The sequence below is a fragment of the Magallana gigas genome, chromosome 4, assembly GCF_963853765.1.
Source record: "Magallana gigas chromosome 4, xbMagGiga1.1, whole genome shotgun sequence".
Taxonomy (NCBI): domain Eukaryota; kingdom Metazoa; phylum Mollusca; class Bivalvia; order Ostreida; family Ostreidae; genus Magallana; species Magallana gigas.
Window position 1 is genome coordinate 27,449,141 of NC_088856.1, and position 72,089 is coordinate 27,521,229.

Below are 72,089 nucleotides of genomic sequence, written 5' to 3' on the forward strand. Positions count from 1 at the left end.
ACCACTCGGTGTATACTTAATTACGCAACAAAAATTTCAGTTTCAACACGAAGTACTGTAAAGGCAAAGTTTATTGTTCCTTGAAACGAGGTTCTAGTTTGACAACTTCGACGATCGTACATAGAACCAGTCTGTCTTTTTGTTGGATGCAAGGACTAAGAAAGTAAGTTTTAAACCAATGCTCCGCATTCTTGTCATAATTTAACATGCAATATACATAGTAAATAGCTTGATAATCAGATTGCGTATACTAACATATATTTACTTTCAAATATTTTGATAGATAAACGAACAAACCGTTTTAGCTTTTATAATTGTCGGAAATATATCATCCGTTTTAATTAAAAGAAAGCATCACGAGCAAGTGATAATATCCTCACTCTTGACTCGTGCTCATCCTCACTCTTGCCATTTGCTTTGTCCTTTAAAATATTTGATTCAATGTCTTTAATTTCATTCTTTTTTTCTTGCATTTTTTAAAAATACTTCCAACTCACTCAATATAATCAAATCTCGATATCAAACGAAACGCCCTTTCAATGGAAATTTGCCCCCCCCCCTTCCAAATCGACATTATGATATTTTCTTCCCGATCCGTCTCATGGAAAAAATTACCTTTTGAGAATCCAAGATGACATAAAGTGTCTTTTGGAGGTATTTATTATTAACACTTTGTGACTTAACTTCTCAAACTGAGCTATATGGAATCAACTGTCCTCAATTCAGTAAAGTTCAATGTCCTTTATTTTTTTCATTGACTATATAACAAAGTCGTACATTTGAAAAAAATGGAGATGACAAATGCCCTTCGTTCTAACGTTAGATATTTATATTTATCATGATAAGTAAAAAATGACAATCGTAAAAGTAGAGAGAATAAACGAGGGATAGAAAAAAAAGTTTTAATCAGGAAACTATGGACCTCGGAGCCAAGAGTTTATAGATAACATATTAAAAAAATACTTTGAACGTATTGCTCAATTAAAATTTGGAATGAAAACAAAACACAAACACTACAAAACAATTGTAAATTCGTAATAACTTTCATTGAAAACGGATGTTGGCAATCAAGCAGCTATTAAACAACTTATATGCGGAATCAAAGTCAGGAATGACGGCTTTGATTTGGGTAAACTAATGAAATTGCTAACTTCAAAAAAATATTTTGGAACTGTAATTTTCCTGTAAACAATTAAAATTTTTCTGATAGTTATGTGTCCAAGTGTATGAAAGGGTGTGTGAGTGCCAATAAAAATTTATTTTGTTTCTCTGATTTCTTGTAATAATTTTGATGATGACAATAAAATTTGAAAACAAAAATTGCTAACTTGTGCAGTACCGATCGGACCCAACCTAACATCAAAGTAAATCCGGTTTAATTACAGTTTGCTTTTTGTTTACTCTGGGTTTCTTGGGGCTTACTCTCGGGTCTGCTTTAATAATCAAAAGTAAACCCCGGAAGTAAACCGTCTTTCTGTTAGGTTGGGAATGATCGGTATTGTACAGAGCTCCGGAATAAAAACGTATATTTTTTAAATTGTACTAAAATTTTAAATTGCATTTTTGCTTTAAACTGTTTGTAATCTCAAAAAAAAAAAAAATTAAGAGACATGAATATTGGAGTATAATTTAAGAATCAGTGTATCAATTTCATATTTCCCCTTGCTCAACCTCTACAGCACCACCTTTCCCCCAAAGAAATTTCCCTTCCCCTATTCAAAAACAGAACCTTTTTGAAATGTAATTCCTTTTCAAAGTAAGTTGACAGTGACACTTTGGATTTTTGATTGGATCGAGATCAATGCAGCGAAAAAAAATCAATATTGGTTATTATGAAAGGTAACATAATCCTATTAAAAGAGCCTCGTTTCTAATTTTTGAGTCAAGTTTAGATTATCCATCATTCTAATATTGTCATGCAGGAACCAGTATCTATGGTTTGAGTGGCCTAAGTCATTTTCAAAAAACCAATCTGGTTTGAGTGTAGAACAGCCTAGATAATTCAAAGCCACCTTTCTGACATTGATTTACATTGGTATATACTATATTCAGGGTTTTCTCTCGCGGCATTCAGAAGCTGGAGTTCTGTTCGCTTTTTGCTATTCTGTGGTCGGTTCGCTCTTCAAATTACCGTAAAAATGCTAATAAACAAAAATTCAAAATTTCATATAAACTTCCCTTTTTAATTATAAAAAAAACCCAGTTTTGTAGTAAAAATTATTACTTGCTGATCTACCCTGAACATTGACATAATAAACACGATCCGTAAGAGGCTTAGCTAGCCTGGCGAAAATGCGACATTTCCTATAATACAGTTATAATAGGATTTCTTTCAAGGGGCTGGCTTACACCTTGTATCCCATATTTCTTTTGAGTGTTGACTGGGCTTCCCCGGGGCCCCATCCCCACCAAATATGAAGGCCCAAATACTGGATACAGGGTTTTAGCCAACCCCTTGAAAGATATTCCATTATAATTGTATTATACGAAATTTCCTATTATTCGCCAGGCTAGCTAAGCCTGTTAATGGCCGTGTAAACCCAATTCCTTTTGAGGGGGGTCGACTTGACTTCCCCTGGGCCCCATCCCCACCAGATTTACAGGCCCAAATATTGGATACAGGGTGTAAGCCAGCCCCTTGAAAGATATCCCATTATAAACGTATTATACGAAATTTCCTATTATTCGCCAGGCTAGCTAAGCCTGTTAATGGCCGTGTAAACCCAATTCCTTTTGAGGGTCGACTGGGCTTCCCCGGGGCCCGATCCTCACCAAATATGAAGGCCCAAATATGGGATACAGAGTGTTAGCCAGCCCCTTGAAAAATCCAACAGAATATCATGATTTAACAGGTCAGGTCAGGAAGTAATACTTTTTACCTTATAACTATTTCTTTTAATTAAAAATGAATTTTATATGGATTTTTGAATTTAAGTTTATTAGTATGTTTACAGTAATTTGAATAGCGAACCGACCACAGAATTCTATTTGCTATTTGAATGGTGAATAGTGAAAAGCGAACAGAACTCTAACTTCTGAATGCCTTCTCTCAATCGTCTTGTATTCGCCCAGACAATGGAACATACGAGAAAGACTGTTTTTAAATTCAAACAGCACTTGAATTCCCCCGGTCTTACTTTTTCTCAAATTCTATCCTAACTAAAAAACAATGACTCTGTTTTGTTGACTTGTTTTTGTAAAGGAACATAACTTGTCACTGTTAAAAAAAGTATCACGTGTAACACTCATAACTATCCAATACATTTGAAAAATTGCACCAAATAAATAATGTCAGCATGCGTAGTCTAGTTTACTTTATTTATCAACTGTTCTCAGAGCTGCAGCCATTCAACAGCCCGTGCCAGTGCACTATCTCTCTCTCTCTCTCTCTCTCTCTCTCTCTCTCTCTCTCTCTCTCTCTGTCAACTGCAAGTCAACAAATTCTAGTCTTATACCCTTTCATCAGTCTGCAGTTGCAGTTGTACTCTAGTGCCCAGCATCCCCCTGATTGTAAACACTTTATAAAATGCATATTTTGTCTATCATATTAAAGGCTACGAGAATGTAATATTCTCCATTCTCCTCAAGAAAGGAGGAAATTTAGAACGGACAATTCACTTAATAAAAAACCGAATTTTTTGCGGCTTTATTGTGGACAGTGTCATCTTAAAACATCTAGATCTGTAAGGAGAATAAAGTACCAAAACTAACCGTGGCATTTGACTTACAGGAGCTCTAAACAACAACAGGAAGTTAAAATGTTAGAACCATTTTAACAAGAGCTTGGACTTTGGATCTTGTGTTAAACAGCATTGTGACGTAGCTTTGTCAATTTCATTGTCAGCCACTCAGCCATTATGAGCTCTCTGAAATCAACAAGATTTGTTTGGTTTTTGAGCTAAGACTACGCAATTGGTGCCAATTTCGCTTGAAACCGCGTCAAATTTAACTTGTTTTGACGCAAGAAATAGATAGCTACGTCCTACTGAAAGTCTAAGGTCTTATGGTTCTAATGTGTATTGGAGAGCAGATTTGTTGTTTGTAACAAGTACCTTAAACTATTTATTAATGATAATATTATTATATATCATAACTAGAAACCAACAAATATGATATTTAATTTTATATTTGAGGCATTTTATCATATGACAAGGTAAGAGTTATTGTCGTCATATCTACTTGTACTATGAATATAAGAATTGTTAAAGAAGCAATTCACGTTGGGGCTTAATGAATGAACTTACCGTGGACTCAGATTTATTTCTCAGTCTCGTTTGAAGTCATCTTTTCTTAAGTTCTATGCTCAATACAACGACCTTGTCAGCAAATACAATCTTCCACTGGGTTGCATGCTGACTGACATTTTTTATTTTAATTGTTAGGCCATAATTAATCATCGAACTGTGTACGGTATTTCCGTTTTTTCCCGATTACGACACAGATCACACGGCGGGGATTACCGATTAGCAGAGGATGCTCACTCCTCCATGGTACCTGGTCCTCCCTCAATTTTTTAAAGAGGTCCTTGTTCGTTCTGCTTTGGTTGGTAAATGTTCTTTGGACGTTTGAATTTGAACACTGTTCGATATTACCACATATCATGATTCAAATGATTTTAAAGACGTACTAATGCTTTAATGAAACAGCTGAATTAGGTAAAGTCTTGCATTACGAAAAGTGTAGGACGAGTTTACCATGCATCGTGGGCAGATACCTTGGATCGGACTTCGATTAATACAAAAAGTTAATAAATTAAATGGAACAATTAATGCTATTTAAGTATTTTAGTTTTGATTAAAAAAAACTTTTCAGAACTGGGTGCCAAGAAACGGGTTCACTAATTGACATCATGGCAGATACTTTGAATCTGACAACTTTGGTTTAAATTATGCAAATAAATATGCATAACCTAGCATGTTTTAATGTTATACATTTTCATACCACGACAGATTGGTAGTAAAACTTAGACATTAGTTAGTAAACATTATTTCACGAACAGATTCTACGTCAATATGGATAAATGATGTATGCATAAAACGGGGAAGTTTAATGGGTGTTCCCGACCTCTTTATATTGTTTTTCAAAACAGTTTTTAGTCTAAAATACTGGGACAGTACTAGAAATTTTACTGAAATACACAAAATACCAGTTTCCTGGTTTGAAATGAATACAATAAAAGAGTTTATTTTTTGAGCCAGTTGCAACAAACAGAATTAAAGCCACGCATGTGTATATATTATCCATTTCAGTTTAAGTTTTGCAGCCCTGCCTGCTCCTCTAAATATTCAGCAATGCAGTTTTTGTATTTCAATTTTGAAGAATAAGTTAAGGAACAAATCGGACAAAGTATATAAAAAAATGAACCAAAAAAAATATGGTTCAACATATAGGCCTAATGCATTATATCATATTAATGTGAAAAATGTTAATTCTCGCGCTTGCGCCGCGGGGTATCATCTAGTCATAATAAAAAAGATGGACATTATTTCTAACAGCAGCAGAAATGTGTTTAAACATATTCTTGAATTGGTTACACTTATTTCATTTTACTTGTAGAATGTGCAATTTGCTTTGCAAACTGAGAAAACCAAATGTGAGTAGAAAATGTCTTGAAAACCAATGAGGAAGAATCAAAATATTTAAGGGGCTTGATCCAAACCATCGATTAACAACAAGACATGGACTCTTGTGTGATAATCCAAATCCTCTATACACTATGGTTCTGTTTAATTATTTTAAGTACATGTCAAATCACTGGGAAGCTGGAGACTCAGTTTGAAAATCCTCTAGGGAACTTTCCTCTACTGAACATCGAGTGTGATCACCAAACTGGTGACGTCGTTGTGAGCGGTATGAATGTTCTGTACAGGTTTAGTATGAATGGAACAGAACTAATTCAGAAGATGACCAGAAAAACTGGACCAGTTACCGACTGTTTGCCACTGTCACCTTGGGAAATAAAAGACTATTGTGGAGATGACTACAATACAGTGATAATTGTGACCCCTGATAGTTTGATCACCTGTGGTACACTAGGAGGTGGACTTTGTTTGAGACGTGATAAAGAATCTTTAAACATTACAGAAAGTAAAACTTCTTTCTCACGTATACGTTTAGTATCAAATAAAAGAGCCTCAGCAGTGGGGATGTTTTTGCATATTAATGACAGGAGTTCCTATGAGAAGTTTGAAAATATTCTCCTGTTTGCAAAACAGTATACAAACTTACCACTCAGTTATGCTGGATTTGATAGAACTGCCATTTTTTCTGTTTTACCAGACCTATCGAACATGAAGAGAGGTTTATCAAAGTTTGGGAAAATATTTGATATGATTTTGAAAACACCAAGGAATGTTGTAATGGACTATAGAGTGGTGATTGAAAATGAAAATTTTGTTTTCCTTCTGGTGAATCAGAATTCACAATCAAAGCTTGTTAAGATCTGCAAGTCCATAGACAGTGAAGACCCAAAGAAAGTGTATGAAGATATTCCCATATCTTGTAATTCAGAAAAAACAAGCTTGACTCATGTAAAGCATGGAATGTTTTTTACCATATCTGGAAAGAGGTACTTAATAAGTCTTTTTTCAAGTTCAAAGCCCACTTTATCCGCAATGTGTGTTTTTGAAGAAAATGAGATCTACCAGGCATTTCTAAAGTCAAGAAAACACAGATACATGTGTCCAAAGAATGATATTCGAGTAGAAGAGATGATATTTGAAGATGACCGACTTCCAGTCTGTATATCTGTCAATCTGGTATGTATTATGAATATAGAAACAACTTTTGAAGCATATGAAACCGTATTAATCGTATATGGTGACTTATTGCTAGCTAAAGAACTTAATATATATATATATATATATATATATATATATATATATATATATATATATATATATATATATATATATATTTATATATATATATATATATATATATATATATATATATATATATATATATATATATATATATATATATATATATATATTCAGATCCATGTACTGCAGTAAATAACAAACCGTAAAATAGGTTGTTATTTTGGCATCATAAAATGGACACGTTATGAAAACTACATTATACATGTATCTGGAGAAGACGTCAAATTAATTTCACTACATTACGTCAGTAAATAAGAGAATGTGTTTACAAACTTGAATATAATGAAATTCTTTTATAGAGAAAAAATGATTTCAGCAAAGATTTTATGAACTTATGAATTTAGTTTATGTTTATATTAGCCAATGGAGTTGTTCGTTTGCATGACGTAGGTGTTAATTTTCTTTAGATAGCTTTTGAAAAATCTGAACACGTTGCCCACAGACATTACCATGTTCACTGCAAATCCAGTATTACAATTGAAAATGTTAATGTTTCTCAGGAATTGCCATTGGATATGTTGAGTCCAAAAAATGTCCGAATGACTTGCTTTTAAAAAACATTTATCATTATTATTAATTTTTGGAAAAATTAAAAGTTGGTGTCAACGCTAAATTAAATATAAGGACAAACTATTTAATGGTTTCTATTGAATATGCTTTTGGGCGTCTTGTATAAAAGCAGTAAGATTTTAAAGGAGTGTGTTAACATTTATTAAATAATTAATCTTCGTGAATGGTGTGGTTGAAGGGCCTTTTGTTTTGAATTTTATTTACATTAAGTTTTATCCCCTTTACAGTCAATTTCCAAATTCTATGACACTTTTCACAAAGGAGATTATTGTAATGATGTACCAAACCATATACCCCAGTTTGGTATCATTGTGGGACTCTTACCACTACAAGGTAATGCAGTGTACTCAACCAAATCTCATCGAGTCACTGTTGTCGGAAGTTCAACTATTAACGACTTGATCAATATCTATATTGGAACAGACACTGGATATGTCATACAAGTAAGTCAAAACTTTAGATAACAGTTTTTTAAAGATTTTACAGCACTAGCCAGATTTTTTGTAGTCTTTGACCAGTAATATCCTATGATATTATTGAACTAGTACACAAGTAAGCTTTGTGTTTAGCCAATCTCCTTTGCTTAACAGGTTTTTTATGACCCAGTAAAAAAAGACGTGATTGAGCTTCGGGAAATCAAAGTGGATAAATCTAAAATTAGAGCTGTTAGAAATGTGAATGGAGAGATATACTTTATGTCTCAAAACAAGGTAATTTTTGTTGTTTTATTGGTTAACAAAAATGTGAAACTTATTGTGCAAATTCAGTTATAACGTCTTTGGTAAATTGCTAGAATTTAATCATTCTGATTTAATTGTTCGTGAATCAAAATCTGCTAAAATTTAAATGCAATCCAAATTCAACTTTTCCCTCTTTCTTATGAATATATACATCACAGTTAGGTAATTTAGCGACCTTTATTTATTATCGTCTATTGCCCAAAATATAATTGTAAAAGGTGTGCAACATTAAAACACGCAGTGCAAGTATATTTCGTTTAGGCCTTGATTATCGTATCAATTGCCCCACACACGGTGAGTTAATTTTTTTTTATCAATTATCATATAGCTATTCTTATATGCATTCATGTACCATTTAATTTAAGTTATAAAATCACACTTCGTAAAGTTAGACTCAAAGTAAGTTTTTTTTCTTTTCAGATACATATTAGGCTCAACTAAAGGCGTATACGCAATTCCTTATGATAGAATATATGAATACTTTCTTAATTGTGTACTTTTACCCAGTTTTTAAAAGGAAGGCTGACTAGTTTCAGAGTCATTCTCAATGACATAAAGTAGCAAATGTTCCCAGCTTCAAGATAAAATTTACCTACAGGCAAACATAAGGAAATATATCGGGTTGATTCGTCTTATAGACGGCATGTGACAAAGCCGAGTCGTCTATAAGATTGATCAACCTGATTTGGCTATATACATTTCCATTGCCAGTCAGTAACACACCTAATGGATGCTTTGTTTTCCGAGAATAAACAAGTGGGATATTTCTTTTCACAATCTTGAGGCGATGATCTTCAAAAACCTATGTATAATAGTGGCTTTTATCTCGTCTAATTTAACAGTCGATCAGTTCAAAATTCTCATTCTTTCCTTTCAAATACTCTTTGAAAATCTTCGCAGCACCCTTGTTTACTCACAGAGTTTCGATGAAATCTAACTTTAAAAACTAGACATGTGTAATGTAGCAAATATTGTAAGTATTTGCACCATGGCGAATCAAAGAAGTGCGCATTACAAAACGTGTTCACTGGCATGAAACGTGAAAAAGTGAGGCAGAAATCGTGCACGCATCTTAAAACAATGGATAGTGTTAGGTAGTAAGGGACAATATTTTTGTAAAATTGAGAGTTGCCGTACTTGAAGGCTTATGAGTGTTACTAAAATTCATGAAAGGATTTTTAATGATCATTAGTTAGAGGGACGTTTCTTGTTGAAAATGATATGCAATATGTAGGTTCCATATGTTAGGTACATGAGAATCAGAAGTAAAATGCGAAACCTGCTGCTGTGACTGTTGTGTTGACTTTACACAGTGAAATTGCAAGTTACAGACGGGAGGTAAAATGACACAAAAAGTAGGTGGATGGGGCATTGTAAACTATACACCGGTAAGTTTCTGATATGTGATGGTGCAACATGCAAACGGTACGGAAGCTCAACCCCTTGCAGGAGATTGGCTGGGGGAGGTCTAAAAAGCTGAAAAATCACGAATAATTAGCAAAATATGAAAGAGTCAAAATGTCATAAAAACCAGTATGTAGAAAATTTTACAGGTTTTGACTAGCAATTTTCTTTAGAAATTAATGATTGGCCCTATAGATATTTGTTTGTGCTGAATGGGAACTGAGGAAATTCTAGCTACAGAGTTCGAAGACACACATCCCCTGGCTACAATGAATTGTATTAAAAAAAATTGTCCCGTACCACCTAACCTTTCTCATGATTAATTTGTACATAAAATTGATGGAGAAACCAATAATTTTTAAATATTACCATGAAAACTGTTATAAATTTTTGAAATCATTTTTTTTTTTTTGTTAATAAGTCAAAATAGGAAAATGTTTAATTTTACATATAATCAATGTCCATGCAATATAAATTTTATTATGAAAATTGACATTCGTTACTATGGCAACAAGGCCAAAAAATAGGAAAATCTGAGAAATTGAAAATGATTTTGATATGCTTAATTTCCTTATTTTAGAATTTTTTGCAATTGTTTTAATTGGAACTTCTTAAAATATATCTAAATTTTCATTATATACCATAAAAAGCTTGGTTATGCAACAGATAAGTTTTGTTGCTATGAAAAATTAAGTTGCCTTAAAAAATACACAGAAATTCTTACTTTTTGAAAAGTACTTAGCAACGGCAGTTATATTTTTAAAAATTTCTGATTGTTTTCAAGTGTCATTAAAGTTCAGGACATACTTTATTTTTTCGTATCGATTGAATTTATATAATGATTCATTATAAGTGAATAGTATCCATTTAAAGATGCCTAAAAATTTCATAATTTTTCTTATTTCTAAGCTTGTTACCATTATGTTATCAACTGTTCTCAATTTCTAATTTTTTATTTCAAAGTCCTAAAAGTGTTTACCAAAAAAAATCCAATGTTTCAACTTTTTATTCATATTACATGAAGAAAACAGATTTTAAAGAAAACTGCAACTATTTTAAATAATGTTTTCTACCCTGGAAACCCAAAGTTGTGCACATTACTCACAATATGTTCTCAAATAAGCATTACAAAGCCATTTCTACATCTTTACCCTCGGTTACCATGGCAACGGGACCACATAGCAACAAACAAATAATGTTAGGCTTTTTTACTCACAAAAGTCTATCAAATTGTCAAGTATGAGGAAAATCTGTGACTATGGGTGGCCACAGAATTTTGATTCTTACATAGAATTGATCTTAAAATGCTTTATTTGATGATTCGTTCGGGTTATGAAGGTAGCGATAATTGCAGAAAACATTTCCATAACCCGCTAACGCGGGTTATGTATTTGTTTTGCAATCTCGCTTCTTTTATATCCCGAATGATTCACAAAAGAAAGCATTATATTGTTTAAACATTTACATTCAATGTATATTTCCCCTTATGTTTGTATTGAAAATCTGCAACGTTCATTTTTGTATGAATACCTTTGCTAATTCATGCACAATGAGCACAATATAAACGTCTTCACGTATCTAAAATATATTTATTTTTGGAAGTTTAAATGAAACTTTTAATCTTTCATAACGATATGTACTTTTGAAAAACAATCATTAATGTTTATCTACTCCTTAATAAAAAAAGATTTTTCTCCACAATATTTCTGGCACTGTATTTTTTTCGTGGAAGCTAACTTAATTACATGTTATTATGGCTGTTACATGTTTGTTTCATATCCTTGACTAAGAGCGTAAATAATGGCTTTATAGCAGCGATACACAATCTTTCATACAAATAGACATCAGTATGAAAATATAAATATAAGCAGTGAATGTTTATTTTTGAATGTCGTCGGTTCTATGACACACCAAGCAGTGCTGACAAATTATCATGCCGCGGTATGGCGCGAAATTCAATCTGTCTGCACCTCTTGGTGTTTCATAGGACCGACGACATCCAAATATAAGCAATCTATGCTTAAATGAAGACGCCCACTTTTATACTGACTGCATACATAGTTAGCACATAGTTTTCTATTGTTTTCCGTTAAATTAACAGTAGATGTATATTTGCATTATCTAAGTTATGTCAAAGGGAGATTACATGAGTAGACTAACATGCGCTCATGGTTTAAATAAAAAAAACCTGCTTCTTCTTACTTTTGCTTTCTCTGTTGTAACCAAGGGTTGATACATGTTGAATATTATAATTCAGCAGGTGATTTCTCACCTCAGATAACTTTGTGAATACAAAATTAATCAAAAGACGTGTAAGATAGCATGTTATAAGATAACTAGGACAATGTTTTCAAACACGTTAATTTGTCAAGCATTGATTTAAAGTCTTCTGTAATTACAGGGGCCTGGTCTTATTGTTGAAACCATAGTAAATAGTATACTTGTAACATATGAAATAGAAAGGGCTTTGATGAAAGAGTGACCACATAATTGTTTGATATTATTTTAAATGGCATTGTTATTCATGCTAGTCTAATCATAGTACCATTCTGAAAATATCAGCTCCACCTCTCATGCATATTGATATCAATTTTATGTTAGATCAAGGGGAGATAACAGAGAATTCTCAAAAACAAACATTTTCAAAAGGTTTATGGAGAAAATCATAGAATGATTTTATTGTATCACTGTCTATGATCTTAATTTATGTTGGAAATTGACAAGACTCTTTAATAAACTGAACAAATGTAATATTAGGGTATGAAATAAACGCATCAGAAGCGACCGAAAAAGACAAAAAAAAAAAACCCTGGTGCTAAGTGAGGCCATTCTTTATTCAATAAGTAATAAAAAGCGCAATCTATTGTTTCTCTGCTTTGAGATATCGAAGTGGATCCATGAGACCCAGTGTAGTCGATATTCAGATAACTGTATGCAATGTATGGACGTAAGGGATGCTAACTGTGGATGGTGCGTGACCAACACTAGGTATGCTTATTAAACTTTTGTGAAGAATCAGGTAAAACAGCTATTCTATAAGTGTGTTCGCGTATATCAAAGCTATACTACGAGGTATAAAATGTGCTATTGAACCCTCAATATATTTTTTAATATCATTTTGACGCCAATCATTTCATTTCGCATTGGTTAGCAAGATAATTAGATATTATAAGCGGTAAAAATTGACATTTAATTGTTCGATATTTTGAATAGGAATGAATTTTTCTTTAAGATATTCGATCCATAACAACCCATGTTTAAGGAATTGTGATGCATGGCAGTTGTGAATGGGCTTAATACTCAGTATACTTTGTCATACTTTTCATGTATAAGTATCATTATGTAAGAAAATAATATGTCCTAATAATAGACCTTTCCTGTTATCGAAGAGTTGTCCCCTTTTGCTTCTAGTATATTAAATTATATTCTAAAAAAATGTAAACGGTATAAAATTTGTTTTAAATAGTTTTCCTATTCCTAATGATTATTTTAAAAAAATGTGCTTGTCCCAATATAGATTCATGCAATCTTCATTAATTTATTACTGCTTAGTTAATGGTATTTTTTTGAAATTTCTCTAGGTTAATCTTTTTCTACTCTAAAATGCTTTGAATTGATATAAGAGTATTTAATACATGATTGATATTCAAGTTATTATAATTATGTCCTAATATGGATCGGATACCTAAATAAAACACAAGTAAAGGTGACGATGAATTAAAATGTTTTGTATTTTTCTTCAAATTATTAGTCAGATAAGATATCCACGTCAGTATAATACAACTTTGATGTAAGCATTAGCGATTTTAAATTGTAGCATATTTGTAATTCCGTTTAAAAACATCTGGAAACAAGTTTGCATCATGTCATGACATTAAACCAGTGCAGTTTACTTTGTTTCAATCAAATATCCCAATTTTGAACAAGATCATTTATTGTTTTGTTAAAATGTCATTTCATTTCTTTAGATTCTTTCTTTTTCGGGAAGTAAAGGGGGTTAAAATTGTTCTACATATAAAAATTGGTCCTATTTTTTTTATGTATATTGTCTTCAAATATGAATTGGGCTTTCAATTCTATGAATCAGTGTTTTTTTAATTAAGATGTAGCACAAAAATAGAATGTACAAATTCGTCATCTGACTACTGGCTTCCATCCGTGAAAAAAGAATGTCTTAGTCTGGAGTTTCAGAACCATCCCTCAGGATTTGCTTACAAATTGGATGAAACCATTACAGTATTAACATTATTTACTTTTTTATATGATTATTTGATGAGCTGGATGAACAATTCTAAATATTCATTTACATATTATATTATTTGTTTATATCATGGAAATAGAGTAGCAATGGTCAAAGTACGGTATGGTTAAAGAATATTTCTGGTTCATATTAATGTAATGTCCGGGTAGGCGTCACATAAATAAACAGAAAATAATGTATAAAGCTCTACGGCAAGCTAATGCAGTTCCACTAATCTCGATTTGTTTTGATGAAGTATACAGTTGTAAAACATGTTAATTTATATTCAGGTATCAGTGAATTTGTCTGTGACTTTTAAGCCACCACTGAAAACTGATTACAACATGAGATGCAGACTTGGGGGAATATCTATACCAACAGTATTTGTATCTGATAAGATTCATTGTATAATCGAACCCAGGGAGGAACGAAGTATAATGTTATCATGTAACGTATCAGCAATTTAATGATTCATCATGAACTATGTGTCATTAATCAATAAGCAATGGCAATATGCGTACTCTTTAAATATCTGCTACACTTATAGTTTTATACCAATGAATTATTGTAAGCTTACTGTGAATTATAAAAGCTCATGTTTGTATGTTGTAAATTTTCATAAACTTCTCCAACCATACGTCATAACAGAAGGAGGTAGGGAATTATATTTTCGGAGTCTTAAAATATGTTCCAATGTATACATGTATATACTAGATTCAGAAGATTTTAAAAGTAACCAATAAAGACAATTTATGTTTTAGATATATGAACATCTTTGTTGCTATGGAGTTATTTTATTCACAAGTTTTTTATTCAAATTAATTATTCCAGATCCAGACGGAGAAACTCCACTCCAGATCTGGCTGAATGGTAATGTCATAGCTGAAAGACAGATACTGTTCTACAAATGTTCCGGATTTCCCAGGTATGACTAGTGACAATTCTGCGTTTGAGAATTAATTGCATTTTATTGTGCTCAGAATTAAAATCATACATTCCATTTTCAAACAAGAATTGGAAGTAAACTAGAATTACCTCGTCTCTTTGTCTTTATCTCTGTCTGTCCGTCTGACTTTAAAAACATACACTTAGAAACTACTGAATGAATTCATTTGAAAAGGACTACCTGCAGTATCATGCATTTCTTGCCCAAAGAATTCAATTTCGTAAGAAATCTTTAATCAAAGCATTACAGAAAGTTCCAATCATATTGAAAATAAATAAGTAAAATGTTTTCATCCCTAATACGTCTTAATGTTTAAATGGCGTCATGAAAATGTTTTGATAACGTAAGGTTTTTGATAAGATAAAGGCGTTTTCTGACAGGTTTCTGACAGGGAAACATCGAGTGTATGCATGCTCAGATGCCATTTTAACTAAGATGAATATTATTATTTGATTTGAACCATATGTAAATACAGTATTGAAAAAACCTTTTAAGGCTAAATATGAGGGGAAAACATATTTTCATTTGTTTGAAAAATTGCGGTAATTTTCCCAATTTAGAATCATCTTAAATGAACAACTTTTGGACATTGATGAACAATATCAATATTATTGTAATTGAATCTTACAAATTTTAAACTGATATCAATTTTGCATTGAAAAAAAAATATATTTGGTTTTTGTGTCTTTTACATTTTTAGCATCAGTGACGAAATGAGGTAAAAATTGTATATTTCAAAAAATATTTAAACCCAAAATTAGGAAACTTTCTTTTAGATTGGTCAATTAATATTTCGCATAACGCAAAGTCCAAAAGATCTTAAATGAGTAACGCAAACTCAAACAGGGATTTGAATTTGTTAGTGTGGCCAATTTGGTATTGTTCTGCTTGTCTGAATTTCAGAGCAGTTCTAAAAAGACTACTCTTATCAAAATTTGGCCTTTTATATTTATTCACTCATCATGGCTATTACATATATCTATCCTAACCAAAAAAAAAACCCAGGTTAAATATTTTAAAATTCGCAGTCTAGGACACAATTTTTGCATGTCAGAAAAAGTCCAATATACGCTAAATGCATAATTTGGAGGGTTCAGCACTACAAAATCATGGTCTGTTTTCACGTTTTAGTTGTGGAAAATGCATTGAGCAAACAAAAACAGATTGTTACTGGTGTACAGAGGAGGCTGTATGTAAACCAGCCAGGAGTAGCTGCATAAATGTAAGTAAATATTTGTTTAAGAAAATGTATCCGAGGTACTGATTATCATTGCTAGTATGCTTTCAATTGTGGATTTATTTGAGCAAAAAAACTTACATGCGTAATATATATACGTCGATCGATCGATCGATCGATCGAGAGAGAGTTATTTATATTTTTGGATGTTACATCTCGTCATTCACAACCAAGCTGATTCTCTCTGCCATAGAAAGAGCTCATCATTACAGTATTTAAACCTGAGTTTATTTATGATTTTGTCTAGCTGTCTATCAGATATCACTTGTGCATATTTGTTTTCCTTTTGCCCAGTTTAGCTCATATATCACCCAAAGAGGGCGCTAGAGTAAAGATAAATAATATTAAGATCATTTTTAAATCATGCCAGACCTGGAAAAAACTTTATTTTGGCCATATTATCTCCCCATTACTGCATCTTTGTCTTACTGTATATAAGGGATTGTTAGAAAAGGTATGCTGTGACCTAAAACTGCTTAACCTATTTAAGTCATATGTGAGGTCAGAGAAATCTTTTAGAATTAATTTTTCTTTCTTATTCAGACTTTACCGATACATTTCCTCCTGTAGGTGGAGTTTAATTGAGTTTGGGTTATGACAGAAATTAAAATCATAGGGATATTCAGAATTAATTTCTTCTTCGAAGACAATTCTGTTCTCCTTTGTCATATTTTGATACTTCCCTTTTATTATGCTAGTGGAGTAAAGAATGCACAATGATTTGGACTAAATTCACTAGTGAGATAAGGGTCAAAGCAAAGTCCTGTTAGATGCTTTCCATCCTAGCATCTCTTACATGTACTAAACCAATCTCTAGTATATTTTTATCTCTTACAGAATGCAGCCATTTATTACCCATTTAATACGGTATGTGTATATTTAACAGAAATAAGAATACAAAGACATGCTTCATAAAAAATAATTCCTAAATGAATCGTGGCAAATACTGGCGTAGAATTTGAAGAGAAGATATATTTTTTTTATTTTAAGGTTACGGCATGTCCTCAGATTTTAAGTCAAAACGTGTCGATTCCAACTGGACGGTCTAAGACATTTGTATTTAGAGGAAATAATCTTAAAGTACCCAAAGACGTAAGATTCTGATTGTGTTTTCACATTGCGTAGCATTTTTTTGGACATAAAATTAAAGATGACTGTGTTTATCTATTTTACTGTAGTTGTTTTGCGGTCAGGTTTTTTGGGGTATTAATGAAGTGAAAGTTGGGAAAACTAACTACACGTGTATTATTATAAATTTTATTGAGAGCAAAAACATTTGGGTGTTTTGACTTATGTTATTTTATTGTTAAACTTAAATAAAAAACTTATTATAAATACACTCATGCTTGCTAGCAAATTTAAATTAAAAAGTACGTTTTACAACTGCTAAAGGAAATGATTGAGTTATAATTGAAATTGTTACAAGCTTTACTTATTAAAGTTGGTAAATCATGAATAAAATTGTTTACATTCTTAGATAGATGAAACCTAACTTACAGTTAAAGAAATAAGAATTTTTTTTTTTTACTTTTCTATGCAGTTTATCTACTGGTGTAAAGTGGAAGGTTCGGGTACTTTTTGTGGGAGAAGAATACCAGGAACAAATAATATACAGTGTTTGAATATTAAGGTATCATTATAATAATAAAAAACAGAATTTATTTGACTGTTGAAATTGTTTATAATATACATATAGGTAATTTCAGAGTAAACCCTTTTGATTTCTTTACAATGTTTGCAGTGAATTTTTTTATGCATAATTAGATGTATAAAAGTTAATGTTCTTCTTTTTAGGACAAAATGGGAGCTATCAAATGTATGAAACTATATTTTAAGGTTAAAACGTTAAGACTTTAGAGTAGATTATTTTGCAATAATTATCTTGTTGACTGCATTTCTGAAACAATTTTTTGCGTTTAGATTTGTTAGCTTTTGAATGTAGCGATTTTAGCAATATTTGCTGATCACTAATTTTCTTAAGATTTGTTTTTTTTTTATATCAATCAACGAAATCAAATAATTTTGAGACACAAACATGTGATAACAAATTTTATTGACAAAAAACATTGTCAGCGAATTTAGATATGGTTCATAAATATATAAAGATATACAACGTACAAATATTGATTAACCTTTTGCTTTCTCTACAATGTAGTACATATAGAATTTTAGATTCTAGTGTGCTTTTTAATAACAAACGAGTTTCCAAAAGTTAAAGTTTAACCAAGCGTCGTGTACATGTAAATTAATATATTTTGAGACGTGCCATTTTAAAACAGCAAAACAAAATACATGTAATTTATATATACACTATCCTCTTAGGCAATCAACGAGTGTTTAAACTTTAATTTTATAAATATTGATTATTTTGCTTGGTAAAACTTAATATACATAGTTCTATTGATTTGGTAATGATGTTTATCATTTTGACTGTACCGTTTTACTCAGTGTAGGAGTTGTACCATGACGAACATGGATTTTCCTACAAATGTTTTTAACATTGTCAATACTTTCATTTCTATTTTGTCTTGCTTTAAAATTTTGTAATATAGTTCTATAACTGTAAACATTACTCTTATATTTGCAAATACGGCAACATATATAACCAATTGAACTATCATCCTCGTTTGTTCTGTAGAATATGGAAAAAGAGAAACCATACTCAGTAAATAATTTTTGAATATCACAGATACAATTTCAAAGATCAGACCAAATATGGCTCTCATTGATATTGTTAAACTATTCAATGTTTAATACGTAATCCTTGTCAAAAAGAGCAAATCGTGTGTGCCTTTCAATCATTTGGTTTGTAATTTCTGAAACTGTCTTACTTTGCCAATATTTTCAAAACCGGTTGCTTCCAGGCATTAAGACATGTCAAGGTTAACAGCTCTTTCCAAGGATATGACAGTTATTCTTTCATTTTACGATCATGATGTCAGACCTAAAGCTAAACAGCAGAAATAAATTGAATGTTATTGTTAATGTTGAAAACGCTTATCTTATCAAACGAGAACAATTTGCCTGACAGATATTAAGCTTAAGTAATTTTACGTTTTATCGATTATGGATCATATGTATTGATTTTCAGTTCACATCACAGATACTAAAGGTAAAAATCCAAACAATAATGAATTTCTAGAGATTAAAATATGTTTCTTGTTTACAAGAATTGTATTGGTGATCAGGCATTAATTTTTTGTACACATATCCTTAGGTAGCAAGGGACAGTTTCGAATAAAGTACCCGTCAATATTTTTGTAAAATTGAGAGTTGCTGTACTTGAAGGCTTATGAGTGTTGCTAAAATTCATGAAATGATTTTTAATGATTATCATTAGTTAGAGGGGTGTCTCTTGTTGAAATTGATATGCAATATGTAGGCCCCTTATGTTAAGTACATGAGAATCAGAAGTAAAATGCGAAACCTGCGGCTATGACTGTTGTGCTGACTTTACACAGTAAAATTGCAAGTTACAGACGGGAGGTAAAATAACACGAAATGTAGATGGATGGGACATTGAAAACTATACACCGGCAAGTTTGTGACATGTGATAGTGCAACGTGCACGCGGTACGGAAGGTCAACTCTCTGCAGGGAATTAGCTGGGGGAGGTCTAAAAAGCTGAAAAATCATGAAAAATTAGCAAAATATGAAAGGGTCAAAATCTCATAAAAACCAGTATGTAGAGAATTTTACAGGTTTTGATTAGTAATTGTCTTCAGAAATTGGTAAAGGCCTTATAAAGAGTGAATTAAAGGTATTAGTGCTGAATGGGAACCGAGGAAATTCTAGTTACAAAGTTCCGAAGACATGCATCCCTTGGCTACAATAAATTGTATAAAAAAAACTGTCCCCTGCTACCTTCAAGACTACATGGTATTTTCATATTTCTCCTTTTAGTGTAATTTTGAGTGGATTTTGTACCATAAGTAATACATTTTGTGAAAATGGATGATTTTCTTGGCTATAGATGTCATGACATGATTTATTAGCTAAAATATTCAAGGGGAGTAACTCCCTCTTAAATGTGTAGAATGACCACCACTAGAGTAAATTGGCTTAGAGAGTAGGCATTTCCTATCCTGATGACAATTAATAGGCTTAAGTTAATTACTGAGATAAGAATAACTACTTTAAAACAGTTTTTATCAATTAAATCATTAAATTTATGAATTTGCAGCCATTTTGCTGTCTGATTTTATGAAATAATATTAATCCACCTGACTTATATCACCCAATTTTTTTAAAACAGCATATTTTTATTTCAAATGAACTTTACATGTAGACAAATGCAGTTATCAACGTATACAATATGTCAAAAAAAAAAAAGTTTTTGCTCCTTCCTATCAATAAATGGTATTTTAGATGTATTTACAGAATTGAAAAAGCCACCCCTTCTTTCCAATGGACTCCATTACCATTACATGTAGGATATGTAAATGTACATTTGACCTTGAAATAACATCTGCTATGATAATTACTCTTGAAATGAACAAAAAACAACATATGTTTACCCTTTTATTGTATAAATGCATCAAAAATGTAGAAAAACATGTAAAATTTGAACATTTTTCATGGAATTCTCATCCGTCCCCAGGTACCTGGCTGTGTTTGAACTTCATTTTAATTAAACGCACACATCACACTTGTAGGTCTTACTAATTTAGCAAAGTTAAAAGGAGACTAGAAACCAGACTATATAAGATATCCACTAAATATGATTATAGGCTTAGTTTTTCATGAAAACAAGAAATCACATGTAGGGCGACATGACTTTTTGTGAATAAAAAGGCTACAAATCACCCATTTACCAAAAAAGATCGATTTCAAATATCAGTGATGGTTGTTTTCAATTATGTGTAAGAAATGACTCAAGGAAACTGCCACAAGTTTCATAATATTAGGTTAAAGTGTTCAAACTAATGCTTCATGTGAAAATCAAAAGATAGGGGGAGGGTATACATGTAAAGGGATTTCTAAGTGATGTGATGCTTTTATCATGATAATATCAAGCAGATGTATGTAGTATTGAATAAGGTTTCTTATTTAAGGAGGTTGAACAACAGTTGACCTCTAAAAGATTAGGTAAAGATGCTTTATTTATGGAGAGCCCTTTGAATCTGTGTTAAATAGAAAAAAGTGGAAATGGTGGTTTCACTTAAATGGCCATATTTTTCTTAAACCTCAATGGAATTGGCAAAATGTGGTGTACTTTTTTTTCAGAATAGCATAAGCTTTTTAATTTTAAGACAAGATGACTTTTCAGAGAGTGTAAGTGTATGTTACATGTAAAGGTAGCAAGGGACAGTTTCGAATAAAGTACGGTACGGAAGGTCAACCCTCTGCAGGGAATTAGCTGGGGGAGGTCTAAAAAGCTGAAAACTCATGACAAATTAGCAAAATATGAAAGGGTCAAAATCTCATAAAAACCATTATGTAGAGAATTTTACAGGTTTTGATTAGTAATTGTCTTCAGAAACTGGTGATTGGCCTTATAAAGAGTGAATTAAAGGTATTTGTGCTGAATGGGAACTGAGGAAATTCTAGTTACGAAGTTCCGAAGACATGCATCCCTTGGCTACAATGAATTGTATAAAAAAAAAACTGTCCCCTGCTACCTTAGAAGTGTTGATAAACTTTGTTATCACACAATTTAAGATAGAAAGTCAAACTACATGTAAGAGTAGAAAAAAACCCATAAATTAGAGGACACAAGGTCAAACATTAACGGTTAAACATCTTTTGACATGGAAAGATAGTCTTTGTCTACAGCCTGAAATACCCTTTTCCAGTCTTCTCAGTATCATTATTCTAAAATATATCATCGTTTTATTGCGTAAGGACTCCAGATGTGTTATAGTTTTTTAGGTGATGAATTTAATACAAATTTGTATGTTATTTTGAGGATGTATTCTTTAACAGAATGTAAGAGAAGAATCCACATATATAGAAATCAAATATGGACCTTGTGGTACTGTTCCATTGGACGTTTTTGATGGAGCTATTTCTTTGTATCGTAAGTTACTTACGAAAAGCACTGTAGCCGTACTGTAAATAAGATTTAACTAGATGCTGTCATTAGACAGTAATACCTGCACCATGTGTTTGCCCCTAAATAACACTGTTTTGTACCAGTTTAATTAAAAATGAAGGCTATATGCAAGCTCCGGTAATACAATTAAAATTTATAATTTTCATAACTGAAGGATGAGATCCCTTCCCATATGATAATACACATCGTGACATGAGCAGCACTTTATGTGCAATTTGGGGTAGAACTGTTTGCAGTGAATTTTCAGTTAATCAATAATCTTAACATTTTATGTCATAGAAAGTATAATGGTCTACATAATTATTACAAACACAATTAAAAATTAAATTATGCCCCCTCCCCGTGGCGGTTGCCGGTTTTAGATTTGCTTCTGTGTGCCTACATGAACATCATCGTGTGCACAGATTTAGAGAAGGGGTGGGAGTGAGGGGTCCAGACCCCCCCCCCCCCCCTGAAAATTCATTTATATTAATTGTAAAATTACCAAAAATACACCTTGGACCCCAATGCTCTTACAGACATGTAAACGCTCAAACCCATTGCGCTTCAATGTTAGGTAACATTATTTGGGGGGTAAATATTTAATCAATATTTAATATACTTTATTGTTTATCTCAATAGAAAGTATACATGTACATTACAATATGCAGGTGTCCTGTACCACCTTAAAGCTGTTATTTACCTAATAACATAGTGCAAGTGGATTTGAAGAATAGGTCATAAAAATACATGCATGTTACAAATGAATGATCTTTGTCTGAAGTTACGTACACAACACAGGTCTGCATGTCTCATTAGCGGGTACTAGTTTTACCCAGCTCTTCGATTAGATGGGTTCATGTGTATATATACATGGGTGTTGCTAAAACGCGGAACGGAAAATGGAACGGAAAGCGGAACGGAAGGGAAAACGGAAAATCTTATCTAATGTTATTTACCTCATAGATTTGTTAATCATGCTAAAACGATATACTTTATGTACCTTTTTAATTTTTTTTGAAAGATTAGCAATATTAGATTATTTATTCAAGAATATTTATTTCCTCAAAATTAACAGTACATGCATTGACCACTATATTCTGTCCTAAAATATCCTCGATTCACTTTTTGCTGTATATTTATATATACCTCAGGGTTCAAGCAATTCTCTTTTAGAAGCATTAAACATTCTCATTATTCTTTCTTTAAAACGTTCTCTCTAGCTTATCAGCTGGTATAAATACACGGCTAAAAATAAAGAAGTCTACGGGGTTTTGCATTTCAACAGACCCGGATGATAGTGTTGAAAAATTGTGCAAGGTCTTCTGAGTGACTTCCAAATGGAGAAACGATGTCAACATTTTCCATTATAAATCGTCCAAATGTGCTGCATGAATATTTTGGGATTGATAGACTATAGTCCCAATATATAATCGGAAAATCAAACCAGGCAACTTCTAGAGCTCTCTATTCGGATCAAATGTATATAGCTGCTGGAATAAACAACTGCTTAGTAATGCAAACGTAAACAAAATTGCATTGCTAAAAATACTAGTCTCACAAATTACCGGGTATTTTAATGTTAACTGTATTTTAATTTTTAATGTCGTCAGTCCTACGGTTTTTTTTTCTTCCATCTCAATGATACTGTATCGTCTGTATGATAAAAGATCGTCTAGAACACCGAAAATTCAATTTTGATGTAAGTATATACATGTACATCATATTTGAAATATAAAAATACTCAAAACACGCATAAAACGCTTTCACTAACTGCGTACGTTACGCTGATATGCCAGCAATACCATATAAGAAAAATAAGTAAAAAGTTATGGCTAATTTGCTCGTTTAATCATGTTAATTCGTATACATTTGATTTTTCCGTTTCCGTACTCAACTAAAGCCAAATGAATACAATGCTATAATTGATAGACATTCATATGAATATTAATAAGATAACAACGTGTTGATAATCATTCATTAGATATAAATAAAAGATACAAAGTAAATCGTTTCTGGCCAGTCTATACCCTTTTTAAGCAATAAACGTGATATTTTCCATTCCGTTCCGTTTTCCGTTTCGCGTTTTAGCAACACCCATACATGCATGTCTGTGTTTTTCGTATGCAGAAAAGGATTAATTAAGATCAGCTAAAAGAATTCAGTATTGTGTTTTAATTGGATTATCATTATGATGTTGACCAATTTAGGTAAGCATAATACATGTAGTAGCAGTAGCATAATATAATGAGATGCCAGCTTACATATATAAGTTCTACTTTCACTTTCTAAATGTGATCTCCCTTTGACAGCATACTGTATCATCATCTTTTGATATTTAAATAAGCTTATCATCGTTACCTATCCTATCGCATTTGTAAAGTTTCTGTCATTTTAGTTGCAAAAGTTATTTTTTTCATTTGTCAGACTGCATGCAGTATTGAGTTGACCCCATATTGACCCTGTATAAACAATTTCTTATTAAATTTGTGTATTACATGTAAGTAAGTGTAGACACTTATCATTTTGATATGAGTTATAATAGGAAGGAAGGAGTATTTCTTTCTTAATGTATTATAATGCATTAAAAACAATGTAGGTCATGACCTTAGGGACTGTTCTGACCCCACGAAACAGGAAAATACAAAATATCTTCTAATGTCATTATGATGCATCAAATGGTGTAAAGTACATTAATGACCCCCAGGTGTTGTCTTTAACCCCCCCCCCCCTGCCTTTATGAAATAGGAAATGATATGATACACTGTATATTTTGTTAACTTCTGAGATCTGAGATCCTCATCCCTAAACCATATAATTATTTTTGCTCTTTGTGTCATTGCGCATAAAATTGTATGTAGATTATGCCCCCTTGGAGACACCCTGACATTTTAGAACTAGAAATAATAATGTATTTTATCTTATTCATATGTTATACAGAGGTGTTTGATCCATGTGGGTAAATCCTAGCCTAATGATGTCACTGCTTTGTTTAGGAGACTTTACAATTGCCCCAAATAGGCGAATACACATGGAAGTGATGCATATAACATTTTGTTTATAAATCTTAAAAATTGAATTAAGCAATTTCCAAAATGTAAATGTGAATCACGAGAGAAAAAGCAATCAAGAAATGATTTAAAATTTGCTACTGTACACATGTAAGAATGTATTAAGAAGACTGAATCTTTATAACCAGGTTAGATGGGGGGGGGGGTGAATGTGGAGTATAAACATTTATAATTTGAATCGTTTATTGTTATTAATTTTAACTTGTCAAAGAATACTACTTATTGATCCCAAGGTAGAACTATGACCTCTGATCATATCTCAATAGATCATTTGTCAATTATGCAAGGTGTAATATAATTTTTTTTAAGAATAACATTTTTTACCAGTTTATAAAAGCTTTTAGACACCCAAATTATATTTTGATTTTAATAGATCATTCGACAAGGGGGGGGGGGGGGGAGAACAGTTTACACTTGAGTTTGTTTGGGAGTGGGGGTTCCAAGTCATATATATGACAATTTTTTAATGTAATTTAAAATAAGACTAAGCCATACTACAGTCATGAACATGAACAGTATAGAACAAAACACAAACTTTAAATACATGTACATGTATATATACAAAGGAAGTATTACAAAACAGATGATTGATCTATATAAGGTTCTTAAATTGAATCATCCATATCATGAACATATTATATTATTGTTTCTTTGTTCAAGGCATTTAAGATGGTATGTAGGTCATGATCCCAAGTGCTCTTCCTGAAATTATTAAATATCATAAAACCATTGAGATCCCCACCTTAATCCAAAGATATTATTCCTCCTTAGGTCATGCAGGCACATCAGATCATTATGGCATGTAAGTCATGACCGTAAGGGGTCATCCTGACCCCCTTAGAATCAGAAATTGTCAATTATCTTTAAATTATTGATGTTTGATGATCCTATCTCTATTTAATCTTTATTATTAAGTCTCCCGAATGAAAGAACTATATATGATATTAGTCAAATTTGGCCCCCCAAATTCGCTATTTTTAAAATGATTCAGGTACATTAATTTGTTGTGTTATTTTATAAAAGAGTTGACATGAAATATGTTTTTCACCTATTTATTTGATTTATATGCACTCACTGGCAGTATATGACGTCAGAAGTGACGCTATTTTTATAATTCAATCAAAATCAATCAAAAATTGACATTTTTCTTATCTTTTTTCGAACGGGAAATATAGAGCGACTCTTTGAACATGAACGAACTTTTTGTCACTTATAAGTATTGGAAGGATACATCTTTGGTGAAAATATTTTGTTTGTTCAAGTAGTCGCTCAATGTTTCCTTAAAGAAAAACTGCCTCAAAACAAGCCGTTTTATGCTAAAAATGCGAAAATGGCGGCAAAAGGTAAACTTTATGATGTCATATTTTTAAATTGTGGGCACTAAAATCAAAATGAAAATTATGAAAAAACTTCAAATGTATATTTGTACAAATAAAACAAAGAATTACAGTAAAATGACAATGTTCATTTTAGGGGGCCATTTTAGGCTCATACCATATATAGTCCTTTGGAGACTTATTGTTTTTGTACGGTTCTTAATACGGTACATGTATTATTATTCATCTTCTTTTTCTTCTTTCCTGCTCTGAACTTGTTTCTCAGAGATGGCTGAACAGAATTTTACAAAACTCTAGGATATGATAGGCCTGCATATCTAGTTGTGCACCCTGGTTTGATTTTTCTCATTTTGGGTTAGACAACCACTTTTCGGGGGAGGGGGGGAGGGGGTGTCAAAAGGGTGGGGGGTCTAACATTGAACCTTGTAGGAAGAATCATAGACTCTATTGTAAATGGTAACTTGAAAACGGACAAAGATAATAATATAGGGTTTTCATAATCATATATTGGCTGTTACATGTACTGGCAATATATAGGGTTTATTAGATCTGACCCCTGGGGTCATCCCCACCCCCCAGGAATTTGAAATTACCATATATCTCAGAAACTGTTATAATCATGACCCCTAAACCATATATATTCATGTTTCTGATGTCAAGGAGCATCACATGTTATGTAGGTCATGGGCCCTGTGGGTGGTCCTGACCCCCTCAAACAAGTCCCTTAATATCTTCAAAACAGTTGAGATCCCCACCCTTAAACCATATATATTCTTGTTCCTTGTGTCAAGGGGCATCATCGGTATGTAGGTCATGGGCCCCGGGGGTGGTCATGACCCCCCTTGAACAGGAAGTGCACGAATATCTCGAAAACGGTTGAGATCCCCACCCCTTAACCATATATATTCTTGATCCTTAAAGGGCATCAAAAGGTATGTACCGGTAGGTAACGGGCCTCAGGGTTAAATTTGATTTTTCAAAACTGTAATGCACATCTATGGAACAGTTCCTATCATATCCCAAGATATGATGTGTCTATCCATTAAATCATAAAAGGAGTTCTAGGATCTATGTTTTTTTGAAGTGATAAACGTCAATTTTCTGCTACTTTTTGACTCCCTGGATGAAATTTAAATTTTGAAAACCTTACTGCACATCTATAGAACAGTCCCTATCATATCCCAAGATATGATTGTCTATCCATTAAATCATAAGAGGAGCTCTTGGATCAATGTTTGTTTTTTTAGTGATAAACGTCAATTTTCTGCTACTAGTTGACTCCCTGGATGAAATTTAAATTTTTAAAACCTTATTGCACATCTATAGGACAGCCCCAATTATATCCCAAGAGATGACGTAGCTACTCCAAAAGTTGTAAGAGGAGTTCTGGGAACCATATTTTTTTTGCCAAAAAACGTCATTTTTTGTTGCCCACTGATCCCCTTAATAAAAAAAAAAATTCTGGAACTTGATCACGCCTCAATATGACACCCCCAATCATATTCTAGAAGATCATTTGGCTACTGCCAAAAAAAAATGACGTTTTTGAAACCAGTTTTTTTGTAAAAAAACGTCATTTTTTAGCCATTAAATGACCCCCAGGACAAAATTGAAAATTCCGAAACCTTATTGCGCATCTATAGGATACCCTAAAACATATTCCAAAAGATGATTTGTCTACTGTTGAAAATGTAGGAGGAGTTCGAGGAAGAAGGTTTTTTGTGAAAAAACGTCATTTTTTACCAATAATTTGACCCCCAGGACTAACAGAGAATTTTTGAAACCTTTTTACAAAACAACATGATACCCCAAATCAAACTCCAAGAGTTCAGTTTGCTGGTTTATAAGATGTAGGAGCAGTTTGAGAAAGTAAAACGTGACAGACGGACGGACGGACGGACGGACAGGCGGACGGACGGACGGAACGGGGTAACAACAATATACCCGAACTTTCTTTAGAAAGTGCGGGTATAAAAATGTACGTTTTATGTTTGTTACATTTGTTTAAGTAACGTCTGGTAATTTCAAAACAAATACGATTTAAATGTTTTATAGATAGAACTATTAGCAAAAGATTTTCTAGAAATACGCTCAAGTGAGCTATTCTGGTCACATTTTGTCCGTCGTCCGTCTGTCTGTCTGTCCGTCTGTCTGTCCGTCCCTCTGTAAACTTTTTACATTTTGAACTTCTTCTCTATAACTGCATGGCAAATTTCAACCAAATTTTGCACAAAGCGTCCTTATTGGAAGGCAAATACAAATTGCAGAAATGAAAGACTGATCTTTATTCAAAGTGGAGAAAACCTCAAAACTGTAGAAAAAGGGGATGCATTTTTAAAAATGTTCTTCTCAAGAACTACTGAGTCAAATTTAACGTAATTTAACATAAATAATCCTTACAGCAAGAAAAAATATAAATTGAAAAAAATTATGGTTTAATTCTTTCTCAAATCTGAGTCATTACGAAAATATAAATAAAGGAAAATCGCAATTCTATCAGTTTATAACTTCGGATTCGGTATTCGATACTTCTAAAACGAGATTTTTTGTTAAAGCAGCCATGTTTGACATACAATAAAAGGGTCGATCTGTCTAAGATGAATTTGTTGTTTGCTGTGCAACAGTTTGCGAGCGAAGTGAATCTTTGAAACATGCAGATAAAGTGTAGGCAAAAATAATTTTAAAATTGAATACTTTATAATATTCATTTTTTGTTATTCTACCGAATTATACGGCACAATATCCTTTGAACACCTATATAAAGTCATTGTTGCTCAGGTGAGCAATGTTGCCCCATGCAGCGATGTAATTGTCCAAATTCCAATTACTATGATACACAATGATATCAATAAGATTGTTCCCCACCTTTTTGCACCTTGTTGTTATCTGGATTGTTAAAATTGAGTATAACTTGCTACACATGAGAGAATAATGAATTGTGTTAGTATAAAATTGTATAATATCTATTATAATTACAGTGTATTTACCGTCCATTTCAATTGGTAATATTGTGTTTTATAGAAGATCATCACTTGTTTGGAAATAAGACATTGCTTACTTGGAAAAATTGAATAAATGAACTTGTTAAATACACTGCAGAACAAATTTGGTTCTTTTTTAAATATATGAAAAAGAGCTGTACAATTCTATTTTATGCCTTATAGCATACAAATGTGAGTCACTTTCTCCAAATAAAGAGGACTGTAGCACCTGTCACTACCTGAATAAGTCCATGGGATACGAGTGTCAGTGGTGCCAAAGAACAGGCTGTGTGGACATAGATAATGACCAGTGCAGACGTGCAGAAACCTGTGAAGAACCTGTAGTTACAAAAGTAGGTTTTCTCCACCACATTAACCAAAGACAAAAGTTAAAATCTAAGTATGACCACATGTCTGTCTTCATGCCTGTTGATTTGTCTATCTACCGGCAGTTTAAATTTCGGATGCATTTTTAATCTTGATTATCATGAATGGCCAGAACAAGCATTCATTTAAATCCACAATATCTGTCTAATATCATGGAAGTCATTAAAAGAGGCTAGTCATTTTAAATATGTTTCCATTGTTTCATTGATACCCTGGTGGAAAGCTTTAAAAAACTACGGAAATCCCTCTTAATGATAAACTAGTAAGAAACATATTTAACACCGGCATACACATATGGTTCCAATTCCATACACTCTGTCCACCCAAAAATGATTGAGAATTTGTTGATGTAGAAAAAAATATATCAATTTTCAGGGTTATTTCATAGAACTAAAACAATGATACGGAAGTTTTGGGATTCATTTTTTTTATTTGATGAAAAAATATTCTCTACTGATACACCATATTTTATTTCAGATATCTCCAAAAGATGGTCCTCCAGAAGGAGGAAAAGTGGTTACTATAGAGGGATTCAATTTTGGAATTCAATCACTTGTGACGGTAACTGTCGCTGGTGTGTCATGTAACCACGCGACATTCATTGGTCGAAGGTGAAATATATATATATATATATATGGACCGCTCTCTGAAAAAGGGGTCTTAATGACATTTTTATTAAAAATTGGGTTATTTTATTGGAAAATGAAGGAATGGGTCTACAGAATAATATTTGCAAATTTAAAACTTGTACTCCCACTAGTTTTCCTTGTTACAGGCTTTTGACAAACCTTTCATAACTGGAACAACGTCATAACGTCACTTAAATTACCTTGACGTTGCGCACATTACAAACATTTTTTTATCATTCAGATATGTGGTAAGTTAATTTTTTTTAAGTTGTATAATTTGTAGAACTGAATGAGATCTTTTTAAAAGCTTAAGTTAATTAGTTAATCAAATTTGATCACTTTATTTTTTTCCTCCAAGTCGGAATAAACAAAAAAAATTACACAAATAATCATAGAATAAAATATGAATTTGATTTTAATTACCCTTCACTTAAATCATTCTTTAATTTCACATTTGTTAACTTCTATATTCAAATCATATTCAATGGTGTAATTAATATATGAATTTTATTATAAAAAAAAAATTTATACAATAAAAAGTCCACCATCTCTTGAAAAAAAAAATGTTTACATCAATATGTGTCAAAATAAAGTTTCAGTTCAGTAAGCTTATTACTGGACTGGAGAAGGGCACATCTTCTCCTGAAAAGCAGGTCTCACAAATGGTTTCACATGCTAGTAGAGATAACGCACCCTAGATTCAGACAGTCCACCAGCGGGAAGTACATCCGGTCTTCTTATTTCTATGAACTGAAATCCTTGATCTTTCAAAATCTCAATCTTCTCCTCGGTTCCGTCACAAGTCTTCTTTGCCTTTACAATGCCTGGCTCGTAAGAATCGAACGAAAAGTGTTGATACTGGCGGATACCCTATACTGGTTAAAAAAAATGCCCCAGATACTCTCTCCAGGATCTCCATTGCCTCGCTGGATATCGCACAGTAGTGTAAGTAGAGATAGATCTTTTAACAACATCCTCAAGTATTCCAATGCTATCACAATCACATCTCTTATTCAACTTCTTGAGAAAAGCAAATCCTCCATCGATGAGGCACCATGCGTGTCTGGGGATTTGCATCTTAAACTCTATTATGTTGTGTTGCTTTGTCATTTCTCGCCACATGAAATATCCAGTGACATACTGATTCTTACCCTGGCGACAGCAGTTATCAGCGTGTATTTTGCATGACATGGTGGTTTTGTAAGGCCCAGTCCAACATAGAAATTACAGAATCTGGTTGATGCACTTTGGTTCCATTTGGTCCGATAGTTTCATTTTTGTTTATAAGAAAGTTTATTTGTTTTGGTTCTCCATCAGAGCGGACACCAAATATTTGGACTTTTCGAAGTGTCTGAAAGTACTGGGGCCCATTTGCCGCGAATGATGAGGAATGCATACATTCTGAATGAAGTCAAACGTGCAATGGAAGCATCTGTCTTGTGAATGGTATGTGTCTAGGCACCTTTTCACACAATTGTTGTTCACTTTCCTTTCAGCTTGTGCATGTGTGATGTGTTCCATGCATCTTTCTTGCTGCCTCCAACTTTTCCTCCTCTGAAACTGCATCTAAAACACCTTTTTGGAGTTTTTCGTGGCACAAACATCGTCCCTTAGTTTGGCTTTTCTAATATACGGAAGACACTGGTTCCAGATGTTGCAAAATGTGGAATACCGCACATGTCGATCGTTCGGACAGCTTTCAACATATTTCTCGTGGACGTCCTTCTTTGTTGTATCGGATGGAATGTATATGGGAGGAGTGTCATCTCTTTCTATTGGGGCAGCCGATTGTGGTAACCCAAAGTCTTCTGCATAACTAGAGATGAACTGTACAACTAGCTTAATGTTATCATAATGTAGCGAATGATTAGATTTCTTTCCTAGGTTCCCATAATTGCGTGGTGTTACTCCATGTGTATTTTTATGGGTAAAGATATTATGAAAATACTGCTTCCTTTTATCATAGAAAAATGTAGGGTTTACCAGGAGAACGACCTAACCTACTGAGCCACGAACATTACGCATTAAAATGAAATTGATATTGTCAGATTTGTTGCAAACTATCGAAAACTTACAAAAATGTTCACCTTATTACTTTTAAACACATTTTCGTATCTACTCATTTTACCTTAAAATGCCCTGAGAGTACTTTTCTTAAGGATACTAATGCTTGTACACCATCAAAATACACAGACAATGCATAATTGCATATAGAAACAAAACTGCAATTTTCATGCAGAAATTTCGTTTAGTTCAAACATTATCAAAATACCGGCTTTGGCTGATTTTGTGAATTTTGTATTACTGATACATATTTCGGTAAGTTTTTGGTGTTGGTCTTTACTTATATAGCATATAAAAGCGAACGAACGGCTAAAAGAACATTATGTCTACATAACAGAGACGGCAATCTTAATAATGGCTCTCTGTGAGCCAATGACCTTTGTTATAATAATCCACGCCTATTGACAATAAAAAATACATCCAGTTTAATAAAAAAATATTTGCTCACCTTATTTTCGAGATCCATTCCTGCACAAAATGTTCAGCAACGACACTGCACTCATTAAAACCATACTAAATATTGTTTATACTGAGATGTGCTGAAAGCATGAGACGTCAACTTTTTAAGTGCGATTTTCTACGTCATAATAGCGTTGTCAATAAGCCCGGTTTTGACAGAGAGCGGTAAATAGTAAATATGGTGAATGCTGTGGAGGTTATTATCTATACATATCCATATCATTACACTCTGTGCATCAATCAACCACACGATATTACATTATAAATAAGTTGAATAAACAGCTACTACCAATAAAAAATAAAAAGAGTCAAACTTCATGTTATAACTTACACAATGGCATTTTTCTGACAGGATAAATTGCACCACATCACACAAATATTTTGATTCCACGAAGAACTCTGAGACAAGTGGACCTGTGATTGTGATGGTGGATGGGAAGAAGTCGTCAGAAGACATTCAATTTACCTATAAGGTATTGATTAGCGTTACTATCAAACAAATAAATTAGGAAAACTACTAAACATTGTCTTTAAAAGAGCAACAGGTAGTTGTTATATTGTTTTTAATAATTTATTTTGTTTGAAAGCTTCTTTCAGTCCAAACATAATATATAGCTTTAAAATTGAATTTGTTTTAGATATACTTCTTATATATATAAATATAATCATCACCTAATTGAAATGAGCTTAACATTTAATATGCCTCTTTTGAGATCTTTGGGAAAAACATATTTATTAATTGGAGTAAGATTACTAAACTTTGTTATGTTAACATTTTTTAAGTTGCTTTAGATGCAAGTAAACGTTCAACTTTTGCAGCTGATGGAATTGCAATAATTCATTTTACTTGAACTTTGGTTGTTCCTCATAGATGCCAAAAATAACAAGTATCTACCCAAGCCAAGGTATTTTGTCCGGAGGGAGGACCATTTTCCTGAAAGGAACTAATCTTAACATCGGCAACATGGAGTATGCAGTAGAATTTATCCATGTAAACGTGTTTAAACCACATGTATCCGTAGGATGTACGATGTAAGTATGAAGAATGATGACTGCATTCTCTTTGCTCTCAGTATTCTTAGCTCCCCATTTCATGGAATAAAAATATATAATGGATAAATACAGTAAACAGGTGCGGCAAAAATCATTGCTGAAAACAAACAGGGATTAGCGGGCTACTTTCCCCTCTTTCAATATAGAAATTCAGATTAAACCAAATTGTAAAAGTATCAAAAATAGGTATCGGACCCATTAGCGAACCAATAATTTTTTGGAAACACGCCCAACTGGAATTTAATTTTTCATAAGTATGGTAAGCCAGAAATATTGAGAAAATCAAAATGAAAACACAGCATTTCTTAAGAGTTATTTTGTATTTTTTCTTAAGTATCAACTCTGATTAGCAAGCATCAGTTTTGGGAAAACAAAGTTTATCTCAAACACCGAAAATGTCTTCTTGCCAAATTGTTTTATTGTAAAAAATCAGTTAAGATGCATACATTACAATTTTAATGATCGGTTGGGTAAATTTATTTAAAGGAAAGTCAGGCATTAATTTTTAATGACTTGGTTAAACTATAATGTATAATTTTCACTGTTGCATGCATGCGTTGGATTTTGTTTTTAATTAAAGATGGTGCCTTTATATATATTTTTAATAATAATAAAATGTTAATCATTAAGACGTTTTCTTCTAAATTCAATGTCTTAATGAATGATCAAAATTTATCTAAAAATTGTTGTCAGTGGAACATATCAAACTTTAGTGAATAATAAAAATGATAAATTTTGGTTATGTGGAAAACATTATTTCTGTACTAAAAACGCCATTTGTAGAATTAAAGGAATGTCAGTTAGAGGAAATATAACTTGTAACAAAAAACGAGCAGTGGACACAGGGCACTAAAAACTGAAGATTACCTATTCATTGTATAAATTTAAATGATTGAAAAGAAATACATGCACTGAACATATGTCATCTGCAGAATTAAAGGATTGTCAGGTAGAGGGGACATAACCTGTAAACCAAAAATGGCAGTGGACGTAGGGAAGTATAAAGTGAAGATTACCTTTGACTCCAATACAGAAGTGAATAGTAATCTCCAGTTTGAATATCTACCAGACCCAGTCATTAAAGCAACTAAGCCTGCAGAGCTGAAATCAATAAGCAGGTATCTTTGTTTTTTAGTTTATTTGTTCTTATAATTGACATCAATTCAATGTTTAATTAAGCTCGTACAAATTTTGATTATGCCACTATTGTATAATCTATAATCTGGTCAACCATTAAACGTTTAACAGAACAGCTAATATTACTCAAGTTAACCTGAATTCAAATTTCACATTTTCATGGCTTAAATAAAATTTTTAATCATAGAAACATATTTTTGATTTAATAAGTAAAATGGATCTTTTCTTAGTGGAGGAACAACTTTTAATGTGATTGGTGAAGGATTTAATGCCATTGATAGTCTAACAGTGGGAGTTGAGGACAGTGAGGTAAGATTGATACGGAATTGTTGTATTTTATGGAGTCAGTTTTCATAAGTAAATTATCAGGTTTGTGACTAAATAGAACTTTTGCTCTAAGGTGACTTCATTGCTGAAAATCGATTCGACTGAATTGATTATTAATTTGTTTTTTGTATCTTACAGGAAAGAGACTCCACATGCAGAATCCTCACCCAAACTAAACTTGAATGCAAATATCCAAGAAACGGAGAAAGCGAAAAGCGACGGAAAAAGAGAGCTACTAGGTCCAATATTGTCATCTACCTTGATGGATTTTCCTATGAATTCGCTTCTAGTGTATTGTATGTAAATGACCCTCTGTTCGCGGCTTTTAATGATAATACAACATACAACTTTGATCCAAGTGCTGAAGAGTCCATTAAACTTGTGGTAGGTCTAGATCTTATGATAACTGCAATACACATGTAATATGTGAAATGGCTTAAATTCGCGAGATCCAAGTATCTTTTGATTAAATTCATATCTTGGTCAAAAATACTAATCAGGGGCAATAATTGCCATAAATGCAACAAAATATTCATAAAGAAATACTTTGAACGCTGGGGTGTTAAGGAAGCATATAGGCTATTTAACGTCTTATTTTGACTGTTATATTCAAAATCATGAAATCGTGAATAAGAACAAAAACTTAGTATTACCCTTTAAAATAGATGTCAGTTCAATAACATCAGGTAATACATAACTGCCACATTGGTGCATTATCACATGACAACTATAAATAGCTTACGTATATTCCTTAACATAAAAAGTGATTGAACAACACTACCCTGCGGTTTCCAAAAAAACCCACCAAAAACCAAGTGAAGGCAAAACATCTTAGTTTAATCCAAACCGCTGCTAGAATTCTATCTTCCTAATTAAATTGTAATTCAACCGGCTCTCGTAAAACCTTCCCAACTTTTGTAAAGTTTGCACGGAAAACGGTATGTTGCACCAAAACAACAGAAAACATGAAATTCTAGCAACACTTTTCAATTAAAGCATTGATCAAACTAACGATACGTATAAAATTTCAAGTTCAATATAAACGGGGTAGTGTTGTTCTAGTCGGAATTTTTATATCGTAAACAACGACAGAGGAAAGCCTGCCGAGAAATAAAAGCAAATATACATACCTTTTAGCGAATGATTGATAAAACGAACATCTCTCCCAGTATTCTTATGTTCAATTCTCAATGAATCACACCACAATACTTTAATTTAGATTAGTTATATTTTGAATATGTTAACAATGCTTTTTCGATCAAAATCACACAACATTCAGCTTTCAGTCTTGACGTCATCAATGTGTAAATCTTCGTAATACAAACTAATTTCTGAGAAAAAAGATTGTCTTCAGTATTTTTTATTTGTTTTTGGTCTACGTTTCGTTGCTTAGATGTTTGAATATGTACATAATAACTAAGATTTGTGATTTCACAGAATTACATTTAACCCAGATTTCATATGCTTCCTTAACACCTCCGCGAATTGTATTTTTTTTTATATGGAAGAACAAATTGCATTTATGATTTAGTATGTCATTTACAACAACGGCTGGTCTGTGAATTTGATAAAATACCTCCAGTAATGTTGAATCCTATCATTAATGAAGTCATTTATTGCGTGCTACCTCTTATAGGGTAAAGGTTTGACAACTGTGACGAAACATAATGATTATCGAGTATCTGTCGGCTCTAAAGAATGTATCATTACCAACTTGACCGACTCAGAACTGATTTGCCGTCCACCTTTTATGGAACCTTCAGCAAGATTAAATGAGGACAAGTTGTTCATCAGGGTTAGCAATTATTTGTATTGTTAAACTATACTCTTACACAATTTATTTCTAATAGACTTAGTTTATAATGTATCTGTTCTTGCCATTAGTAGATGTCGACTCCTTAAATACATATAAAATATTAGCATAGATCACATATAGCTAGTATAATTGAACATGATTTACTATGAACTTCGAATTTCTCTAAATCCTCCGTATCTGTCTTGACCACTCAAGGTAATGTTTTAAATTTGGATTTTGCCAAAGCAAAGACTGTTAAGTATCTTACTGTTAATAGCACTTGTGTAAAAAAAATAATAGGTTCAAAGTAGAACAATTCACTATGAAAATTATAGCAAAGAGGGCAATGCTTTATCAAGTTTCTAAGTTTTTAGCAAACATGCAAACAAAAATTGTTTATTATTCATTTTGATAAGATTTGAATTTGGTGAAGTATGCGCACGTGAGGTAACACTAGGAAAATAATGTTTCTGTGAATATGAGCTAATGAAAATTAATAAAGTGTATATTTTGATCGAGAAATTTTTAATTTTTATTTTTTTACATACTCAGTACCCACAATATGTCAATGCTAGTGCACAAAATGACGTCATCTTATTACCGTTTTTTTAAACACATAAACAAAACAACGTCCGAGCAAGGGCATATCCTATTTTATTTTTTTAAATTAATATGTTAAATAAATGTTAAAAAAATGAATGAAATTTTCACTCTCTTATTAGATATTTAAGAATCTAATACTACAATTTGAATTTTTACCCTTTTTCAATGAAAAACTTTACGAATAGTAATAAAGAATTGCACTGTCGACATTTTTGTTTAACAATATCATAAAACCTTAGAATAACCTGCTTCTTTTTATAGCTTTTTTTTCTGAAATAGAAACATAATAAAATATGTCTTTGCGTTGAAGGTATTTTGTTGATGTTCCTGATTAACTTGTGTAGAAGGGAACGATGAGGTCATAATATGACGTCATGATGTATAATGGCTATCTCATGTCGTGGATACATGTACAACGTTTGTACTCAATACATTTTTGAATTTTTCAATGATGGAATCAAAGCCCTAAATGCGCTTTAATTAGCTCATTTGCAAAGAAACATCAATAAATAGCCTTAAACTCGTCAAATACTTATTTGCTAGCAGCTCTCTGCGTTCAGTCGCCCCGACTCTTCTACGGGATCAAACATTGTGTTCCTTCTTAGCTAAAATTAAGAATTTTCTATAGGTAGCATGTTTTAGCTAAGTATGAATGTTGCACAGATAAGGTCGTCAAAGATCAGAGGAAATTAATTACGGGTGAATTATAGTTATGTTCAATTATTGACCGTAGGTAAAGTTTTAATTTAAAAAATTAAAAACAAATTTTTTAGATTATGTTTTTTAAAAAAAATTGATTTAATACATGTAATAGATGTAAAATTTAACAATTGAAAAGGGTTTGTTTTATGATTGATCCTAGGTAAATTTTATTTTATTTAGAATTGCTCATTATTCATTCTTTTGAGTGTTGATAAAGTAAACTGACATAGTTGCATTAAAGTGCCATGGTAACAATTTTAGTAAAATTTTATTTTTCTAGTGTTTATTATAAACACTGCTTTAGTAAGGCATTTCTTATGATCAACCAAATTTGAGTGTTATTTGTAGAGCTATAAGCAAGAGCTTAAAATTCTTTAAAGGGTATATGCAATGCAAACTCGTTTTTTTAGCTCACCTGAGCTGAAAGCTCAAGTGAGCTATTCTGATCACTTTTTGTCCGTCGTCCGTCTGTCCGTCCGTCCGTCTGTCCGTCCGTCTGTCTGTCCGTCTGTAAACTTTACATTTTGAACTTCTTCTCTAAAACCGCTTATCCAATTTCAACCAAATTTGGCACAAAGCATCCTTATGGGAGGGTGAATATAAATTGCAGAAATAAAAGTCCGATCTGTATTCAAAGCGGAGAAAACCTTGAAACTGTAGAAAAAGGGGGGTGCATTTTAAAAAATCTTCTTCTCAAGAACTACTGATTCCATTTCAACGTAGTTTAGCATAAATCATCCTTATGGGAAGGAAAATATAAATTGCAAAAATTAAGGTTTAATTCTGTTTCAAATCTGAGTTATTACGAAAATAATAATAAAGGAAAGGCTTGTTTCAATCAGTTTAATAGCTTCGGATTCGGCATCCGGTAAAATGGGTAGGCAAGACTTGGCCTGGGCAAAACAAAAGATTGGCAGTTATTAATCTGCCAATCTCATTAAAATTTCAGGATATTTGATGGACCAGTATATTTGTATTTGCTGTAAATATTGCTGCAAAATAATGCGTATTTGAAATTGACGATTGCCGATCTGCCCCGGCTTTTATTTTGCCACGGCCGGGGTTTGCGTACCCATTTGACCAAGACTCGTATTCCATACATCTAAAACGAGGTTCTTTGTTGAAAGCAGCCATGACATTATACGAAAAAGGATCTGACTATGATGAATTTGCTTGTTGTGCAACAGTTCGCGAATGAAGGGAAATTTTTGATACATGCAAAATATATTGGTGCCGATTTTGTGAAGTAAATTGAGGCTAAATATTTCAATTAATGCGTTGACAGTTTTCACACATGACGTTGGTGTTAGCTTGTCCTGATTTTCGTTTCGTTTTCATTATTTATGCTTTGTAACCTGGGAACTATCGTCTGTATTTCGTGATTTTTACGTATCAAATCAAACAGAGACTTCAGTAAATCAAACAGTTAATTAACCGTTTACCTGTGCAAATTAAGCAAAATCTGATGTATCAAAAAAGTACTGAAATACAATTCATTCTATCGGTAATTCGGCATTATATTTTGCGTAATGGTAGATTAATGCAAGAGGTTTTGTTGAGATGCTCGGCATTTTCTCGAGGTTATTCAGTTTAAATAGAGTTTGATATCGCTGTCGGAAATATGTAGGTATATACATGTACATGTATATATATGATTCATTTCGAAAAAATAAATTGTGTTCTTTATTTGTTATAGTGCATGTTTCTTGTGTTTTAATTGTTTACAATTTCTATTTACTAACCATATTTGAGTGTTAAGATTCGAATTATAAGCAAGATACCGAGATTTGCTCACAATTCTATGTTTGTACACAGATCTTAAAAACTAAAGATTAATTATTAAGAAAATTTTCAAAGTCTCCTCTTCCAGAAACCAACTTTAACAACTTATTGTATTGTAAACTTAACCTTTTTTAGCTCACCTGAGCCAAAGTCTTCTTCTCAAAAACTATTAGGCCAGGAAAGCTCAAATTTGAGTGGAAGCATCCTCAGATAGTGTAGATTCAAGTTTGTTCATATCATGGTCCCCGGGGGTAGGGTGGGGCCACAATAGGGGGATCATGTTTTACATAAGAATATAGAGAGAAAATCTTTAAAAATCTTCTCAAAAACTATTAGGCCAGAAAAGCTCAAATTGAAATGGAAGCATCCTCAGGTAGTGTAGATTTGTTCATTTGTTCAAAACATGATCCCCGGGGGTAGGGTGGGGCCACAATTGGGAGATCAAGTTTTACATAGGAATATATAGAGAAAATCTTTAAAAATGTTCTTCTCAAAAACTATTAGGCCAGGAAAGCTCAAATTAAAATTGAGGCATCCTCAGGTAGTGTAAATTTTAGTTTGTTCAAATCATAGTTCCCATGGGTAGGGTGGGCCACAATTGGGGGATCAAGTTTTACATAGGAATATATTGAGAAAATCTTTAAAAATCTTTTTCTCAAAAACTATTAGGCCAGGAAAGCTCAAATTTGAGTGGAAGCATCCTCAGATAGTATAGATTCAAGTTTGTGCAAATCATGGTCCCCGGGGGTAAGGTGGGGCCACAATTGGGGGATCAAGTTTTATATAGGAATTTATAGAGGAAAGCTTTTAAAAATCTTCTTCTCAAAAATATTTGGCCAAGAAATCTCAAATTGGCATGTAACCATCCTTAGGAAGTGTAGATTCAAGTTTGTTCAAATCATGGTCCCTGGGGGTAGGGCGGGATCACAATAGGGGATGAATTTTTATAGATAGAGAAAATCTTTAAAAGTCTTTTTCTCAAAACTATTAGGCCAGGAAAGCCCAAATTTGAGTGGAAGCATCCCCTGATCATATAGATTCAAGTTTGTTTAAATAATAGTCCAGGGGTTGGGTGAGGCTACAATGGGGGATGAATTTTTACTTAGGAATATATAGAGAAAATCTTTAAAAATCTTCTTTTTAAAGAATTTTTGGCCAGAAAGGGTTTAAACTTGTGTAGAGGCATCCTCGGGTAGTGTAAATTCAAGTTTGCAAAATCACAGTCCCTAGTGGTAGGGCGGGACCGTGATGGCGGTTTGAATTTTTACATAGGAATATAAAGAGAACATCTTTAAAACTATTCTGGGAAAGTGTTCGGTTCAAAACTCAGTACTTAGTGTGAAAGCAAAGGTTATGCAGATTTAAGTCTGATGAAACCATGATTCCCTAGAGAAAAATGGGGCCATGAAATGGGGGGGGGGGGTATATAGGAATAGAGAAAAATCTTCTTACAGGTACAACAACAAAAGGGGCTTGGTATTTACCAAAAAATAAGAGGTTGATAAAAATTGGCAGATTTTCAATTTTTTTTAGCAAGATCTATTGTACTTAGTTGTCAAGATATTTTGATACTGTAATGCTAATTTGATCAGAATTAAGACAATTGTTGCTCAGGTGAGCGATGTGGCCCCTGGGCCTTTTGTTATATTTTGTTACACTCAAAGAGATAAGACGATAGAAAAAAACCGCATCGAAATCCGTTCGATATTAACGGAGTTACAGCGCTTCAAATTCGTCTATTTATACCTGAACCGGAAATCCAATTAAGCCAAATACGAAACACTCGTAATAGTGGCTCTGCTTGTGTGACGTCACAACGAGGACGATGGCGGCGAATACAAGTCAACACAGCGACGAAAGCAGCGAGAGTTTAGACCTTATGATGGAAGCCGGGTCGTCCAGTTTCGAAGAAATGGAAGACAATGTACCCCTAGGCACACAGTCTTATCTGTTTGAACCTGAGGCCAGCTCGGATGAAGAAATTAACCAGCAATCTTCCCCAGAGTCAACCGACGAAGACCGAGTGGGAAACACCGATTGGTATGTGTTTAAAAACCCCGTTGCGCATATATTCTGCCAATAAATCATTTTTTTAATCATATACAATATTTTTAATTAAATATTTATCAGTTTCTTTCTTCATAACGTTGGTATGTACATATCCAATTGCATTTATAGAAATATTTTCAAAATGGCTTCTTGCTAACTTCGTCATTAATTACCAACAATTTAGCCTATACAATCGGAAGCGGTAATTATCTTGATAATAAGATAGGGTAACTCATCCAGATTACGTTGAGCCCTCAATTGGCAAACATCTTTAATTGTAATTAAATGTACATGTTATTCTCATTAATGTGGATACAACTATTATAGGTGCTCATGTGGTAACTGCCCTCCAATGTCAACCATTGAGGAGTCAGTGTGCTGTCATGAGATCCCTCAAGTCATGACAGTTTTGGAGGAGGATCCTGGAAAGCCATGCATCATAGAGCACAATGGCTTTGAACCTGTGTGTCTGCACCCTTCCAGTCTGCGTACGGCATACTACAACTACAGACAGCATTATGACAACTTGCCAGAATCCAACCAGTATGTACACTTATTTGGTAGAAAAGGTATACGTAAAGCTAGGTAGCTTTATGAAAACAATTTAATTAGATACATTTATGAATGTAGCAATAGTAACATGTTATATCTTCCACAATTATAACTATTCATTAATATATATAACAGTATTTCATCTTTATTTCTCAGTAAGAGAAAATCAAAAATCATTTGAAAAAAAACAAACTACTCTGCAATAAGTAACAATGATATCAGAAAAGCATTGATGAATATTTAAACATAAAAAACATTTTCAGGCGCATGCGGTACATCGGGTACAGACAGCTTGCCAGATGGTGCTGGGGATGGTTGGGGAAGCATGTTCGCGTACCACTTCCTGCCTGTGCTGTCCAAAAGATCCGCAACACATATCCAGGGATTCAACATGGCTTAATTCCTTCTGTAACGTGTGAGCATCTGATCTACTGCATCTTCTTTCTCTGGATGTAAGAACTGTTCACAAAGTGGTGGTGGAGCCTCTCCGACGTCATCACAGTGTGGCATCTTGGTGTCCCTGGCCCGGCTTTTTGCAGAGTCCATGAGGACAGCAACATAATCTGAATTTTGAAATGATAAGTTGATTTACTCTGACTGAATAAATTACCATTGTAACATGTATGTGCATATCTGTGATATCATGATAAGTTATATCTAATTTAATTAAATTTACCATAAGTACTCCGAGTCTTGACTTTCTTTACGGTGAATTCCCCCTTCTTTTGCTTGGGAAACACAATGCTGTATTGCAGATTCCCTTCTCTGGTGGCTGCCTGGGCCTTTTCCGAGTTTTCATTATAATGAAGAGCTGCTAGTGTTAGGCTACACTACACATAAAGCCAGTTTACATGAATATAAATCAACTAATTTTCTTGAAAAAAGGAAATATTAACAAATGTTTATAAAAGTGCAAAAAATTTACATACCGACTCTGCATTCCAAAGTATGAAAACTTGTACATCTTTGGGGCGAACTGGTTTATGATGGAGTGGTACGCTTCTAAACTTGATGTTTGAAATGATGGTGAAAGCATTGGGATATCTCTCTTCATTTGTCGGCTGTTTACTATAAGTTCCAACTTTTCCATCACCTTTGTTCCTGAAATAAAATATTGATTAGCTTTGTTTAGCTTAATTCAGAGTGAAATTTTTTCGTGACAAGTGAATAGTAAGATTAAAAGTAAATACAAACAAATGAGTTGATCTAACCTGATCTAAGCCATCTTTTTCGCCTAGTAGTTGGGTCGAGATCCCCATGTTCACACTGCTGAAACTGTTCCCCATGACCATCATGTATGTTCTGGATGTGGTTTGTTATGCTTGTCCACTTTTCCCATTTCAACTCATCATCTTCATCTTCTTGTGTGGAGGAAGGCACCCAGTACAAATGGTTGACTAAACTCTTGATCCAGTCCCTCAGGTCCTCGCACTCCTTTTCTTTACTGAGAGCCAGGAGCTTCTTTTTCAAACCTGACAAATATTCATAGAAAAAATTATAAAACCTGTATATTTTCTATGACAATCAATAGATGAGTAATACTCTTCAATTAATAGATGTAAAAAATTAATTTTAGGAAGAATGGTATTTTTTTTTTTTTGGTTACCTTTGGCAACGTGCCAGACATCAATATTGTGAGTTGTCTCGGGCAAGTTTTCCCGCAGCCACTTGGCAACCTGGAGATGTCTGTCAGTGACGATTTGGCCAATTGGAACTCCATTCTGCTCAAAGTAATTGATTCCTCTAATCAGTCCTTCCTTCTCCATGTTGCAACTTCCATGAACCTCATTACTCTAATAAAAAGATACAATTGCTTGAATATTCCGAACAAATATTTTAGTTTCAACTCTAAAATTGCAGAGTAAGCACTTATTTAAGAGTAGGTTCCATATCTTATAAAGCTATTCTTTCATTGCTTTTTACCTGTATGAGCTGCAGATCCACCACCATGTTCTTTTCAAGGTCCATTAGGGTGTAACTTCCGAATTTTGCACAATGGCCAGGTGTGTCTGCCCTTCCATCACCACCAAGATGAACATGTCGACCTGAATTCTGTGCTTCTTGCATGTACGATGCTTGCTGGTCTCTCCACACCTCAATCACTACTGGATGTAGATAACACTGTTGGTGATACATGAATGTTCTGTAGGAAATGGACGCCATGTTCAGAAATTGGAACATCCGGGTTGCTTTGCTTGGTAAAGATCCCGAGAACAGCAATGCACACGACAGTTCAAAATTTCCAGCAGGAATGCTACCAATGAAGGGTTGACTGCTCCAAGTTCTCTGGAATGCGCAAAATCCACAATCCTGGGTGATAGTGATGAATGATCCCTTTATCTGCTGAATTTCCCCATATGTTGGTTGTGCACATGATGGACAATTTCGAAATAGGTCCATGAGCTGACCTTCATAAACAAGAAACTTTCTTTCACGATCATTCCTGTGAAAAAAAAGTCATTCTTATTACACAGTACAAACAATTTGCATGGAATAAAAAAAACAAAATATGTACCACACAATCTCTTTTTCTAGCCTGTGATTAATTTTTTTACATGATATTTCAATGTTACCATTCCTTTATTAGAAATTTTTTAAAAATAAGCATTCATAAAATTAAAAAAAAAAAGAGAAAGATTACCCTAGATCACTTCCGTCAGTGTCATCAGACTCGATGGAGTGGAAGGATTCATCAGGATCTTCTACCTCATCCTGGATGCTGTCAGTTTCCTCAGTGGCAAACGACTCGTCGAGTGTTGGAACATTTATGGGTTGTGCTCCTAAAGGAGGGGCTGGTAGTAGATTACAACTTATTCCTATTTCTCTCGTTGTCACCTTTTCAACAGCTTGTACCCCTAGAAAAGTCAGAGAAAATTCAGATTATTTTTTTTGCTTACCCATGAACATAAAATTTATATAACTGAATACACACAACATGTTTTAGGAGAATGAGAGAAAGAAAGAGAGGGAGAGAGAAAGAAATCATTTTGAAAATACTAAGTCAATAGTGGGTTCCATCTATTCCATTGGGTATCAAACTTCAGAGAAATTGTTTTTCATTATTAAATAAGATCTGGAAATTTTAAAAAAGGAAAAACAATTTATCAGATAAAATAAGATGACACATGTCAAAATATCATGTAATAAAATTCTACTTTAAAATCTAGAAATTAACATACCTTTATCACAAGTCTTCCACTTTGTCTGAGTGAAAAGTGATCTTCTCTGGGGTTTTGGTATAGAAAGTTGAGACCCGACAGATCTTGTCTCCTTCTTGGGGGGAGTTGGGGTATCTGCAACCTAAAAACAAACGAAGAAAAATTAGTGATCATTTCTTTGTCTCTTGGTTTAATAAAGCTATTTTAATTTCATATTTTCATTATTAGACAATAAAAATTATGTTTTATTATTTCTAAAACAAAATATATACCTGGTCTATAATCTGAGACAAAATGTTTTCTGCACTTCCATCAGTCTGCAAAGGATCCTCATTAGACTCTGCAAGAGCACTCTCCTTCTGCATCTCGAAGTCCAGCAAAATCTGAAGTCACATAAAAAGTGTTCAAAAATCAAGTTATATATGATTAAGAAATTATCTTAAAATCAATTTTAAGAATGAAGATAACCAGTCATAAAAATGAAACAAAAACCTATGTAATGACTGAAATCACAATGACTGAATGAGGAAATCCTTATTTTACTGACTATGAAAGACAATATTGAGCTATCTATAAAGTCTGAATTCATGTGTAAAATATTATTTCATAAATTAATATAATGAAGAAATAACGTAAAAGATATATTATAATCAATATTATAAGTTGTGGTCACTATATAAAAAAAGAAAATAAAACTAAATAAGTAAATATACCCGCTGAGATTCCCTCTTGAGAAAAGCTCTCCTTGGCATCTTGGGTGTGCTGGTCAGGATTGCAGGGGATATGTCGTCTTCAGCCCTACGTTTTCCCAATACAGGTGTTTCATCTCCATGGGGACGTTTAGTCTGTATAGTTGGAACAGCGTCTCTTTCAAACTCTTTCCTCTGGACGGGAACTCCCAACGACTCCATTAAGCGATACTTGGCTGGGTAAGAATCCTCCGTGAAATGGGCAGAACAAAGCACAGATGCTTTCGTAGGACCGTTCCAATTTTTCCGGGAGTTGTGCACAAAGGCCGTCCACTGTCGAAGAATAGCAGGACGATCGAATGGAAACTGATGTAAGCTCACACCATAGGATTTTCTTCTGCTACAGCCTCCAGCAACACACATCCTTCGTCCTTTGCCGCCAGAATTTACTCCATCCATGATGGCAAAATGTTCATAAACACTGTCTAAACTAATAATCTAAAGCTACGTACTATATCTACAAACTGTCGTATATCCTTAGTGTCCACATATTTACACAAAAAAGCACCACAATACACGTAAAGACGATAAAATCACAGCGCTTTCTCTCACTGTTTACCGTTACTCAAAACATGGCTGTCCTCGTTGTGACGTCACAGCCTGTGTATACAAAAAAGCGCGCGTTTCAGTAAACCGTTCAGGTAAGAATTCGGGTTTTATCGGAATATCTCCGTTATTACTCGGCCGATTTCGATGAATTTTTCGGAACATGCTCAGTTTAATTAGATCTTTCTATTGTAGTAAAAATCGTTTGACATTGCATATACCCTTTAAACAAGGATCGTGCCATGTTTATGTTTACTTCAGTTCAAAAGTTCTTTTTCAGGTTTTTTCTACATTTTGTATCTGCCGATTAGCTTTGAACATAAACGAACAGTTACTAGCATTTGTTACATTTGTCTTAAAGGGGCATTGTCACGATTTTGGTCAAATTTTATTTTTCTGTTTTTATTATTTAAAATGTTTTATGAATGCATTTCTAATGATCAAATGAAATTTGGGTGCCCGTCGATGAGTTTTAAGCAAGATACAGTGCTCACAATTCTTCGTCATGTAAAAAGGCTCGTGCTCTGGTTTTGTTTACATAGGTTCAATATACCAGTAAAAATATTTTTCAAGATGATTTGTCTATATTCTTATTAATTTTAAGCAGAAATAAACAGTTCCTAACGATTAACACATTCATTTTAGGTCTAAAACTGGAGTTTTCACTGCAACATTCAAAATGTAAACAAAAGCTTTGTTTACATAGCGAGGAATTGTAAGCTCTGTAACTCGCTTATAACTCAACAAATGACCCTCACATTTTGGTTGCCTATTAAGAATGCCTTACTGAAGCATTATAAACATTAAAATAAAAAAAAAATTGACCAAAATCGTGACCATGCCCCTTTAAGTCTAAATTGGAAAATTCAAATGTAAACAAATACACTTCCAGAGCTTTATTTACATAACAGGGAATTATGAGCTCTGTATCTCACTTACAACTCGACGACTTAAGCTGAAATTTTGATTGACTATCGGTATTAGAAATGCCTTACTGAAGGTTTGTTAACATTAAAAACGGGAAAGTAAACGTAATAGTAAAATTTTGACCAAAATTGGGACCGTGCCCCTTTAAGATAATTTTGAATACAATCATAGTCTACAACAAACTTTCTTTAGCATTTATAACTTATTTTGAATCTCATATACATGTATAGCGATGTGTTGTTTTTTTAGGCAATTACTTGCCAGGCCTATTGAATTTTTTTTTTATTATCTTTTTTATTTTATTTTAATTACTAAATATTAATATTGAACTTTTCAATAACTGATAGTTCTTAAATTTAATATCTTTAGCACTGTAAATCCATATTGTCAAGAATATATCTAACAATATATCACATGTGATTTTTATACAGGTAGTTCACACCTAAAAGAGATTAGAGTCAGTGCTCACTCAGGTGTGAAAATCACAATTTAAGCTAGTTAGGAATAAGTATTTTATAATTTAGCTACGTGGGAATAAACCCATCAAATACACCCCCCTCCCAAAAAAACCTGACGCACAATTAGGCTTTTAAATCTGAAATAACTAATTATAAACTACTAGTCAAGCTACTGAGACACAATATAATTATCTTTTTAATTTTACTCATTGCTACGCCCTTTCATTTCTGACTTACTAAAGTAATTTTCTGTCACAATCAGAGTAACAATTAGTTAAGATTATTAAAATTGCGTGCTATTGTAAGGAAATTGAAAAACGTAACAACAATTTCACGTCAAGAGCGAACGAAAGAGAGAGAGAGAGAAAAAAAAAGAGAAAGATATCATTTAACAATTATCAAGATAAAAGAGTCGAATTCATTAAACAGATTGATATATTATTTATTGTTATGATTTATAATATTTAATTGAATTATATAAGTATAATACATAGTAATGAATATAAGATAAATTGAGTAGTAATACGACAGTTATTTATTAAAACATTCGATTAATAGATTATTTCTTAACTGTTTGGTCAGGTTTGTGTTGGTAACATGAGACGGACTGTGGGAATAATAGAGTACAGGAGCCAAACTCCAATCACGACAATTGTTATAGTCGTACTCTCTGTTTTGATAATTGTTGCTCTCGGTGTGCTTGTTGCTGTATTGATACAAAAAAGAACTCATGATAGAAAGACAAGGATGATTGTAAACATCACGAAGGAGATGCAGCACCTGAAGAGGGATACCAAGAGCTCGACGACAAATTAATAGGGCCAGTCATGTACATCAGCGTATGACACAATCGTTAAAATCTAGATTGTTTCTTATTTACGTCATTTGAGTTGTATTTAATCAATATAGAAAACTATTTCTGAATAATATTGATTACCAGGGACGTCTTCTGTTAGCCTGTATGGCTGATGAGTTACAACCCTCTGTACACCCACTCTGCAAATACATTGTATATAGTAAAAATCAATCGTTCTTTAAGGCCCTTACACAAGTAGCGCGCTAGAGTTTACAACCCTTTGCAATCTGAATGTTTTAGTTTCACAGGAGCTCTCACATATCCTGCACGTGGTCTCGCAATCGTTACATGCGTTTCACTGGTCGCATCAAGTCTCCTAAAAAAAGTGAACATGCACACAATTCAGACGCGAAGTTTAAATATGAGTTCAAACTGTCTATGTATGTGTTTTTCGACAATGAGATTATTGCTCAACGTGTCATGTGGTTTCGCAATGTTTGATTATTATTGCACGATATATTTGCTTCAATTTGCTATGCTTTACAACTGCAATACGCCTTGTGTAAGCATTTTTGTTTCAGTCAACAACTGACCATGATGCTACTAATCTTCTTCGGGGGGATCTACTCTTGCATTCAACTATGTCTACTGAAGAGCGGCGGAAACCGGAAGCAAATATACAATCTCTGACTCGCAGAAGCATTCGTACTATGCGCATCTTGTCCAATCGCATTGGCGCACCTTCACTTGATCACTTTCGCGTTCCTATGGTATTTTTTACAACACTCGCTTTCACTGAACAAGAGTTGCATATAGACGCTTGTTATGTTTCAAGATTTAATGCATTTGCATCGCACATATTTTTGCTTTACATCGTGTGAGTTTGTACAAATACTTTCATATGCGGTTTTTTTTAGCAACAGTTGACTATCACACCTATTTTTGTTGCTTCTGTTCGTGCGCCAATGGCGAAAGGGCCTTTGTTGACACTTGTGTGATGTAAATGTCAATATTGTAAATAATAATGTATTTATTCCAACTGTGAACTTTAAATAAATTGTATAATAAGTTATATGTGAATTTGATATATTTCTGCTGTACCTAAACATGATAATAGTTTATTTAATGTTTCTTATGTTGTTAGATAATTAACCATGTACATAAAATATTGATTAAACATGAAATGTTTCTTTAAGGACATTTTATTACGCATGCATGGCTTTTTCATAAATGTCTGAGGCATATGTAATCCGAGGCTTAAAAGACCAAGACATCTAGAGGATATTTTATACGAAATTATTTTGTGCCGTTACATGGATAAATTGTATGTTTTTCGAACAGTTTACATCAGACATTAAAAACCGCTCTAAACTTGTTCTGTTTTGTTTGTCTTAATCATTCATGCCGTTGTCTTTTTATAAACTGTTTTAGCCAGAACTCATATCTGCTGTAAACTAATGTGCTTTGATTAAAGTGGATAATTTGAACGAAATAGTTAAGTATTCATTTATTGTTCACAAAATAACCTTTATAAAATACATAAACCAAGAGAAAAAGTTTATGTTAAATAAAACTTGCTATTTTGTATATTTTAACACTTTAAAAAAGCTCTAATCACAAACTGAACTGACTTTTTCAACAAATTATACCACTTTCATTGAAAAAAAAATGCTCAATTAAGAGATTTGGAATAGGTAATACAATTTGAAAGTCTGTGCAAATAATCGGCAGTTGAGTTTGGGTGTTTTCACACGGCTCTTGCCATTTTTTCTTTTTTACATATATTGTACAGTGATTGAACTGTCGTTAGGCAAGGTGGTATTTCAAAATGGAAGTTAGATATATACAAAACTTTGTTTTTTACTTTTTGTCGCATGTATCTCATTTTGTTTCAAATAGGATATTTTATGTTCAACAGTCTGTATGTATATAAACAAACACACAGCTTAAGATGAGATATATGGTACATTTTGGCAGTTACAATTAGGTACATGTATGTATACAAAATGCAAAGTATAAATATAAATTATTGTGCAGGAAAGAGTATCAACAAAACTTTACAATATACACTTGCTTTAATAAACAAGTTACAGGCATTGTGATAGTTTTCCTTGACGTATTGTTAAATCTTTCTTGATAAACATACAATGTAGCAATTTTACGTGAGGCAATGCTTTACAATTGAACAATTTTTTAACACGCTTAACTTTTTTTTATTCAATGTAGTTGTTGAGATTGAAAAGCTATAGCTAAACGTATTGGGAATTCTTCTCAAACTAAGTAGTACTAGACAATTTATAAGAAACGTATTTCATTTTTTCACCGATATTACAGTTCCACATTCTAAACAATCTTTCTGACTTAGCAATACCCTTATGTCTACAATCTTCTATTAGAGGATATTGCTTAAAACATCAAAATGAAGACAGGACATATCCATAGGGGAAGTCTATTCAAAATAAATTATACTCAGAATGAAATTGTTTTTTTCAATAAAATGAAAATGAACACTTAGGGTGAGTTTGTAATTTGATCGTTCCATGTTTGATAATCACAATCACTCAACCTTTCTCTAAATACTTGAGAAAAACGTCAACATGACCTTGGCCATTATATAACCACACATTCCTAAAATCATATTGGAAAAAAGTCCATTTTAAAGATGTTGCCCAATTTGGTCGCTCCCTGTTTTGACAAAGTACACAGCATATGGAAGCACTGACGGGAAATTTCACTTGCCTCCTGCCATAATATTACTTACCTTCTTTCCAGCGCCTAACACCAATGTACAAATTTTATATCTTTTTTTTTTATTTCCAGACCCCATATTTCAGCACCCTAAATGAGGCTTGGGAGAACAAAACTTCAAAAAGTTTAAAAAAGACTACAAAGACCTTACATAGATCACGGGCTACATTTGCACACAAGTCATCATGCGTAAATTTGTGAACGAGATGAGGGAGATGCTTACATTAAACAATATTTTTGGCATTTATTTTTTTTCACTAAAACCCTACACTGCTTTAAATTTTCAAGAAGAAAAAATATAATGCGAATTCACATTTTGCTAGAACCATCGCAGAAAGGTGTTAGCCCACCCCTTATGATATATAGTAAGGAACGATAATTTAAATTTTGTGGCGGAAGGTTTCCAAGTAGAAAATGAACAATTTTCGTAACTTGATAGAATTAGGGTTCTGTAATTTTAGCCTCCTAATTTTCGGCGCAGACTAAACTTCCAGATAGTATGTGTATTTTGATATATTCATGTTGTTCTGAAAAACATTTTTGAACAATATTTTGATATTTCTATCGATATATTTTGGCATAATTAGCTTATATTTAATAGAAGTCAAGAAATTATTTTGCCTAAAATTAGCTTATTTCATGTCATACATGTCATGTATCTCAATTTTTTGATATGTGACCCCCTACTTTCTTTTTTTTTTTTTTTTACTTTTAGTGAGACAGTAAATGTAGTTTTATTTGTATGCAAAGTTTTGGAAAGATGACATTCCGATTATTTTTATACCTGTACTTTCTAAAGAAAGTTCGGGCTTATTGTTGTTACCTTGTTCCGTCTGTCCGTCCGTCCGTCTGTTACGTTTTACTTTCTCAAACTGCTCTTACATCTTATAAACCAGTAAACTGGATTCTTGGAGTTTGGTTAGGGGTGTCATGTTGTTTTGTAAAAATGTTTCAAAATTTCTCTGGTAGTCCTGGGGGTCAAATAATTCTACAATATGATTGGATGTGTCATTTTAAAGTGTGATCAGGTTTCAGAATTTCTTTCCACGGAATTGCTGGACAACAAAAAATGACGTTTTTTGCATGTATAATTCTCAGAACTCCTCTTACAACGTTTGAAGTACGGTAGCTACGTCATCTCTTGGGATGTGATAGGAGGATCTGCAATAAGGTTTTAAAATTTAAATTTCATTTAGGGAGTAAAATAATAGCAAAAAATTGACATTTATAGCTAAAAAAAACCCCTACATCCCAGAACATCTCTTTTGATTAAATGCATAGACACATCAGATCTTGCGATATGATAGGGACTGCCCTATAGATGTGCAATAAGGTTTTAAAGATTTAGATTTTATCCCGGGAGTCAGAAAGTAGCAGAAAATTGACGTTTGTCACTTGAAAAAAAAACCTTACATTTACACTTGTCTTAATTGTCGAATAGTCTATTAAAATGACAAATATAATGGGGTCTAAATGTTTTAGAAAGTAGTAAAAAATGTTTTCTAAACAAAACAAATCACATTACACGTTGCATAAATGACAAATGATCTATTAAGATATTATCAAAATTCATATTTTTATCTTGTGATCTATAGCTAATATTCAAGTTAAATTTAATAACAATAATTGATTAAAATTAAATGTTTATACTCCACATCAACCCCCCTCCACCCCATCAAACCTGGTTCCAAAGATTTTATCTTCTAACATTCTTACAAGTGTACAGTAGGAAATTTTAAATCATTTCTTGATATCTCTTTTTCTCCCAATTCACATTAACATTTTAGAAATAGCTAAATTAAATTTTGAAGATAAGCAAAATGTTGTATGCATGTGTATTTGCCTAATTGGGGCAATTGTAAAGTCTCCTAAACAAAGCAGGGTGATCATTAGGCTAGGAATTACCCATATGGGTAAAACACTACTGGGTTGCGACCAGTTCTCGCCAAGTACCATTTCTCGACAGTGCATTGTTACGTTATTTTTCGTATATAATTTTATGTGTTGATAAAATAACGTAACAATGCACTGGCGAGAAATGGTACTTGGCAAGAACTGGTCGCACGCCAGTACATATGAATAAGATAAAATACTTTATTATTTCCAGATAATTTATCGATCGGTCAAAACCTAGCAAAAAAAATCACTGTCTGCATGACAAAATCATTATGGTGCATGATATCAAACTTAAATTGCCATATAAGTATGAATATGCTATTTCTTCTGTGTAACCAACTAATTTACATTACTAATAATTTACTTACTTTAACTTACTCTTTTAGTTAATAAGAAAAAAAATAATTATGTTTTTCCTTTGGCTCAAAAATCTCCTTCACAATGTCAAGAGTAAGGTACAATTGTATGAAAGAAGTATTTACTTTAGTATTTGAAAAAATGGCAGTGTATTAGAAGCATGGCTAGTTAGAAACAAAGAACCAATATCCATACATAAAAGGATACTAGTAGTACCTGTACAAAATTATTGCACTAAACTAGTAAAGCATTGCTGAGTTGTCTCGGAGATGTGTTTAATTCCGTATTAATTGTATGTATAATGTTGACTACTTATGCCGGCCATGTTGACATTGTAAAAGAAAAAACAACAACCAATCAAACAAAGCGGCGACAGGGAAAATTATTCTACTTTTGATAACATGTTTGCATTTTAGCCCTTGATTGCACTGTCAATACTTCAGAACAGGAAACTGTTCTGTCCGTTTGTTGACTTTAAAGCTACATTTAATTAGGTGTAGAGAGTAGGATTGTTAAAAATCTTTATACAGGAAAATGCATTGTAGTTGTTATTAAGTTAAATAGCTGTATGTCTAGAATAAGAATAGAATTAACAATTGTTATTTCCATACTTATGTCGACTCGATATATCCAAGTGAACTTGAAATGAAATATACCACAGAGTCGGCGTCATCTGTTTCATATTTGAATATTTTACTGGAAATTGACATCGATGGTGACCTTACAACAAAACTTTATAATAAACGTGATGACTTCAATTTTTCTGTAGTCAACTTTACCTACTTATGTAACAATATACCTTCATCACCTTTATATTTTGTTTTTGTCTCTCAGTCAATTCGATACACCAGGGCATGCTCTACATACGAACAGTTTCAAAGGCGAGGCAAGCTACTGACAAACAAGCTGATAAAGCGGGACAATCAACATGCAGTCTCGTTTGAAGTCATCTTTTCTAAGTTCTATGGTCTTGGCACCTGATCCTGCCTCTATCTTTTTAGAGGTCCGTGCTGCTCTGCTTTGAATTTGTATTTCGTTTTATGGATTTTTGAGATGGTTGACACTTTGTTATTGTCATATTTTCATTACAATAATATTTTTTTCCCGAAAATCCTGTCTCTCTCTCTCTTTCTCTATCTCTCTCTATCTCTCTCTCATGAAATTAAAGGATAACTAAATTGTGGTTTAGGAATAATGATAATACTATTTGCAGATGATACTGTGCTGATGACTGAAACTAGAGATTAACTTTAATATCTGTTGATAGTTTTTTTTAATGCTAATAAAAATGGGTATTAGATACAAAAGTAGACAAATCTGAAATAAATTCTTTTAGGTAAAGACAACCAATCAGGAATTGTATCATTATGTACAACAGAAATTAAAAAAGTCAAAGAAAAATTAAAATATTTGGAATCCTGATTTCAAGGGCTGGTTCTTTTAATCACCCAAGAAAAGATTTGTTTAAAGTTATGTTGACAGTTTATATAAAGGTAATGTTGAACCTTTCTTGCTTATTTTATTCTGTTTCATATAGTGTTTAGCTCACCTGAGCTGAAAGCTCAAGTGAGCTATTCTGATCACATTTTGTCTGTCGTCCGTCTGTTTGTCCGTCTGTAAATTTTTCACATTTTCAACATCTTCTCAAGAACTACTGGGCCAATTTCAACCACATTTGGCACAAAGCATTCTTAGCGTAAGGGGATGCAGATTTGTGAAAATTCAGGACCACGTACTTTTGCGAAGGGAGATAATTAGGAATTTATGAAAATTTTCGAGAAATTTTGAAAAATCTTCTTCTCATGAACCATAAGACCAGGAAAGCTGAAACGTGTGTGAAAGAATCCTCAGGTAGTGTAGATTCAAAGTTGTGAAAATCATGATCCCCAGTTCTAGGGTGGGGCCACAATGGGGGTCGAAGTTTAACATAGGAATATATAGTGTAAATCTTTAAAATCTTCTTCTCAGAAACTAATCAGCCAGCAAAGCAGAAATTTGTGTGAAAGCATCCTCATGTAGTTTAGATTCAAAGTTGTGAAAATCATGACCCCCGGGGTAGGGTGGGGCCACAATGGGGGATCGAAGTTTTACATAGGAATATACAGAGTAAATCTTTAAAAATCTTCTTCTCAGAAACTAATCAGCCAGCAAAGCTGAAACTTGTGTGGAAGCATCCTCAGGTAGTGTAGATTTAAAGTTGTGAAAATCATGACCCCTGGGGGTGGGGTGGGGCCACAATGGGGGATCGAAGTTTAACATATAAAAATATAGAGTAAATCTTTAAAAATCTTCTTCTCAGAAACTAATCAGCCAGATGATTCTTTATAATTGTTAAGACTTTGGCCCTAGGACAATTCGTTGGCCTGACAAGATGGTTCAGAGTTTGATGTAGGTTTATATCCCATTTATAAACCTACATCTTTTAGGATCTTTTTAAGAACTGCAATACTCAACATATGATATGACTATAAAATCATCCTGTTAGAAAAGGGACTAATGATTATAAACATAAGAATATCCAGGGGGAAAATGGATTTTATTTATACAGGATCTACATGTATTATTGTACATTGTCCAGATAGTTTGTATTATGACTCCATTAAACTGATTTTATCATACCTATTGTTCCTCAGGTGAGCGATGTGGCCCATGGGCCTCTTGTTGATTTATATATAACGTCTATACAATGTTTAATGCAATACATATAATAATGATTAACTAATATGACTGAAGTGAATTGAATTGTAGATTTTTTCGTTTACAACCGTCATAGCTAAATCATGCTGGGAAAGGGTGCTTTTTGAGTTAATACTGATTTCATTTACGTTAATTATTGGTGCAAGCTTAAACAAAGCATGCCATACAAAAAAGGTCATTTTTGGTCATAAAACTTGAAAAGTTTTAAACGTTAATTTCAACTACTGTTGGCAATACCAATTGATCTAGATATATCAACGAAATATTGGTTATCAATATAATTTTTTAACTTCCTTATCTTTCCATCGCAAAATTAAATTTTAAAGTCAAATTGGTACCTAGATTTCAAGTTTTTATTTAGATAATATTAAAAACCAAGGAAATACACCTTTTCAAATAAACTATGATTTAAAATCAAATGAATTGATTCCTCTAATTTTTCGTTTCTATTTACTGTTATGATATTCTTTTCCTGAACTATTCTGTAAAACTAGAGACGAGCTCGTTGCAAGCAACGATTAGGTTTTCCGTCGTAGCTGCGTCATACTTGTGACGTATAACAAAAAATTTATAGCTGACCATAGTACAATATTAGATGTACAAACACTGAGAAACAAAGTATTTTATTACATAATCAAATGGATTTTGTTGTGTTATTACCGATTAAATATTTGCGTCTATTTTGAACTGCCGGTCAATAGACTGCGATCTATTAGACCGCCGGTCAATAGACTGCGATCTATTGGACCGCCGGTCAATAGACTGCAATCTATTGGACCGGCAACGTATTTCAGAACGCGGGTATGTTAATGTTACATCATTTCGATAGTTCTCAGGGAATGTATATTCCTTTACATAAACGTTGTTTTTAGTACTTGGTGAAACTAAATTCAATGTTATCAAAATGGAGTATCAAATAATCAACAGCTTTAAAGCCTCAAATAAGGTAAAAGACTATTTAAAATCTAATGGGTTTAAGCCCCCCTTCTTTTGTTTAAACTACTATTAAATTGAGATGTTGTAATGCATGCAACAGGTTCTGTGCATGTAAAAGATGGAAAAAATATCTTAGTATATTGCATAATGGCACGAAAACCATCTGCAATATGCAAATTGTAAACCCCGAAAACTAAAAAAGGAATTAGGTAATAAAACAATTATTCAATGCTTGAACAGTCAATAGACCAAAGATCATACTGAGCTGTTCCCTGCACCAAGGGAAAAAAATTCTGGTCTATTGACTGCTCAAGCATTAAATAATTGTATAATATTTCTGTGACCGCGTAGATTTTACGGTGCTAGAGAATTCGTCTGGATCTGCATCGGTCGTGTGCAGTACGAACCGGGTGAGGGAATGTTGGCGTAAAGTGTATAAGGTATAAGGTTGTGGCGCGCTGTGGGCTGTAAGCTAAAACGAAGGGTAGGTTTGCCGTATTCCCGAAGGTCCACCAGTATACAGTTCCAGAGAAATAAACAGGCAATTGATGCAGGATTCCACATTAATTGGACGAGACTCAACGATGGCAACATTATAACAATTTAACAGACAGACATGTTACAAACAAGTGGCCTCCGGACTCAAAACTCTGGGAGAGTCGGACGTGGCCGGGGCTGGCCGCCGTATTCCAGACTGCGCATTGACAATTGTACATAACTATTTATAAGAATCTTAACAATGAGTATAAATTGACAGGTAATGATATAAGTAAGCTGAGTGAAAGGTTCACAGATATAAAATAATTAAATAAACTCAATGAGTCTTTGATGTCCAAGAAATGAAAATCTGATAATTGCACAATGTTGTTTTAAGAGATAAATAGTCCTTGAGACATGACACTCTGTCTCTTAAATTTGAAATCACTTATTAAGTCTGAAAAGTGTACATGTCAATCACTAAATAAAAAAGTAACTTTGTAAAAAATAAACTGTGAGAAAACATTATACGAAACAGATGTTGAATTTTACAAGTGAAGTAAAAAAAAATCATAATTGAACAGTACATTTTGCACGATGATACTACATGTTTATAAGCAAATACAGATCTTAACACGTTGTCTCTAGCTTGATTCGCCGCATTTTATTCACAGAGTGGGACTATGGTTATGCCCGGTACGAAGGTAAAAAGACCATTGGCAAACGTTTTACACGCATTTTTATCGAACGCAAGCGCCAATGAATCTCTTAGTATATATGCGGATATCCTGGAAATTTTACAGGGGGTTTTGAAGAATAATTTTGTATTTCGAGGAGGGGGAACATGCGCGGATCAGAAAATTTTTCCGGGGTGGGGGTTGAAAAGTCAGACAGGTTTTTTGAGTTTGCCAAGGGATGTCATATTTGGTAAGTTTATAATGTACACGTAATTGAAAGAAATTTCGCTGGGGGGGGGGGGGGGGGGGGATCTGGAACCCTTCCCCTTCTAGATCCGCGCATGGAGAAGACCGGTGCCGGTAATTTTACTGTAATTTTAACCATTTTTATTTAATTATTCATGTTCATAATTATCAGAAAACCAATATTATCTTTCAAAGCAGTTAAAACTTAAAACTTACGAACCATTTAGTCTCGGTGAGTATTGCGTCCGCGTACGAAAGAAATGGCAATTTTCAAGAAATTCGGATGGACAATCTGTGTCCTAGGTCGTCCATCCGATTCTTTTTCAGACTAAAAGCTACAGACCTGCAGTTAGAGATTGTCAAACTTTTATTGATTATGTCAATTTGTTTGTCTCAAAGAATCATTTTTTAAATCAATAAAGTTTTACCTTAAAAAAAGAAAGAAATCGGGCACAATTTTCAATGTTAGCATTTTACAATTTTATGGTCTAATAAAATGTCAAGAAACAACTCTTCATTGCTTTATCCGAAATATTGCATGAAAAAAAAATTACATCGCATTTTTTAAATTACAAAAGGATATTCAAAATGAACTTGGATTAACCGCTAACAAACAGGCATAAAGAGAGACTGAGAACCAATTTCCTCTTCTTTTTTTTTTTACATCAAAAGAAATTCAAAAATAAATCAAAATATATTTTTTCTTTGTATGCGTTAATGAAAATGTAGATCAGCAAAGGGTTCTTTGTCGTGCAAGCACCTACTTAACAGATTGTTACACGGGTCTACAACGATGACAAATATCGAAAAGGCAATATTGTGGGTGACGGATGAATGTGTAGTTTGTTTTTGAAGTTTATTTTTGATACATGTAATTATATTTATCTGGATCGGTTATGTTTGTTGGTTTGTTTTGTTTATTAAAGAAGGGAATAAAGAAATGAGTAATTTCCAGACACGTAGCATCGTTTTTGAAAGTGTGGGGGGGGGGCAAACTCATCCAACAAATCTTGACAAGCAAAAAATGAAAAAAAGAAAAATTTTGAATTTTTCAAAATTGTCAAAATTTCACCCATAATTTCATGATTTTCATACCATTTTTTTTACATGCTACCAAAATGGGGGGGGGGGGGGGGGCAACTCCATGATAATTCAATTTTTGTATGTAAATTTTAAAAAAATAGTTGCTGCGAGAAAAAGTGGGGAGAGGACATCTTTATGCCATATAACATGTGAAACTGATTTCATTCCACCCACAAGCTTGAAATAATTTTAATGAAAACAATATAAATAGACGTCATAAATCCCATATCAAACAACATATTACCACTTGATTCTGCGCGTCTTTTTAATGAATTTATAAACAGCGGCAAATTCTAAAATGTATTTTTAAAGGTAATGTTAGCTGCAAGTGTGTAGACCTTGTATGAAAAATTTCGGATGGTAGTCAATTTTTCCGGGATACAGACCGAGCGTGTACATGTACTAATCCTTCTTCACAATGTAATTTTTGTATATATCTTCTCTACACTGTAAACACAGTTTATTGAGAATAAAGTTCATTGTCATTGGTACATATATGCAGCTAAGGTAACTAAGAATGCTTCCAATAAAATACTAAGTTGAGTAATGCAAGCTTTTAAGAAAGCAATACTTATATTTGTTTAAAATATAACACCCCCAATACTTCGTCTTACATTCGCTATTTCTAGAACAAGCAGAACCAGTATCAGTCCGACCGGCCTCACCATATACATTGTTGAAATTTAATTGTCCTAGCATTGCATTGCTCTGCATGTACACAATTTCTTTTAAAAATTAAACACTTAAAGTGTTCATCTATATGGCTTCACATAACGTACACACGTGATTCAAAATAACGCAGACGGAAAACGGTAAATAATTCAGTCATTAGGTCTACATTTTATAGAACTTGTAAAAAAACACATTGCGGGTCTGAATGTTTGTTGATATGTCAATCTATCAATATACAGTTTGTTAATTATTTTCGATTGCTAACGCTACAGCGTATTTGATGAACATTGAACAACATTTTTTCCATGCCACTTTTTTCCATGGAAGATAGCGAGTACAAGTATAAAGCATTTATAAAATCTATTTAATTACCTCTTTAGAATTTAGTATGGAATAAATAATTTATAAGTTGCTGCTGAAGGTTGTTTGGTATTTTCGTTTGTAGATGTTTTGCAAGTAAAAAACGTGAAACGCGGGGCAAGTCATAATTAATATCCCTAATAATCGTAACTTAAAACTAGCGGCTTAGGATTCAAATATTATCGTATACGAATATTACATTCACTTTTTAAAATCATCTCCACGATGATAATTATATTATGTCCATCGCAAATCAGTATTTTTTTTTTTTGCTTTAAAAGAAATGTTCTATCGGGAGCAATCCCGCGTTCGCGTACATTTGTCATGTCAGTAAAACGTGTATACGTATTGTAGAAAATTTGAGTTTAATTACCATGTATTGGAACCATTTTATTAACACATCTCCCAGTACTGAAACAATTCAAAGTAACACAGTGGGGCGTTAAACGTGAACGTCCAGCTCTACAAGCACATACACTGTCGTCTAGGCGACGGCCATGAATACAGCTAGCGACTCTCCTATCGATCGGTTACCTGAGTCTCGTAATGCATCTAAATATAGACAGGGGCACAGTTATGAAACAAACAACAAAAATAAGGTCAGAGAGGTTCATCTTTATGAAATGAAAATGTACATATGAATAAAAACATTTGGGAATTTTATGTGGAATTATTTTTGCGCGCTAAATGTATCAGTTAGTGCATTACAAGAAGTCCTTTCATAACCTCATAAACGTGCGCACCCCCACAAAAATGGACCGAACTGACAACAATTGTTTCTGCAAATACTGACTATAAATTACGAAAACATTAAATTGAATACTTTGGAAGGATTCAAAATTAATTTCTTTACAACTTTGCTTCAATAATGCATTAGAAATGTTTATTCCTTTTTACGTTATTGACAAGAAACTTTGGACGCCTCTAACTCCCTAATTATAGGGGCCAGCCCCTTTTTCGGTATACCGAATGAAAGGTCTGAGTAGGACCAAGAACTTTCAAAATACATGTTATAACAAATTTTTATCAGGTAGAAAACTAACACGGAAAATACGCGAATTTTTTAAAAAAAATTTCTTACCATTGTTTCAACATCTATACCACCCCTTTTATTTGCATTTAAATAATAAATGAAATATATCTCGCACAAATTCAATGTACTAGCTTCCAAACCAGCCCATCTTTGAGACTCTGCCAGTCATCGTTATAGCTTAACCCCCCTGGACAAAAGAAGTCGTTAAATTTTACTAAAAAGGGAATAACTCAAAACCGGATATGGATTTTCCTCAACTAAAATATGCAACGACAACATCACGCGGCATGTTATCAGTCCTGAAAATTTCAAAACAATCGGTGAACAAACGAGCGAGATATTAAGGATCAAAGTTGGCGTCTAGAAGAAAAAAAAAATAATAAGAAATTTGAAAATTTTTCAGAATAATAGTAAGGTTTTCCGCTGAGAGCGGAAAACCTTAATAACCAGCTTGGGGGGAGTAAGTTTTAAAGAAATTCAATATAATCGTTCCTTAAGGAAGTCGCAATCGTGAGCCATTATTTAATCGAACAGATTGATGAGACTCTTGCATCACATAACATAATAAAATGAGTCACTATACATTTCGTGCCGACCAAGATGTAAAACTTTATGACATTAAAATACTGTATTGATTGTAGAGCATAAGCATGATATTTAACCACAGAGATACTATATTCTATTTTCGTCATTAAACTTCTAATTTCCTATTTTTTTAAATAATACAAGTCCCAATTCATGGAACTTTGTATGCAACAAAATTCTGCAGACAATATTCTCCCTATATATACATGTAGCCGTACACAAACTTTTTAAGACACTCTTTCGCAGTGTCAACAAATAGTGTTTTTACTATTATGAAAGATATTCTAATTAGGTTTAAGATTTCTTTTAAGGTAGCATGTTAACACTTGATTTTTTTTCTTTTACTTTTTAATAATAGCTGTTACCATGTTACCATAAACTGTTACCATTACTAAGGATTTTTTCTTCTTAATATATCTTTAAATGCCATTTTTACATAAACACATTATGTTTCATGTACCATGGCAGCTGACTATATATCAAGACATAAATAGTATAAGGCTTTTAAACCATCAACGTCTATCAAATTTGAAAATATAAAGAAATTCAGCGAGTAAGCATCCGCGGCCACCGAATTTTAATTCTTATAATCATGTAATTGATCAAACAACTCTAAGAATATTTTCTAAGATTCTTAAGACTTTCACGATTAATTGAATCGGTATTTTATAATGACTATTGATATTAAGATTTTAATAAAAGTTTAAAAATATTAAGCGTTTTGTAATGTACATAATTATGTTACATCTAGAAATAAAGATTATAAAAACATAAAAACTTATCAATTCTATAAATAATTTGTCAATTTTAAGTCGTGCAAAAGATAGAATATACGCTTACGTACATGTACAACAGCACTTAGTCCTTAGAAAAATGTATTATTTAGAATGAACGCTATGTAGTTGCTCATAACAAGGGCAAACATATTATAATTGTCAAACTTACATGAGAGAAGAAGGCATGCTAATGCCATGAATTCCTCAACCAAATTTGTGAAATGAATGATCCCTGTTCCTGGGGTACAGGTCCTAGAACGGGGCTTATATGGTCATATTGTAAAATGAATTAACTGATCATGAATGCATGAATCTCATGTTCATGAAGCTCTGCACCAAATTGTGAAATTCATTGCCCCTGTGTCGGGGGTTCAGACCCTAGGGCGAGGTGACAGCCTAATATACAATGTTCATGTATAGTATACCTGAAAACTGAGTGTTGCAAAGAAAAAAAAGAAGAAAAAGTGTCTTTCTTTGCAACACTCAGTTTTCAGGCCTAAACGCAAAAAAACACAGATCACAGCTCAAAATTTTCAAAATTTATATATTTTTTAAATTCGTGTGTCTAGAATTGTTAATTTATATGTTTCTAAATCTTTGACAAAGTTTGAAAGTCTAATATCCTGTTACAAGAGAGTTATAGAGGTTAAAACTCCTTGTTTTGTAAACAAAGCTCGAGTCTTGTTAATGTTTATTTTTGTTGCATTGGTAAAAGTTTCAATCTAATGTGGCTGTTTGTTGTGATGAAATCATATATGAATCTATTAAATCAGTCTATCTTGTTTTCACAAGTTATTTTGATAAAGAAATGGCAATTTCTTTACTTTACAGTATTTGTAAATAATTATAAGACTCGAGCTTTGTTTACGTCACAACGACTTCTTTCCTTTGTGTCTCGCTTGTAACATGACTTCTAACATTCAATTTTGGTGAACCATTCAACATGAAAAAGTACGCTATTTTATGCATAGAAATAAAAAAAAATTCATCTGAAATCGTGTCTAGATCCTTTTAAGCTTTTATAGATGTTCGCCTTTCTTTAAAAATTGAAAAAAAAATGTTTTTGAATTTTTTGATTACGTCATTGTCATATTTAAAACTTTCCTGCCGGTTTTTTTACCCTCCTTATGGCAGTTTATTTTTATGCAATTGATCGCTACAAAAGTGGATTAGACCTGCTCACTCATTAATTAATCCAAGCATTAACTATTTTTTTTACGAAACTGAATTATACTCGACATTTTGATGAATTTGCAACATACATATAAAACAGTTTTTTGACGAAATAGTAAGAATGTTGAATGCCATTCATTGGGATGGATCAAAATTACAGGTATATCTTCTTGTATGGATCAAGCTAAAACTAAAAGTGTTAAGTAAAACTATGAACATTTATTTTGAGTCATTAATTCATCAAAATTCATTTCCCTTAAAATTCATTCAACTGACATTTGCTGTAATAAGCAATGGTCTGACAAAGATCAAACAATAATCTTTAATATTCTTAAACGAAACAGACTCCCTCAAGTAGTTTCAGTTTCACTACTTTGATATTTTGATTTGATTAAAAAAAAAGGAAAATATTGACACTAAGGCTATCACCAAAATCATACCTAGTGTATTTTTGTATATATTTGAAACATTTTTTTTTTCAGTAAAGATAAATTTGTATAAGCAATGTGTTTTGGTACCAGGCGCAGAATATCGATTACTCTGCACAATTTCATGAACACTTATCTTTACCTTTACTGAAGGAATTGGAGAGGGGGCGGGGGCTAAGAACCACGTATTCTACTATTATTATGTTGAATTTCAATTTATCGCTATGCATCAGCGTATATATTTTACAGATAAACTTAAACAAGTATTAAAGTGGATTATGGAAATTATCAAAACAATCATCTCAACATGATCCTTAGGGTAACATTTATCTGCGTTTTGCTACGATATTCATATTCCTTACCCGATGAACAAAATGTAAACAGTTTGAAATTGTTCTCGAAAACCCTTTAGAAAACTTCCCTCTACGAAACATGGAAATTGATCCTGACGGAAAGAACATTTTTGTAAGTGGAAAGAATATTCTTTACCGGTTAAAATTAAGGAAAGATATGTCAATAAAATCGAGACAAACTGGACCAGAGGCCAACTGTTTGGAACCTGAACATGAAGAATACTGTGGAGATGACTACAATACAGTGATGGTCGTGACACCTGATAGTTTGATTACCTGCGGTACACTGAGAGGTGGACTTTGTTTGATACGTGATAAAATATCTTTGAATATTACAATGACTACTGGGCCCTCCTCAAATATCCGTTTAGTTTCCAATTATCAAGCTTCATCCGTAGGCATTCTACTTAATATTACTAACAGAAGTTCTCCTGGAAAGTTTAAAAATATTGTTCTTTTTGCGAAACAGTACACAACTTTACCAACAAGTCCTGCTCAACTGGATATAGCTGCTATATTCTCAGTTTTACCAAACCTGTCAGCTATAAATATAGGTTCTTCTATATCTGGAAAGATTTTTGATATGATTTTGAGGACACCAGTAAATGTTGTAATGGATTTTAGAGTGATGATTGAAAATGAATATTTTGTTTTCCTTCTATTAAATGAGGATTCACAATCAAAACTTGTTAAGATCTGCAAGTCCATAGATAGTGAAGATCCCAAGAAAGTGTATGAAGACATTCTATATCTTGTAATGCTAAGGGGAAAGATTTGACTCATGTCAAACATGGATTTTTTATCTTTGTGTCTGAAAAAAGATATTTAGTGGGTCTTTTTTCAAGTTTAAAACCCACGTTGTCTGCTGTGTGTATTTTCAAAGAAAATGAGATCTACGAAGCATTTCTGAAGTCAAGAAAACATAGGTATGGATGTCCAAAACAAGACCTCCCTTCAAAAGATGCGATATTCGACGCAAATAATAGTGTACAAAATTGTTTCTCATACAACAACTTTAATAAAACCTCTGAGGTATGTATACTAAAATCAATTTGTTTCTTCAATTTTTTTCTATCCCTGATAGATAATTAACCCCCTTAGTGCCATGTTAAAAAAAAACCAATTCACATAACAATGTTTTGTAATATATTCTTAACAATCTGCTGAGGTTTGCCAACGTAATCGTGATTGTTTTTTAATAATTTGCACTCATACATGTAACCCATGCGCGGAGCTAGAGGGGGGATTAGGGAAGTCAGGACCTCCCAGGACCTGGTAAATTCAAGCTTACCAGGTATTAAATTCAAATTGTACACTCAATCCTAACCGCGGGAAAATGTTCTGGATTTGTACAAGTTTAGAACCATGGCATTTAATGAAAAACGGTATTTTGTATTTTTGTTGTCAGCTTTAGCCGAACAAAATTGTTTCCGTATGAAGCATCCTACCGACTTCACTATTTGCACACACATCACGCTTTGCACTACTTTCTTAACTATGCAGTGAAAGCTTCATGTAAATCTTTAATAAAATATTATACAACTTAGAAACATAATTTAGATGAAATTGACATAAGATTTGACAATTTTCAAAGTTACATAATGATTTAAATCACGCTTTGTTTTCTTAACTTGCGAAAGAAATTCCTTTGCTTCGCCTACTAAACGGAAAGCTAATTTCTTCCTTGCTGCATCGAAAAGCAACAAAACAGTGCGCGTTTTATCCTATTTGATGCATATTGTTCATTTGGCACAACATAAAATCATTTCATGCTGACAACCGATCATTTGTTTAATAAAAATATTCGTTTTTTATCCCCACCCAGATTTTTTTCTCGAAACACATAAGAAGCAAATAAAGCAATTGAATACAGTATTTGTATTGTATTAATACCTACCTGTCTTTTGATGAATTTAATAAAAGCAAAGATAGATTATCATTTGATCATCATAAGACCTAAAGACTTGTTAGAGTCAGATAGAGAAACTAAAAGAGCTATTTAGCAGCATAGACCCACACAACTGTGTTTGAGTGATATTATGGTAAGCACATAAAATACCGTAGAAAATAATAGAGCATAGCCATGTCCATGTCATGCATTATCCATTCAAAAGTCACAAAGTGTAATTGGTTTTTTTATTCATATTTTTACAGCCTATTGAAGGAGTATATGAGGCATTTTACAAGATTACTGGATACAAGGAGATTACTGTAATAGTGTAACAAGCCAACTACCCCAGTTCGGTGTTAGTGTGGGTCTTTTGCCACTTAAAGGTAATGCAGTGTACTCCACCAAGTCTCATCGAGTCACAGTCGTTGGAAGTTCAACTATTAACAACTTGACAACCCTCTATATTGGAACCGATAATGGAAATGTTATTCAGGTTACTTATAATCAACTGTGTTGTTTTCCTTTATTCTATACTGAAATAGCCTACGATACACTATGAAGCGAAAATTAGTTTCAGAATTGATATTAGAAATTCTATTTCGAACATAATACAGTTTCGCGGGGGTGTTAAGGAAGCATATGGAATCTGAGTTACATGTAATTCCGTGGAATCACAAATCTTAGTTATCTTGTACATATTCAAATATATAAGCAACGAAACGTAGACCAAAAACAAATAAAAAATACTGAAGACAATTTTTGCCAGAAATTAGTTTGTATTACGTAGATTTACACATTGGTGACGTCATTACTAAAAGTTGAATGTCGTGTGAATTTGATCGGAAAGCATTGTAAACATATTCAAAATATAACTAATTTAAGAACTCTAATAAAGTATTGTGGTGTGATTTATTGAGAATTGAACATAAGGATACTGGGGCGATGTTAGTTTTATCAATCATTCGCTAAAAGGTATGTAAATTTGCTTTTATTTCTCGGCCAGGCTTTCCTCTGTCGTTGTTTACGATATAAAAATCCGACTAGAACAACACTACCCCGTGTATATTGAACTTGAAATTGTATACGTATCGTTAGTTTGATCAATGCTTAAATTGAAAAGTACTGCTAGAATCCCATGGTGTGTGTTGTTTTAATGCAATTTGCCGTTTTCCGTGCAAACTTTATAAAAGTTGGGAAGGTTTTACGAGAACCGGATGAATAACTTTTTAATAAGGAAAAACATAGGATTCTAGCAGCGGTTTTGATTAAACTGAGATGTTTTGCCTTCACTTGGTATGTTTATTTTATTTTGGAAACCGCGGGGTAGTGTTGTTCTATATCATTTTATGTTAAGGAATATACGTAAGCTATTTATAGTTGTCACGTGATAATGCACCAATGTGGCAGTGATGTACTACCCGATTTTATTGCACTGACATCTATTTTAAAGGATAATACTAAGTTTTTGATCTTATTTAAAGTAATTATTTAATTTCACAATTTTGAACACAACAGTCAAAATAAGACGGCATATTACCCATATGCTTCCTTAACACCCCCGCGTTTTTTTTTAGGTCATGGAAAGTAAATTTTGAGATTTTTCTTTTATAACTATACAGCAGAAAATATCAATTTCTTTTTACATCACATAAACTATGTTAATACCAATTACTATAATGTTGTATTTTTACACGGCTTACTTTCATACAGCATATTATATTATTATGAAAAACTTAGGGTCAATTTTCCGACATCGGAAAAAAAAATAGCAGATGGATAAAACGTACGCTCAACTAAAATGTAGTGCATTTCAACCGCAGAGTGAAAGTAGAATAAAACGCAATTCTTTTGAGCCTTGATAAATGTAAAACGAATATACGTGAAAAAAATCCCCATAACATGTATCTATATAGAAATAACTATCTGCAGTTAGGAACATACTACAGGATAAAAAGAACCCAACATGGCCTGTTATATTCTCTACACGTAAGATAAACGAAATAATTTATATAGTAATGAATTGCTAAGATGAGCTGTGGTCTTCCTAACAATTTATAATAATTAAATATTCATAACATGAAGAAGTTATATTAACACGATATTTCAACAATAGCTTATGCTTTGGCTTTGCTGAAAGCAGAGTCCTGGCTGTAGGCAGGTAAATCGCCAATGTTACTATGAATAGCTCAACTTCAAAAGTAAACAAAAAACCAAACAGCGTCAAAGTAAAAGCTTCCGGTATACCAAATGTTTACACAAAGAGCCCCGTTTTGTCAAGAGTGTTGGCATTTTGTTTGTTTTCTTTTTTTATTTCGAGAGAATCGTCTATCTTTTTTTAGTTTTCTTATTAATAACGTGTTTTAAGACTATGCATTTTGGAAACAATGCGCATGAATCTCAGTGAACTACTTTGCTGTGCGTTGAAGAAATGGGGATTGGATATATATCGTTTGTTGGAAAATTCAAGGCAGCAACTGTTGAACTGTTTTCTACTAGACAGCCATATTTTTGTTTATAGTCGCTTACAAAATTTGGTCGCTCTCTGACGCTTTGCCGACATAAAAAGCATGAGAGAGAGAGAGAGAGAGAGAGAGAGAGAGAGAGAGAGAGAGAGAGAGAGAGAGAAAGAGAGAGAGATATTGCAGGCTTAACTACACAATATGCATAAAGACACACCAAAAAAAAAAGCCCGACTTTCAGTAGTCCATTAATTTGATTAACCTATGGTCTCCTTATCACTTTATGCAACCTCTGGGTCGGGTCTCCCGAATGATGTACAATATAAGGTTTCCTCTGGTCTCCGTATTCACATCCACCTTTATGTTACCTATGGTCTCTTTAATGTTATACAATATAGGGTCTCTGTATTTATATACATCTTTATATATTTATATACATCTTTATATGACCTTTGGTTTCCCTAATATTGAACAATATAAAGTGACCTCTGGTCTCTCCGTGTTTATATACATTTTTATGTTGACACTGATCTCTTTAATGATGTACAATAGAGGGAGACATCTTGTCTCCGTATTCATATGGATCTTTATATGACCTCTGGTCTTCCTAATATTAAACCATATAAAGTAACCTTTGGTCTACGTATTTATGTACATTTTTATGTGACCTCTGGTCTCCCTAATATTAAATGTACAATATATGGTGACCTCAGGTCCCTGTGTTTATATTCATCTTTATAAGACCTCTGGTTTCCCTCATGCTTTACAATTTATGGTGAACTCTGATCTTCTTACTTACCTAATGTGACCCCTGGTCTCCCTTCAGTGACTGACTTCTGGTATATATCCATCTTGTAAAATGAAGGAAACCCCAGCTGATCTCTCTATAGTTAATAAAATCATTAATTAATTGATTAAGGATCTGAGGTGAAATCTGGTATCGTTATTTACAATGGTTGACTTCTATTCTATTGCCATCTTCTTAAACAAAATATGGTTATTTCTGGTGCCCCTATGGATTAACAAACAATTTCGTCATTGATTTTAGACCTGATACGACTCTTATTTCTTTATGGATTTTCTTTTAATGGTGACCTTGATCCCCCTGTCAAGGCTGATTTTTGGTGAATCTCTATCTTGTGAAATGACATAAGGTGACCTCTGGTCAGCCTATATATATCAAGAAAAACAATTAATTTATTTAGAACCTGAGGTTACCTCCGGTGTCCTTATGGGTGTTCTTGTAATTGTTATATAAGGTTATCTCTGGATTCCGTTTTATTTGAGAAAATAATTATTACATTGACCTAGGACCCACTGTTACCTCTGGTCTCCTTTTAGATATTTCACTTAAGGTGAACCCTGGACACCTTACGGTAGCTGACTTCTTGTGAATCTCCATTTTCCAAAAAAAAAAAACAACCCCAAAACAAAGCATAAGATGACCATTGGTGTCCTGTTTGATTAACAGATATATTACTTTAGGTCCTAAAGTTTTCTGTGGTCTCCTTATGGATGTTCAACTTAAAATGACCCCTGGTCTCCCTACAGTGACTGGCTTCTGGTGAATATTCATTTTGCAAAAAGACAAAAGATGACCCTATAGATTATCACAATTATTACTA

The 72,089-nt window shown here is 33.0% G+C and overlaps 2 protein-coding genes across 2 annotated transcripts; one reads left to right on the forward strand and one right to left on the reverse strand.

The window, feature by feature from the left end:
- The first annotated feature begins 5,568 nt into the window (after positions 1-5,568).
- Positions 5,569-51,090, forward strand: LOC105324402 (plexin-B2). Its single transcript, XM_066081855.1, has 21 exons — positions 5,569-6,758; positions 7,682-7,897; positions 8,045-8,164; positions 12,480-12,586; positions 13,702-13,834; positions 14,129-14,285; positions 14,670-14,763; positions 15,916-16,006; positions 16,859-16,888; positions 17,012-17,113; positions 17,562-17,651; positions 21,947-22,040; positions 29,628-29,797; positions 30,309-30,442; positions 33,336-33,456; positions 33,855-34,015; positions 34,969-35,154; positions 35,404-35,482; positions 35,639-35,884; positions 37,137-37,295; positions 49,404-51,090. The coding sequence occupies exons 1-21, from the start codon at positions 5,679-5,681 to the stop codon at positions 49,635-49,637; spliced, it is 3,804 nt and encodes a 1,267-aa protein (XP_065937927.1). The 5' UTR covers positions 5,569-5,678; the 3' UTR covers positions 49,638-51,090.
- Positions 43,018-47,652, reverse strand: LOC105346926 (uncharacterized). The gene is made up of 10 exons (XM_011455709.4): positions 46,855-47,652; positions 46,414-46,524; positions 46,163-46,283; positions 45,625-45,838; positions 44,907-45,426; positions 44,590-44,776; positions 44,195-44,455; positions 43,913-44,084; positions 43,660-43,808; positions 43,018-43,546 (listed from the first exon to the last, which is right to left on the reverse strand). The coding sequence occupies exons 1-10, from the start codon at positions 47,287-47,289 to the stop codon at positions 43,380-43,382; spliced, it is 2,337 nt and encodes a 778-aa protein (XP_011454011.3). The 5' UTR covers positions 47,290-47,652; the 3' UTR covers positions 43,018-43,379.
- Positions 51,091-72,089: the final 20,999 nt, after the last annotated feature.

Coding starts and splice junctions, on each gene's coding strand:
- LOC105346926 (XM_011455709.4), bottom strand. CDS start 47,289: ATGGATGGAGTAAATTCTGGCGGCAAAGGACGAAGGATGTGTGTTGCT. Junction 46,284..46,413: donor TGTCTCAGATTATAGACCAG/GTATATATTTTG, acceptor GTTTGTTTTTAG/GTTGCAGATACCCCAACTCC. Junction 45,427..45,624: donor ACTGACGGAAGTGATCTAGG/GTAATCTTTCTC, acceptor TTTTTTTCACAG/GAATGATCGTGAAAGAAAGT.
- LOC105324402 (XM_066081855.1), top strand. CDS start 5,679: ATGGACTCTTGTGTGATAATCCAAATCCTCTATACACTATGGTTCTGT. Junction 6,759..7,681: donor TCTGTATATCTGTCAATCTG/GTATGTATTATG, acceptor TCCCCTTTACAG/TCAATTTCCAAATTCTATGA. Junction 33,457..33,854: donor ACATTCAATTTACCTATAAG/GTATTGATTAGC, acceptor TGTTCCTCATAG/ATGCCAAAAATAACAAGTAT.